The sequence below is a fragment of the Myotis nattereri genome (genome assembly GCF_964212035.1).
Source record: "Myotis nattereri genome assembly, chromosome: 4".
In the NCBI taxonomy this organism is placed as follows: Eukaryota; Metazoa; Chordata; class Mammalia; order Chiroptera; family Vespertilionidae; genus Myotis; species Myotis nattereri.
The window spans coordinates 80,300,588-80,361,535 of record NC_138079.1 but is presented as its reverse complement, the minus strand read 5'-3'; the positions used below and the strand labels follow the sequence as shown (position 1 = coordinate 80,361,535).

At 53.2% G+C, this 60,948-nt stretch overlaps 3 protein-coding genes across 3 annotated transcripts; 1 reads left to right on the top strand and 2 right to left on the bottom strand.

Annotated features, from left to right (window-relative positions):
- Positions 1–1,892: 1,892 nt before the first annotated feature.
- Positions 1,893–16,872, top strand: EPHB4 (EPH receptor B4; the record flags this gene model as incomplete). Its single annotated transcript, XM_081090273.1, has 17 exons — positions 1,893–1,944; positions 4,620–4,690; positions 4,922–5,209; positions 5,850–6,246; positions 7,236–7,391; positions 7,568–7,900; positions 8,222–8,346; positions 8,699–8,864; positions 10,118–10,220; positions 10,404–10,468; positions 10,581–10,694; positions 10,796–11,043; positions 13,016–13,231; positions 13,524–13,673; positions 14,062–14,255; positions 14,457–14,612; positions 15,803–16,872. 17 exons carry the CDS (start codon positions 1,893–1,895, stop codon positions 15,930–15,932), a joined length of 2,964 nt encoding a protein of 987 aa, XP_080946399.1. The 3' UTR covers positions 15,933–16,872.
- Positions 16,873–18,978: 2,106 nt separating this feature from the next.
- ZAN (zonadhesin) lies at positions 18,979–44,268 on the bottom strand (the record flags this gene model as incomplete). Its single annotated transcript, XM_081090272.1, has 39 exons — positions 18,979–19,013; positions 19,089–19,132; positions 19,224–19,323; positions 20,150–20,290; positions 20,720–20,858; positions 20,946–21,145; positions 21,566–21,705; positions 21,969–22,142; positions 22,393–22,564; positions 22,737–22,866; positions 23,357–23,604; positions 23,926–24,067; positions 24,570–24,781; positions 26,152–26,462; positions 26,804–26,928; positions 27,129–27,293; positions 27,392–27,639; positions 28,059–28,200; positions 28,436–28,644; positions 29,446–29,622; positions 29,928–30,022; positions 30,375–30,486; positions 30,782–30,962; positions 31,204–31,451; positions 31,739–31,880; positions 33,039–33,241; positions 33,942–34,111; positions 34,220–34,324; positions 35,065–35,208; positions 36,203–36,348; positions 36,777–36,901; positions 37,004–37,120; positions 37,293–37,431; positions 39,433–39,617; positions 40,725–41,018; positions 42,054–42,141; positions 42,339–42,610; positions 42,775–42,921; positions 44,205–44,268. The coding sequence occupies 39 exons, from the start codon at positions 44,266–44,268 to the stop codon at positions 18,979–18,981; spliced, it is 6,231 nt and encodes a 2,076-aa protein (XP_080946398.1).
- A 9,363-nt stretch (positions 44,269–53,631) lies between these two features.
- Positions 53,632–56,226, bottom strand: EPO (erythropoietin). The gene is made up of 5 exons (XM_081090094.1): positions 55,991–56,226; positions 55,303–55,445; positions 54,958–55,044; positions 54,510–54,689; positions 53,632–54,343 (listed from the first exon to the last, which is right to left on the bottom strand). The coding sequence occupies exons 1-5, from the start codon at positions 56,001–56,003 to the stop codon at positions 54,185–54,187; spliced, it is 582 nt and encodes a 193-aa protein (XP_080946220.1). The 5' UTR covers positions 56,004–56,226; the 3' UTR covers positions 53,632–54,184.
- Positions 56,227–60,948: the final 4,722 nt, after the last annotated feature.

The window sequence follows — 60,948 nt, the reverse complement described above, 5'->3', positions numbered from 1 at the left end:
GACATAACTTTTAGAGGGCAGAATCTGAATGGAGAGTAAAAGCAGGGAAAGGTGAGGGAAGGGGCGAGTGTAACCTGGAGGAGAAGCTGACTTAGATCAGAGAGGGAGGAGGGTGGTATTCCCAGTCCGGGCCTGGTCTGCATGACTCCAGCCAAACCGGCTGTTTCCTGCCCTTTGTGACCCCCCCACCCCGGAGCAGGACCCAGGCTGGGCAATGAGGAAGGGCAGGGGTGTGGGGAGCACCACTTGTGGCAGGAAGATAAGTGAGTTGGGACAAGAGGTCACTAGAGGCCTGGCTGTCCTCTCTGGGGTGTTAGAGGCGCTTGGCAGCCCCCCAGGCATCAGTGACTCCTCCTCTCTCTTGGCTCCTCAGCTCCTCCAGACTTTGTCCCCCTTAAATATTTTCTGAGTTTAAGCCCTTTCCTTCTAGTTCTCCCACTGGAAGACTCCTGCTGCACCCTCCATCCACCCCTTGGACTCACACTAGGTGCCCTGATGTAGAAGGGGGTTGGTGGGAAGTTCACTGCTTTCCTAGACCCTCCCCTCTAACTGATGATATGGGGGGAGGGTGGTGGCAATGAGAGGAAGAGCCCTCCCAGCCATCCCGACAGGAAACAGCTTCAGGAAAGACAGCAGCGGCCCCGGCCCCAGCCCCAAGGGTCAGGGCTGCGGGTGGCGCGGAGCCCTCCCAAACTCGACAGTGAGAATGAGGACGGTGAGTTGGGAATCCATCAGGACCCCTCACTCGCTCAGACCCACCTACCTTTTATCTACCCTTGCTTTCTAGACTTTGCTGTGTTCCTCCCATCTCAACCCAGTTGCCTCACTTCCTCCCCGCACTTTCCAGCGCTAGGCTGAGTGCATAGTAAGTCCCCGATACTGTATTTAGTTCGTTGAATGATTGTGTGGACGTTCACTCCAGGGTTATCTCAGCTGAGATCGCTGCCTCCGGACCCCCAGGGCCACCCTCCATCCTCAAAAGCTTCCCCGAAAAACGGTCCCCTGCGCCAACTAGGGGGTGGTGGGCTAATCCAGAAGAATCCGAAGTCCGCAAGAAAATAATGCGCACCTCTGGGGGGCTGTCCGCGCTGCTGGGTGTTTCCTCCGCTCCCTGGTCGGCCGGGTTTGGGTCTGCCCCCGGGGTCCCTGGGCCCCGATCCGGACACGCGAGATCCGGGTGGGAGCACACAGCCCAGTGCACTTCTGGGCGGCCCCGGGCTCCGCGCCCTCCGCCCCTCCCCCTTCTCCCAACTTTCTCCCAACTTTCCGAGCTGCTGCGCTCGGCGCCCCGCTCCGCTTCCCTCATGAATTATTCAGCAGCGCGCGGTCCAATCAGCGCGCCCCGGCCCCCCAGGCCGAGCCCGGGCTGGGGGCGGCCCCCCCGCTCCCGCGCGCCCCTCCCTCCTCCGCCAGGCGCCGCCTGGCCCAGTCCCGGCCCCGGCCAGCCCAACCCGGCGGTCCGACCCCGCTCCGCAGCCTCCCTCCCGCTCCGGCTTCCACCCTCCCCGCCGGCGCGGAGCGCAGTCGGTCCGCAGCGCGCGCAGCGCCACTCTAGGGAGGGGGCTGGAAAGCGCGAGACAGGCCCACCCCCAGCCAGCTGGGGCGGGACCCCGAGGCCCCGGAGGGACCCCGACTCCAGCCACGTCTCTCTCGGCTCCCGCCCGGCGCGTCCCCTGCGAGGACGCCGCCCGCCAGCCCGTGCGGTGGGGACGCGGGGCCACACCTGGGCGCCGCCGCCCGGTGCCCGGCGCGCCCGCATGGGCCTGCGCTGAGGCTCCGACCGAGAGTCCCGCGCGGGGGAGTCGGCGTCTACCCGCTCAGAGGGGGGTCAGAACTGGGGGGGCTAGCGCCCCCCAAACTCAGATCGGATCCGACCGGAGTGAGGCGGCGCCATGGAGCTCCGGGCTTTGCTCTGCTGGGCTTCACTCGCAGCCGCTTTGGAAGGTGAGTTTCCTTGGCGGCGTCCCGCCACTCCTGGGGCCCCCAAAGTTGGGCCTCGGAGTGGAGGGGCCGACCTCTCCCTACCCTTACCCAGCACCTCAACCCCGAACACTTCGGACCAATAGTGCTAGACCGGGCGGGGGGCGGGGAAGAGGCGGCCCAGCGGGGAGTGGAGTTTTCTTTTGTTTGGAAAAGAGATGGAGTCGGGCTCGGTCCTGGGACGTCCCCCTGCCCAGGCTCCCCAAACTCTCACTCCGGACTTCAGACGCCTTCGGTGGCCTTTCCTTTCCTCCCTACTCCAACCTTCAAAACTCTCTTCAAAGTTTCTGACCCTCTTCTCACCTCGGCAAAAAGAAGGAACGGTTTCTGGAGAAACAACTGCAGACAAGGCAGAATTCTGTGCTAGGCCATAAACTGCCCCCACCCCTCATTCCTTGGCATTTACACCTTGATCCTGCAGTTTCACACGCCTCTGTCGGGATGGCCACCTTCTGCACTCACACTCTGAACAAATCTCCCAACGCCACTACCCCTGCCACAGAGAGGCCCCCTTCCCGGCGCCCCAGGCTTGCACCCCAGTCCTTTAAATGCTCTCTAGACCCCAGTCCTGCCCAAGTCCTAGACAAGCTGGCTGTCCTCCAACCCTGCAGGCCAGCAGAAACTGGCCTGTGCAGCCCCTCTGTAGCCCTGACTCAGCCTAATGACCACCTACCTCCTCATCTCTCTAAATTTCTAATTTTTCTATATTCTCCCCCAAATTTCCCTCATCCTTGAGCCTCTCCCCTTCCTTCACCTCCTAGAGGGGGAACCAAGAGCCCTATAAACCCTCCTAATCTCCTTTCAATGAGCTGCTCCTCCCCCCGCGCCCCTCCTCTTCACTGCCTGGAATCAAAGGGGTCTTTGGGGAGGGGGTTTTAGGGAGGCTGCTGAGGAGGAGGAATCAAAGGCAGTTGGAAACCCCTCTCCCTAAGGCTGGGCAGTGCTGCTCTGGGCTGGGGATCAAAGGCTGGGGATGGGGAGCGGGAAGACTGGCCGGGCTCAGAGAAAGAAGGGGAAAGACCGGGAGAGAGGAAAGCAGAGCGGAGAGAAAACCCACCCGGATGAAGTGGAGTGAGAGGAAGTGAAAGATGCAAAGAGGAAAAGGGAGTCACTTCTAATTGCTGTTACGAAGTGCTTTCTAGGCCCCAGGCCCATGCTGAGGGCTTTATATTTTCATGGTTCCCACAGCCTTGTGGGTGGGAGGGATTGTTCTCCCATTTTACAGATGAAGAGCCTGAGGCTTAGAGGAGTTAACTAATTTATCCAAGGCTGGGTGAAAAGTGGGAGACAGGAAAGAGGAGAGAGACGGCTAGAGAAATGGAGGTGGACAGAGAGCTGGAGAGAGGTGAGAGGCAAAAGAACTAACAGATCAAAGAGAGCTCCAGGAGGAGGCAAGACCAGAGAAAGTGAGCCACTCGAGCGCAGGGACAGCCCTGAAACAGACAGTGTGTAAATCGGAGACAGGAAAACACTATCCAGGCTGGAACAATGGAGGGTGGAGACGGCAGCCTCTATCCACCCCTTTCCCAGAACCCTGGCATCCTGTCCCCAGCATGCTGGTCTGTCTCCCGCCACTCATGGGGGCCTGGGCCTTACCTGGGGCTGGCCAGTCCCACCTAATCCCTTGCCTAGGTGGATATCACTTGGTCCCTGGGAAGAGGTTGCCTCACCCACTTGCCCTCCCTTCTCTCCAGCAGCCCCCATGCTGGGAAGTGGGGACCTGGTCCCAGGTGTGCTGCTGGCTGCCCCCCTAGGGGCCATTCACATTGCCTTGGCCTCCAGGGGGATTCCCCCACCTTCCCTCCACCCTCAGCTGCCAGGGCCTGTGCAGTTTCCCCTAATCCACTGCTTCCGCCAGGGGCCCACCCCTCTCTGGTGTCCCTCCCCCAGGCTGAGCTGAGCCAGGTGCGTTCACCACCCTCACCACCCCGCATACACACACCCCTAAAGTCTCCTCCCCTTTTCCTCCCCATAACCAAATCCAGATGTGAGGCCTCTGCAGGCTGGGGCCAGGGCGGGAACCCAAGCATCCCAGCCTCCAGCACTTCCTCCTCTGACACCAGTGAGCTGAAGGGAGGGGAAGGAGTCGGGGTTCTGGCTGGGCCTCAGGAGCTGAGCACCACCTTCCTGGATCTGAAGGACTGGAGTGTTGGGTCTCAAAAGGGGTGGGGACATGGAAGAGGAATAGAGTTGGGGGCAGGGAGGCAGCAACTTGGGGATTGGGGAATTGACCCTGGAGGCCCTGGCCCTGGAAGGGTGTCCCCTTGCCAGCAGCCCTTTGCCCACCACAAGGTCAAGGCCAGGTCCGGGCTCTAGTTTAATCCTTTCTGAGCTGTTTGCCCTTCTCCCCCTTCCAGTGTTTGCACCTTCCCCTGTCCTCCAGGTGACTGTCATCCAGGGAGGCCTAGATCTGGGAGTCCTAAGAGGGCAGCCAGCCTACCAGCTGTTAGGGTTGGGGTAAACATTCAGAAAAAGAGGCAAGAAACGGGAGGGCAAGGCTCACTCCCCTCATCTCTTGTCTCAGCCTGACTGACCCCTCCAGCTTGGAGCTAGGAGGACCCCCACTCTCTCCGTTCCCAGGCATCTGGTCTTCCCAGTGTCTCCCCTAAGCCCTGACTGGCTCTGTCTGTCTGTCTTAGAGACTCTACTGAACACAAAATTGGAAACTGCCGATCTGAAGTGGGTGACGTTTCCTCAGGTGGAGGGGCAGGTAAGAGCTGGGCCCAGGAGCTGGGGTTCCGAAGGGAAACTGAAGGACGAGTAGCACCAGGGCTGACCTGCTTCCCATGCCACTGCCCCCCAGGTCCCGGCAGGAACCAGCGTCCTCTGAGCTCTGCTCTCAGAGGCCCCCTTCCCTAGCCACTCCTGCTTCGTGACGAACACCCTCCCACTGACCTTTAAGCCATTCAGCAGCCCCCATGCTGACCCCTTCTGCCCACAGTGGGAGGAGCTGAGCGGCCTGGATGAGGAGCAACACAGCGTCAGGACCTACGAGGTGTGTCATGTGCAGCGAGCCCCAGGCCTGGCCTACTGGCTGCGCACAGGCTGGGTCCCCCGGCGAGGTGCTGTCCACGTGTACGCCACCCTGCGCTTCACCATGCTCGAGTGCCTGTCCCTGCCCCGAGCGGGGCGCTCCTGCAAGGAGACCTTTACAGTCTTCTACTTCGAGAGCGACGCCAACACGGCCACAGCCCTCACGCCAGCCTGGATGGAGAACCCTTACATCAAGGTACCCACTCAGAGCACAGCCGCGGGCCAGGGCGGGCAGGCCTGTGGTCTCGGGGCAGTGGAGGTGAACTTCCAAGGCCCTTGGTTGGGGTACTGGGAGCAGGAGCCTCAGGTCTGGAAGGGAAGATGGTGGTCTGCTCGGTGGAGCAGCAGCATGCAGTTGGGCTGCCGGCCTGGACGCCAGGGGCGGTTCTCCCAGTCACTCTACTGTACTGAGGCCACCCTGCACTCCCCCCTTTATTTTCCTACCCCTCTCCCTGGAATGGCTTCTCTCTGCCTCTTCTTCCCACCTACTATGTCTTCTGAGTTCCAGCTCCTTTGGGTACCTTTGCTGAGGTGCCCGGCTGTGGGGTCCCACCTGTGGTAGCACTCCGCATACTTTGTAACCTATCCGCGTTGCCTTCATTTCTGTTTCCTCCGCAGCGAGTTCAGGACCTGGCATAGAACAGATACATTTTGCGTGTTGACAAGGTTTTGTAGGATGAGTGAGTGAACAGAAAGGGGGAGTGCGGGACAGAGTCTGGACACATCACAGGAGCTCAGCAAGTATCCGCGGAAGGAGGAGCTGGGAAGAAGACAGTCCGCTGGGTCCTTGGGGCGTGGAGGACCGCAGCGGTTGAGTCTCTTCTCCGACCTGGCAGGTGGACACAGTGGCTGCTGAGCATCTGACCCGGAAGCGTCCTGGGGCTGAGGCAACTGGTAAAGTGAACGTCAAGACGCTGCGTCTGGGCCCACTCACCAAAGCTGGCTTCTACCTGGCTTTCCAGGACCAGGGCGCCTGCATGGCCCTGCTGTCCCTGCACCTCTTCTACAAGAAGTGTGCCCAGCTGACCGTCAACCTCACCCGCTTCCCGGAGACAGTGCCCCGTGAGCTCGTGGTGCCCGTGGCAGGGAGTTGTGTGGCTGACGCTGTCCCTGCCTCCGGCCCCAGTCCCAGCCTCTACTGCCGGGAGGATGGCCAGTGGGCTGAGCAGCCGGTCACGGGCTGCAGCTGTGCTCCGGGGTTCGAGGCCGCCGAGGGGAATACCAGGTGCCGAGGTGAGGGCTGGCATGTCCCCAAGAAATTGTGGCCACTCCATGTGGGGAAGGTCCTGTACCCTGGTCTTGGACCCACTTTTTAGATGTCCACTTGGAACAGTCTTTGCTCTCCTAGGCACCCAGTTCCTGGGGGGCCTCTCTTCCTCCCTGCCCATTCCCAGCGTAGTTCTGAGTCTTCCTCACATCCACATTCTTCCTGTGTCCACTCCGTTCTGGACCTGGAGGCTGTCCAGGGATGCAGGACCTTGTTGGGCTCAGAGGACAAAGGTGTCATGGTCTCTACTCTTGTTCGTTATGGTTCCTGGCTATTTTCACAAGCTAGTATGATAGATGATGCAAGCATGTCGGATGCTGTGTGTGTTCCTCACCACTTCATATTACAGTGGCTGTTAGATGGGCTATGGTATCTTGCTAAGAAGCATACACATTGCTATGTCACAAACTTTTCTTCATTTTATGATCATTGTATTTCAACTTGCTTGATTTGCTTTATCATCCAGTGTGTTTTGTGGTGTGCATTTCAAATTGTTGTTCTGAGCCTTGGTCTTTGGGTTGAGGGGTTGTGGGTATTAGGGTTAAACCCTGGTCTGGAGGAGGTTCCTTCTCTTCGATGGGAGATTTCTGAGCTCCTCCTGCCCTGTTTCCCCCTTCGCATGTCATGCAAACTTCAAAGCAGCTGCGTGTTTTTTTGTTGTCACTAATCCTCACCTGAGGATATTTTTCCATTGGTTTTTTTAGAGAGCGTGGAAGAGAGGGAGGCAGGAGGAGGGTGAGGAGAAAAACACATGATGTGAGAGAGACACATCTACTGGTTGCCTCCCACATGTGCCCCTACCAGGGCCAGGGGATGTATAGGTACGTGCTCTTGATGGGGAATCGAACCCGAGACCCTTTGGTCCCTGGATTGATGTTCTAACCACTTAGCAACACTAGCCAGGGCCAACTGCATGTTTTTTATGCATGTTTATTGAATGCTTGCTTCCTTTCAGCCTGTGCTCAGGGCACCTTCAAGTCTCTGTCTGGGGAGGGGTCCTGCCAGCCATGCCCAGCCAACAGCCATTCCAACACCATCGGCTCACCCATCTGCCAGTGCCGCATAGGGTACTTTCGGGCCCGCACAGACCCCCGGAGTGCACCCTGTACCAGTAAGTGACCAGTGACCCCGGGGGTGGACCCCCATCCCAGCCTCCACCTTCCCAGGCCTTCCTCCTCTTGACCCCTAGCTTGCTGGTGCCAGCTAAGTCAGTGTGGCTACCTGTCTGCCCCACTACCCACCCCTTCCATTTGCTCAGCCTCTGTCTGATTTCCTGGTTTCCTGCAGCCTCTCCCTCAGCTCCAAGAAGTGTGGTTTCCCGCCTAAATGGCTCCTCCCTGCGCCTGGAGTGGAGTGCCCCCCTGGAGTCAGGTGGCCGGGAGGACCTCACCTATGCACTCCGCTGCCGGGAGTGCCGCCCTGGGGGGGCCTGCACACCCTGTGGAGGAGACCTGACCTTCGACCCTGGCCCCCGGGACTTGGTGGAGCCCTGGGTCACAATTCGAGGGCTGCGTCCTGACTTCACCTACACCTTCGAGGTCACTGCCTTGAATGGGGTATCTTCCTTAGCCGCCATGCCCGCCCCGTTTGAGGCTGTGAATGTCACCACTGACCGTGAAGGTGAGACTGGCGGCTGGGGGCAGCCTGTGGTCAGATCGGAGAGATGTTGGTGGTAGAAGAAGCCAGCGAGGTCTAAAGGGGGAAAAGGCAGAGGCTATGGAGTGGGATCCCCAGGAAGTATGGAGCATCAGGGCTTTGGGCGCAAGAGACAGAAAGAGAATGAAAAAGATGCAAGGCGGGCTGGAGAGTTGAGGATGGAAGTCAGAAGGGATTCTTGGAACGTCTGCAGGGTCAAGACAGGTGTAGCCAGCAGAAGCGTTGGGAAAGGCAAGGGACAAACATGCTACGTGGAAGAGCCCCAACATGTCTTGTCTCTCCCAGTGCCACCCCCAGTATCCGACATCCGGGTGACTCGGTCCTCACCTAGCAGCTTGAGCCTGGCCTGGGCTGTTCCCCGGGCACCCAGTGGAGCAGTGCTGGACTATGAGGTCAAGTACCATGAGAAGGTGAGACCAGGCACCACCCCGGGGGTTGGGGGTGGGCAGTGTGACGTGCGCTAGGAGTGGAGCGCTGAATGGCAGACACTTGAATTCCAGCTCTTTGAGACCTTGGGCCAGCCCCTGGGCCTTTCTGAGCTCAGCATCCCCATCTGTAAAACAGTCGCCTTCTCACGCAACTACTAAATGAGACAGGGAATGCAGACGCTCAGCACAGTGCACATAAGTCAGCACCAAAGCCTGGCCTGCTACGTTACAAGACCAAGATGCTCATTATGGGGGTGCAGGGCAGGGGGAGGTTGGAAGAACAGCGGAAACTGGGGGCCTCTACTTATGGCCAACCCCTCCTCCTCCCGGACAGGGTGCAGAGGGCCCCAGCAGCGTTCGGTTCCTGAAGACATCGGAAAACAGGGCAGAGCTGCAGGGGCTGAAGCGGGGAGCCAGCTACCTGATCCAGGTGCGGGCACGCTCTGAGGCTGGCTATGGACCCTTCGGCCAGGAGCACCATAGCCAGACCCAGCTGGATGGTGAGCCTGGGACTAGGCATGGGAGGGGGTGCTGCTCCTGAAGGACCCCTAAAGTCACACTCCCATGCTCCTTTTTCTCTCAGCTGAGAGGTATTTTGGCCTGGGGAAGAGAGCAGAGGGTGCAGAAACCCAAACCAACAACTGAGTGTGAAGGGCTGCTCAGCAACCTTCCCTCAACTTTGTGTGACCTTTAGCAAAAACTTGATCCCTGAGTTTCAGCTCTCTCATCCCCCCCCCCCAAAAAAAAGAAATATGAGTCCTCTCTCACAGGGCTCCAGGGAATAAATAAGGTGAAACCTGTTAGTTATAATATGCTGGCCCAGTGTTTTACTTTTTTTTTTTTTATTCAGAGAGGAAGGGAGAGGGAGAGAGAGATAGAAACATCAATGATGAGAGAGAGTCATGGATCGGCTGCCTCCTGCACGCCCCACACTGGGGATCGAGCCCGCAATCTGGGCATGTGTCCTGACCAGGAATCGAACCCAGGACCCTTCAGTCTGCAGGCCGACACTCTATCCACTGAGCCAAACCAGCCAGGGCTAAACAGTTTTATTGAGATATGATTCATAAACCAGACACTTCACCCATTTAAAGTGTATAATTCATCGACTTTTAGTATACCCACAGAGTTGTGCAACCATCACAATTTTAGAACATTTCAGCACCCCAAAAAGAGAACCTATACCCCTTTCATCACCCCCCAGCCCTTGGCAAATACTAATCTACTTTCTGTCTCTATGGATTTGCCTGTTCTGGGCATTTCATACAAATGGAATCATACAATATTTGGTCTTTTGTGACTGGTTTCCTTCACTTAACATAATGTTCTCAAGATTCATCCATATTGTAGCATGTATTTGACTGTGTGGCTGTGGCACATTTTATCTATGCATTCATCCATTGATGGACATTTGGGTTATTTCCACTTTGGGGGTATAAACCCTTTCATTTTTCTTTTGCCTTTGGAACCTTTCCTTCAAATGGGACGGTTTGTGGTCACCAGTATTTAGAACAGAGCCAGATCAAACCCACCCTGGCAGTGAAAAGGCCGGAACTCCCTCCCTTGCCCTGAGGGGCTCTGTAGGGGCCCACAGCCCAGGAGAAGCAGTTTGAAAATCCCACTATGCCCCCCCCACCTGCTTCTCCTCCGTCCTCCCCCACCTGCCACGCTGCTCCCCGGGGAGCCACAGCTCATTCCGTCGGTGGGGCCCTCGGTGGCCATCAGGTTTTCCTGATCATGGTTTCCCCCCCAGAAAAGGAGAGCTGGCGGGAGCAGCTGGCCCTGATTGCAGGCACTGCGGTCGTGGGTGTGGTGCTGGTCCTGGTGGTTATTGTCATCGCAGTTCTCTGCCTCAGGTGAGAGCTCGGCGCCTGGAGGCCCTGTGAACCCTGCCCTCTTGCTCCGGGGCGAGCCTCCTGGGCTGCCCCAAGGGCCCATTTCCACTTGAAATCTTTTCTGATCCCCATCCTCTCCTCCCTTCCTGTCTCTCTGGGAGCACATATGTGACTCCGTTTACCTTTCTTTCCCATTGGCTCTAGGAAGCAGAGCGGTGGGAGAGAAGCGGAATACTCAGATAAACACGGGCAGTATCTCATTGGCCACGGTAAGTAGGCCTGTCCTGAAGGAGACAGGGCCGGGGCGAGGCTGTGCGCCAAGAATTAGGGCATCTGGGTGCAAGAAGTTACCTGGCTAATGGGCCCCACATGATTCCTCAGGTACGAAGGTCTACATCGATCCCTTCACTTACGAAGACCCTAATGAAGCTGTGAGGGAATTCGCAAAAGAGATCGATGTCTCCTATGTCAAGATCGAGGAGGTGATTGGTGCAGGTGAGAGGAAAGATGACTGGACGCCCAGGAGGGAAACGGGGTGGGGAGGGAAGGCAGGGCCAGAGGAGGGGGAGAGCTGACGCTTGGCATCCTTCCTGAAGGTGAGTTTGGGGAGGTGTGCCGGGGGCGCCTTAAGGCGCCGGGGAAGAAGGAGAGCTGCGTGGCCATCAAGACCCTGAAGGGCGGTTACACCGAGCGGCAGCGGCGCGAGTTCCTGAGCGAGGCCTCCATCATGGGCCAGTTCGAGCACCCCAACATCATCCGCCTGGAGGGCGTGGTTACCAACAGCATGCCAGTCATGATTCTTACTGAGTTTATGGAGAACGGTGCCCTGGACTCCTTCCTGCGGGTGAGCCCCCTGCCTCCAGCCTCCCGCGTCCCCCTGTGCTCCCCCAAAGCAGCCAAGGAGCTCAGAACCCAGGGCAGATGGTGGATTCCACATCACTCCCCCTTCGCCCATCATCCCCCCTTTAGAAAAGGTTGGGGTCCTGGGACTGGCCCTTCCTTAGGCCTTGTGGGGAACTGGCCTCTCTGGGCAGCTGACCCTCTCCCTCTCTCTCTAAAATCAATAAAACTACCCTTGATGAGGATTTAAAAAAATAACATTACATTTAATCAAATTACAATTTCCTGGAATCTTCTAATACTCAATCGATATCCACATTTCCCCAGTTGTTTCCAAAATGTCCCTTACTACTGGCTTATTCAAACCACCATGCAGTTCAGGAGCAAGCGTTACACCTGATGGTTCTCATTTTTGAGCGTGACATGCTGAAGAACTGGGCTACTTGTCCCCTTGAATGGCTCACCCTGTGGATTTATCAGATTCTTCCCGGTGGGGTCATTTAGCTTGTTTATCTATATTTCCTGTAAGAGAAGCTATGTCTAATGTTTTGATACATTCAAAATTAAACATTGGTGGCCAGCCTACGTTGGGGGTGCTGTGAATTTCACATGGCACCCCATCAGGAGACACGGGCCACCTGGCTCCCCCATGAGTGATGAGGAGGTTGACCTGGAGTAGTGTGATGATGGCCTGACCCTCCCTTGTGGACACAGGTGTCTATTCCCTTGGTACCCGACAGAGATCCGTTGCAGGGAGGGGAAGAGGGTCTCTTCTAGAAGAGATGACATTTGGGTCAATGGGAAAGAGCCAGCCTTGAGAAGACGGGGGAAGAATGGTGTTGGGGGCAGAGAGGAGAGACCAGAGTAGTCAACGAGAAGCAGAAAGGCAGGTGAGGCCGAACCTGGGGAGCAGAGCAACCCTGGTGGGTCTTAATGTAGGTGGTGGCCCTGCCACATGGGCCTCTTGGCCTCGGTCAGGAATTTGGATTTGATTAGAAGTTCAAGAGCAAGTCTTTAGAGGGGTTTCAGTAGGAGATCCCTTTGGTGGGTGCTGGGGAGAGCTAGAGTGGAAGGAAGCCAAGAACCAGTGAGGAAACTTGTAGCCATTCAGGCCGTGAGGGTTGGCTGGGGGTGCAGAGAAGAGGTTGGATTTGGGGTATGTTTTGGAAGGAGGGCCAGCAGAACTTGTTGATGGATTAGAAGTGGCGGGTGAGGGGGGAAAAGAGGAAGAAATCATGGAGGTGCCGAGGTCTATTCTCTGAGCATCTGGCAAGTGGTATTTCCACGAACAGGTCAGAGGCCTGGGGTGTATTCAGGCTTGGAGGCTTGATTCAGAATTCTGTTTTGGACTCTTGTGTCCCTGGCCCTGCAGAGCTGCCAAGGGTCCCCTGCATGCTAGCTGAACCCAGAAGATGGGATTAGTTAACCATTTTTGATTGCTTGGTTTACCTGGTGAGCGCAAACTAAAGGTCAAGGACAGTGTTTAGACCTTGGTTTTGATGCTGTGGTCGCTGATGGTACCTCGATTCCTCACTGTTCTCTTGATACTACACACAGTCCAAGAAGGCTGAGCTAGATTTTGGCTCACAAGAGTGTGTGGTAGCTCACAGCACACTCTTGTCAGAACTCTGTTGCTCTTAAATAAAAAGCATTTGTTGAGTATGCCCTGGGTATAAAGCACTGTACTAGATTAAAAGGAAGAAAAATTTTAAATCTCTCCTTACAGTCTAATTAGGAGAGTGAATGTATACATTTGAAACAGGAACAGTTATAAGCATTGTGTCATAGTGTAGTAAGAGCTCAGAGAACTTGGGATAAGAGAAAGGAGGAGGGCTTACCTGGGAAGTCTGCAGGCCTGTTCTACAGGTGAACACGAGATGGATCTGAAGTGCCAATTATGGTTTAGAATGTGGAAGGCAGGAGGAATGCAGAGTGAGCTATCCTAATCATGCCCCTCTCTCTTGCTTGGTCTCCAGTTGAACGATGGACAATTCACTGTCATCCAACTGGTGGGCATGTTACGGGGCATTGCCTCAGGCATGCGGTACCTGGCTGAGATGAGCTACGTTCACCGTGACCTGGCTGCCCGGAACATCCTGGTCAACAGCAACCTTGTCTGCAAGGTTTCAGACTTTGGCCTTTCCCGATTCCTGGAGGAGAACTCTTCTGACCCCACCTACACGAGCTCTCTGGTGAGGCTGAGGGACTGACATAGGAACTAAGTTCTTAGGGTCAGGTGGGCAGGAAAAGGTGGGAGACTAGGGGGTTGACAGCTCTGATCTAGGGACAAGATGAAAGAGCAGACCACAGAAGTGGGGGGATCCACTTAGGGAATCTGACTTCTGGTTGTGGAGGAAAAGAATTGCGTTTGGGAGCTGGTTGTTTGGGTCCCAGGAAGAAAGGAGATCTGAGCTAGGGGAAAAGCAAAGACTGGGATCAGAGCAGTTGGGTCCCTCAGCTCATCTTTGCTTTCCTCATCTTTAGGGAGGAAAGATTCCCATCCGATGGACAGCCCCTGAGGCCATTGCCTTCCGGAAGTTCACATCTGCCAGTGATGCCTGGAGTTATGGGATTGTGATGTGGGAGGTCATGTCTTTTGGGGAGCGGCCATACTGGGATATGAGCAATCAGGACGTGAGTGTCCCATGATCCTGCTATGTTTTCTTGAATGTTCTCACCAGGGATATGGGGGGGGGGGGTTCCCAGAGAGCTCACCACTGCTGGGTCCTTGAGATAATGAGAGGAGCACAAAGAAGAGTTGATCTTTGTGCCCTAGAGCATGTTTGGTCACAGGACACAGGATGGAGGGCACGGTTGGGAAGCTGCACATCTGGATCACAGCCCAAGAGTGGCTAGGGCTTTGAGTCAGGGCCAGCCTCAGCCCCAGCCAGGAGGACCCCTAGATTTGCCATCTGGAGGGCTGTTGCACCTCTCCAAGCATCTGCTAAGTCACCATTTCCTTGGGGTCCTTGGCATCCTCGTTCTCCCTGGACATTCTCACCCAGTTCTTCTGTCATTCTAGGTGATCAATGCCATTGAACAGGACTACCGGCTACCCCCTCCCCCAGACTGCCCCACCTCCCTGCACCAGCTCATGCTGGACTGTTGGCAGAAGGACCGGAATGCACGGCTCCGCTTCCCCCAGGTGGTCAGTGCCCTGGACAAGATGATTCGGAACCCTGCCAGCCTCAAAATCGTGGCCAGGGAGAATGGCGGGTGAGGACTCCTAAGAATGGGCCCTCCTTGCTGCACTCTGCCACCACTCCCCCCCGCCCCCCCCCAAACCTCCAAAAAAGTGTGTTCCTTTGTCGGTATGTGGGATTGTCCCTGTCCGCCTCTCCAAGGCTGGGCTCAGTGTCGTCAACATCCTGACACAGCCCAGGTACTCAGTGCATCCTCCCCATCCTTGCCTTCCAGGGCCTCACACCCACTGCTGGATCAGCGGCAGCCGCACTACTCAGCTTTTGGCTCTGTGGGTGAGTGGCTTCGAGCCATCAAAATGGGAAGATACGAAGAAAGTTTTGCAGCCGCTGGGTTTGGCTCCTTCGAGCTGGTCAGCCAGATTTCCGCTGAGTAAGTCATGGCAGGAGCTGGAGGTGGGGGGGTAGAGCCAAGCCAGAGGGGCAGCTGGGGACCAGAATCCAGCCCACTGGTTCATCAGGGGCCTTTGGGGTCAGCTCCTGGTGCCAGCTGTTCTAGAGCTCTCCAACGCAACAACAGCTGCTGGGGCTGAAAGCCCAGGGAATCTTCCCGGCCAGCTGTGCCCGCCTCACCCTCTTGCACCATTTCAGCCCTCGGTCATGTCGCTCCCTGCCTGGCAATCTGTATCTATCTTTGTGCATCTATCTACATTCCAGACCTTCTCTCACATTAACAACGCGTCAACTTCGGATGTTTTCCCACCCATAAAAGGAGAAGATTGGACTAGGTTTTGGAGAACCTTTCCAGCTTTAATGTTAAATGGTTTTATTATTTCAACGCTTCCCAAATACTTCTTTCCCCCCTTAGTTGGCTCTCTCTGGTACATCTCCTTTCTGCCCTCCCATCTCTCTCCCAAGGACTCTTCTGGCCCCAAATCTGAGTAACAGAAATAGAAGAAATAGAAATCGGGAACCAGGGGTCCTGGAGGCCCTCTCACAGGCCAGTCTGCCCCACCGGGGCTGGGCGCCCTCCTCACAGATTGTTCCCTCTCCTTGACACGGGTTCTAGCTCTCCTTTCCCGCCCCCTTATCTCAGTCTCCAGGCCGCAGGATGGAGGAGGGGGGGCGGTTTGTTTTCCCCCTTCCCTCTCCTTCCCCTCCACCCAGCCCTTCCTCTCCGGCCTTTTCCTTCTGACGGCTCCTTTCTCCTCTAAAGCAATCTGTGCATCCCCTGCCCCCATTTTGTGGGCCTTTCTTTCCTTCTCTGATTCTCTGCCTTAATCCTTGCTGGAGCTTCCATCCAGGCAGACCCCGCCCCCCAACCTTCGCCTTTAGACCCCGCCCCCTTGGCCGGGGCCTGCTGGATGCTTAAGTCCCGTCCCCTAGGGCTGTGCAGGTCTGCAGCCTAGCGCCTAAATCCTCCGAAAGACACTGCCCTGCCCGGCAATTATTCACGTGTGACCCTTCCCCTCCCCCCACCTCCACCTCCCCCACCGCCACCCAGTCTCCCTCTGGCCTTCCTGATTGGCTGGCAATCCGGAGGCGGTGACCAGGTTTCTGGAGCTAAGCTAGGAGAGTGGTCCCAGCAGCCTTATGGCCTCACCTAACTCTCTTCTTCCTCAGGGACCTGCTCCGAATAGGAGTCACTCTGGCGGGACATCAGAAGAAAATCCTGGCCAGTGTCCAGCACATGAAGTCCCAGGCCAAACCTGGAGCCCCAGGGGGCTCGGGAGCACCAGCCCCCCAGTACTGACCTGCACCTCTTTACCTGGCCCCACAGCTCTGGAGCAGCAGGAATTCCCATGCTGGGGACACCGCTCCCCTTCTTTTGGGGGCAGAGTCAGGTGGGGACCCAAGAGGCCCCCATCCCTACGCCCCATTGGATTGCACTTTGAACCTATGGGGGTGGGGAGCTGGCAATTTGGAGAGACAGGATTCGGGGATTCCGCCATACGCCATACGGGAGGGTAGAAATAACGTTCCCCGCGGGTGGGTGTGCCCAGAGGGAAAGGAAGTGCCCATAATCTGCCAACTCCCTGGGGTGGCTGTGTGCAATCCCTGCAGCTTCCCTCTGATCCCCAGTTAGGGCCCGGTGCCCCTCCTCCCCTTGAAGGGCCGCAGACCCTGTAGACCAAAGAGAAGAGGGTGACAAGCCTTTAAGCTCGGGAGTGGAGCACCATAGTGGGAGGCGGGGAGGGTGTCGTGGCCCAGTGACAAAATCATTGGACTTGGATGTCCCAACCTTGCTGCTGTCTCCACCGAACTCAGTTTGCCCTTGTAAATGCCCCTCCCCCATCTGCTGCCTTCATATTGAAGGTTTTTGAGTTTTAATTTTTGTTTTTGGTCTTATTTTTTTCTTCTCTCTTTTTCTGTTTTTTTTTTTTTTTTTTTTTTTTTACTGTCCTCGTCATAACTTTTTGTGTCGGAAGGGACCTGTTTCGTTATCACCTCCTTTGCCCAAGTTGAAACAGGAACCCATCATTGTGTCTATTTTCAGAACAGTGCCTTGGTCATGCCACAACCCCTAGACAGTTCCCTGCCCCGCCAAGTATCCCCAAATTGTGTCCATGAGGGGGTGTGGGGGGCAAGGTGGAAGTAGAAACCAGAGACAGACACTGGTGCTTGGAGGGGTTCTTAAATTATATTTAAAACCGTTTTTTTTTTGTATAAATAAAAGAAAATGGGAAGTTCCCAGCCCCAGGGTGTGTTTGAGGTGGTGGGGTGGGGGCAGTGGGAGATGAGTCATTGGCAGCTGCTTCTAACGGCTCTGGATGGCTCTGCCAAGAGCCTGGGGCACCTCCGGGGTGGGGCTGGCCCCCCTCCCTTGCCCTGGTTCCCTAGCCCTGGAAGGGTGCTTGTTTGAGGCAAAGAGGAGGCCTTGAGCTCATAGTTCTGCTCTATAGCCCCCTGAAGTGGGGGGAGAATCCACTGGGATGGGGGTCCAGTCAGATGGAGGCAGATGTAGACCAGATGTTGACAACGGGTGGGTTTAAAGACAGAGGGGGAAAGTGTCTGCATTGGCCGTGGGGGAGGTGCGGAGAGCTGGGGTGGAGGATGCAGGCCCCCACGTGTGTACACATAACACAGATGCTGGGCTGGATCAGGAGGACAATTCCCCCTTTCAAGATGCTGCCCAGGCAGGTTCTCCCAGCCTCTTGGGAAGGGGAGGGGGAAAGTGCTTGGGTGTCTTCCCCCACTTCTCCCTCCCAACCAGAAGGATGAAGATGGGGTCAATCCCCGTTGCTTTTCTCTGCCATCTTCTGTTTCTTTCTTCCCAGTCTGCCCGCCCTCAGGGACACCTGCAGGGGCAGGCCTGGACTAGGGCGGCTTTGTTTAAATGGCGCAGCTGTTATTTCTGCATCTCAGCTGCACCCCCTGTTGTGGTGTTGGGGTCAGTGCAGGATCCTAAATCATAGCTTCTGCCTCTCCCAGCCCAGGGAGCCTCAGGCAGTGATCCCATCTCAATAATCTGGAATTCTCTGTCTCCTCATCTGATGAGATATTGCCCATATTCTACCTCCAAGGGAGGGAGGGACTCAGTCCTGCCAAGGACAAGGGGCCTGGATCCAGGAGGAGGAGGTCTATCTGGAGAATGCTGGCTCAGGCCACCCCTTCCCCTGACAACCGGACGCTTGGCTGAGAAGGTGACCTGAGCTGGCTGGGGGAGGAATAGATCAAGAGAGCAGGGCACAGATGAAGAACGGAGGCAAAGGGTTAAAGACTGGTGGCGGTCTGTGCAGGTATAGAGCAGGAAGGCCCGTGGCACCCAGATTAAAGCATGGCCAGCCCAGTTCCAGGATTCCTGAGCCTGCCTACCACACCCCGTCAACTGTGAGCTGCTTCCTCCAGCAAAGGTTCAGGGTGGTCTGGCCATGGGCACTCCTTCCTCCCCCAGCCCTATCCCCAAGGGAGCCCTGTCGCCAACCACGTTAGGTCTTGCTTCCTAAAAGGAAGGTGGCTGCGGGGTCGGTGATCTCAGAGGATAAGACGGAGTAAGGATACCTTTCTAGAACCCAGTGTCCTGCCTGCTTTGGTGTCCCCAAAGCCAAGCCACTGACCCTTGGGATCCTACATCCCGATCCCCCTACACCCCAGTTGGGAGCCTTCCTTTCCTTTGAGCCCAAGGAGACTGTCCCACCCCCTCTCCCACACAAGGACCCACCTGGTGCGAGGTACAAGGCAGGGGTGGGGCCAAAATGTTTTCCCTTTGACCTCGGGCTGAAGTGTGGGGGTGTTGTCTCTCCTACTAAGATGGAACTTAAGACTCCTCAGCAAGAGGCCCCAAGTCCCACTCTTGCCACAGTAACCCTTAGGTCCTTTTGGGAAATGGATGTGTGCATAAGGTGGGGGCCTCCTCAGAGGGTCATAGGCCTGTTCACCCTTTTAAAACAAAACACACTTCCCATTCTTAGCCTCTGCCCACAAGTCATCGCATCATTAGGGATGTCAGGCTCCTCACGCCCACTTCACTACCCCTGGTGGGAAGCTCAGGGGCCAGGTCCTCTGAGAACGAGGATTCCCAGGGGGAAAACAGGACGAATGCAGTCTTTCCTCCTGTATCCCAGAAGCCAGAGGGCTGACTGCCCATCCAGATGTGGCTTTGCTTCAGGAACAGACCTCACCTCCTCAGACATCCCCTCTCTGGGCGTTCTGTGGGGCACTGAGCCTGATGGCCCCCACACCTCTCCCTCCTAGCTCTCCCACCAACAACCCATCTCACAGACCCTTCTTCCACCATGATTGAAATCCACATCTCAAAACAAATTATTTTATCTCTTCCTTTTTCAGGACAACTCAAACTAAGTGACTTTGAAGGCAGGTTCTGGAACAAAATCTGGGGGGAAAGGGAGAAAGCCTGTGTTAGAGTCTGCCTCCGCTCCCGGTTCTGGGCGGTGGGGTTGGTTCTCACCTGTGTCTGCCAGCCTGTCTCTGTTCTGGCTCTGCATTTTCTCCCTAAGGGATGGTGGAGAACAGGGTCAGTGCCCACCCCCATGTTCACTCACCCCCCCAGCTGCCTGTCCTCATCCTCTCTCCCAGCACTCACCTCCTCCTCCTCTTGGAAACACATTCTCTGACCACCGCCAGCACTATGACCACCACGGGCACCAGCATTCCCAGCAGGATGGCCGCAAAGTTGGACACTTCTGGAATGGGTCAGGAAGGGGTGGAGGGGGAGACACTTGCTTTTGGTCTTTGGTTGTCATCCTGAAGTTCCTGCATCCCCCTGAATCCCTGGTTGTGACTGGTAACTCCTCCAGGGAGCTGTTGCCCCAGGGGCTCCAAGTCCTTAGTGCCACCCCCTCCCCCAGGAACTCTTTCCGTTTCTGGGCACATAACTCCCATGTGCCTTTTAGGGAGGGGGGTGTTCATCCAGATAGTCCCTGGAGTCCAGGGCAGCATCTCCACCAGCACTTCTCAAAGAAGAATCCTAGAATCACTTCCATCGGTCACCTGGGAGCTTGTTAAAATGCAGATTTCTGGGCCCACTCCAGACCTACTAAATCTGAGTCTCTGGGGGTGAGTCTCGAAATAAATGTGTTAAACAAGCCAACCCTCCCAGCCCTGCCCCCTTCCCAATCTTAAGTAAGACAAAGTTGAAGAATCACTGGCCCAGAGGCTCAAGGGAATTGTAGTTTTGGAGGGGGAAAACAACAAAAGGCCTTGGAGAGGCCTGCAGTGACACCAGAGGGGAAGTAACAGTGGGGGTGAGGCATATAGACCCCAGAAGAGAGCTGGGGTCCAGAGGGGTTCCCCAGTGACTCAGATTCTTTGAGAACCCCGTTTTGTTAATCTCTACGGATCATATTATAATACTATATTTTCTATAATATAGATTATATTAATACTGTATGACCTATCCGTTACATGTCTGTAATATCTATTAGATGCGAACATTATATACATGGAATAGTGGCAGTTGCTGGTGGGGCAGGGACCGTGAGGATCCAGGGCCAGGGATGAAACTCTTACCTGGCTTTTCGGGGAGTGGCACGTCCCGAAGCTCCGTGCAGAGGTCTCCTCCATAGCCAAGTCCACACGCGCAGGTGAAGTGGGCGCCCTGCTCCTGACAGTGCCCGTCATTCTGACAGGGGTTCCGCAGACACGGGCTTTCTACAAGGATAAGGGGGTTTTGGGGGGAGGTTCTGGGAGGACACCCACAGTCCAGGAGAGGGAAGAAAGCAGCAGCTTCCATTCCTGTCTCTGTGCTCACTAGCCCTGGCTCTAGGGAAATTGTTCACCTCGGAAGTCCTTGTTTTTTTAACCTGTAAAATGGGACGATCGTGCTTGCTACCAAGTGCTGAGTGAGGCCTAAAGGAGATCATGGAAAGCTGGTGCTAAGTGCTTGGCAGATGGCAGATGCTCAGGACACGTCAGGTCCTTGCCTTTTGCCCCTCTTGACAAAGGAAGGGGCTAAGCGAGAAGGAGCAGAACTAAATGGCACAAACTTGCTGGCACTGATGGGGGGAGTCCCCTCAGTCCTCAGGCCGGGGATGCCTGAGGTATGGAGGCAGCTGAGAGCCAAGGGTGGTCTAGGCTCACCTCGGAAGCAGCCACGGGTGCGGTTCCCCAGGGTGCAGATTTCCCCCTCGCTGCAGCTGAGGGGCTCACACAGCAGGCGCTCTGAGCTGACACAGGTGCAGCGCTGAGAGCAATCCTCAGTCACAAAGCTGTCACCCCGCTGGAGAGGGAAAAGGGCTGGGAGGAGACGGCCCTAGCTTCCTGCCTCCACACCTCCACCCCCCAGGGCCTCCCACACCCCCCTGACCTGGTGATAGATGCCATTGTTGGTGCAACCACAGAGGGCCAGGGGGAGGCTCTGGGCACCACTGTAGACGTAGCCTGGGAGGCTGGCACAGCCTTCCACACAGGGGCCCTCACAGTCCCTGGGAGCCGCCAGGTTGGCACAAGAGGCAGGGCAGGGCGTCATACAGCTCTGGTAGATGGTATTGGCTGGGCACGCCAAGGCTGAAGGGACAGAGTCACAATCAGAGAGTGGCCAGCTGGGGTCGGCCCGACAGGTGTGGGGAGTGTGGGACGGGAGGGGAAACGAGGTCTCCAAAAATTGAGCGTTGTTCCAACTCGGCCAAGAAGGTATAGGCAGGGAAGCCAGAGAGCGGGCCAGCTCTGAGTGTCTCCTTGTGACATTAAAGCACATGAAGGAAATGGAGGAGAAAAGGTGGGCATTGGTGAGAAGGAGCAAGATTGGTGACAGGTGGGGCTGAAGCTTCCCTGGCAGAAGCAAAGAGGGCTTAGGTTGGGAGGACGCTGGCATGGTGAGCGTTGAGTGATGGGGCACCCATTGGGGAAGCCCCAGGTAGGAGCAATGGTGGAGGCACAGAGCTGAACAGAAGTAGAAATGGCTGAGGGGTCAGGTCAGTGTCTCACCGCAGTGAGTGTGGTCCCGCCAGCTGACCAGGGTGGCACCTGCCTCCTGGCAGATGATGGCGTAGGCGCCGAGAACCTGGCAGCGCAGCTCCACCTGCTCTTCAGGGTCCCGGGTGGCACACAGATCAGACAGACAGTGCCTAGGGGAGCCGCGGGGACAGTGAAGGCTGTCAGAGGGGGAGGGGGCAATAATACCCAGCCCTGCAGAATAAGCCTGGAAGCCCCAATAGAAAGACATCAGGCTGTGTGTGTGTGTGTGTGTGTGTGTGTGTGTGTGTGTGTGTGTAGGGGGCGGGTCACAAGGTATGGCGGCCACAGAGAAGTGAGCCAAACAGGGACAGACAGAGATAGGCAGCAGGACCCAGAGAAAGACAATTCCCAGTGTCCTGGGCTCCTGACTCACTCCTGGAAGGGCTCGGGGGCCACAGTCTGGTGGCAGGCGGCAAAGGGGCCCTGGGGGTCCGCCAGCACCCTGCAGGCCTGGGAGCTGTTGATGAGCTCCAGCTGCTCCGGGCTGCATTCTGACACATGGAAGCCTGCCTTCTCGTCTCCCTCCTCCTCCTCCTCTTGGATGGACCTGGGGCAGAGACAGCCAAGGGCCAGGGGGGCTCACAGAAGCCCATGAATTTAGGAAGAACTGAGGGGAGGGCATGGGCACAGCTGCCCTCCACCCCCAGGATTAGGAGAATCAGGCAATGCGTCCGGGCACTCGCCTGCGGGTTTCCTCCGCTGCTGAGACGATGGGTGAGCGGGGTGTGGACAGATAGTGGGCTGTTGCTCATGCCCGGGAGCCTGGGCCTCCCTGCCCCGAGCCCCAACCCTCTCACCTTGAGAAGCGGGGGAGGCCGCCCTTGATCTTCACCTCCCAACTGTTGCCGAAATGGTTGAGGTTCTGGGTGAGGGCACCGTTGGGCAGCATAAATTCATTGTCCTGATTCTTGTCAAAGTTCCCGCACAGGCCACACACAAGCCCCTCGTACGTGCTGGGCAGGGAGATCACTGCAGAAGGAAGGGGCATCCAAGACTCCCCACCTCTTTGCTTTCCCACCCTCCTGGGGCCTCCATTGGAGCTCAGGGCCCCACTCCCAGGCAGGGCTCCTCTCTCACCATGCCAGGTCCCCCGCCTCCCCCGCTGCCATCCCAGAACCGTCCCTGTCCCAGCCTCAGGTACCTGCGTTGTTCTTCCCATCAAAGCTGACAGTGAACTCAAAATCAGTGATCAGATACAGCCGATGGCTCCGAATGGTAACCTGCAGTTGCTGGTTGGGGTTGAAGGGGGTGTCCATCTTCTGGTCGTTGACCTGGAGAGGGGAGACAGGAGCCAGGGGAGCCCTGACTCAACCTGCCCCTCTGCGGCTCTGGCTCTGCCTCTCCTGGCACAGCTCAGTGCCTCTCTGCGGCATCGTTCCATGGAATGAGACACGCCAGTAGGCTTCGCTGTCTGTGTGTCAAAGGCCTCCCAGAGTTCTGCTGCCTCTGCAGCCCCAGCCCCTTTCTTGCAAAAACATTAGCAGAGTGGATGGCCCTGGTAAGTTCCTCAGGCGGCTCCACCTTCTCCTTGCAGGCTTTCTCTTTCTCTCTCATCCCGTCTCTCTCCAGCCTTTTGCTTAATCACGTGCCCTCCACTGCCTCTCCCCATGACATGAGGATGACACTAACTCCGAGTTCTATAATCAGGCAGCCGCCGTCAGAAACTTCCCAGGGAACAGAGTCCAGGCGTCACCTGCTCCAGGTGGCCCCCCACGACCCCGGCGGCCTCCCCAGAACCTCCCGGCCTGGCCCGCCTCTCACCACAAGCTGCAGGTCAGCCTGGAGCTGGACTGTGTAGCCGTAGACTATCACAATGACTTCCTGCAGGAAGATCTGGCTGAGGGGCGTTTGCATTTTGTTGCGTCCCTCCACGACCAGGGGCACCACGTTCCTGGGGAGCGTGTCCACGGTCTTGACCAGCAGGTAGGTCATGCGGCCCGGGAAGCGGTAGCTAACACCGTCAAAGGTGCGGTAATGGGGGTCTCCAAAAACTGAGCACCGTTCCAACTCTGCCAAGAAGGGCCAACACTGAGGAGGCATCCTGCCCAGATATAACGGCCCCCAGAATCCTGCCCTGGTCTCTTGTCGCCCCCCCTCTTAGCCCTGAGCCCCCTTGATACTTAAGCTGAAACTTGCCCCTCTCTCAGTCCCATTAAAAACCCGAGAGCATCTCGTCCAGTTCCCTCCTTTTGCTCTTAAAGGAGTGAATCCCATGGAGGGTCATGCGTCGCAGGGAGCCACAGAGAACCCAGGCCCACCCCATGCCTGAGCTTGGCTTCCCCTCTGCAGGGCTTTGCAGCCGCTCTCCACCTCCCATATGCCTCCCTTACTGTGGGGGGCGCATGTGCTGCTGCCGTTGGAGTTGGACTGGCAGTGAGAGCCAGAGGAGCAGACGAAGGGCTGGCACTGAATGGTTCCTGCTCTGCAGGTACAGTTCTGGGTGCAGCCACTGGAGAGCCAGGTTGTCCCTGTCTGTGGAAGCCATAGGAAGAGCAAGGGAATGAGGCGGGAAGGTCAGTTCTCCTTCCTTCACCCCTTCAGCCCAAGCCCACAGTCTAAATAGCTTAATTGGCCCAGGAGAGAGGCAGTTTTGGAGCCATCCACACACTTATGTCGCTGTACCACCCCCTAGAGGCATTGTGCTTGGTGTCTTACATACGTTGTTCAGGAGTTAACTACTGGACCCATATTACAGATAAGGAAACTGAGGTAACACAGTCCCCTGAGTGGTACCATTAGGATTCAAACCAAGGCCATGCTCCTCCAATACACTGTGCTGTATCCCAAGTTTTGAATTCCTCAGATCCAAACTACACCCCCCCCAGCCCAGGCCTGGCTGGAGACCGCCCTGCCCTGTTGCCCCAGGTCGGGCCAGCCATGCAGACACGGCACCCAGGCTGAGAGAGGCTGAGGAAAGGAGAGAGTACCATCCTCAAGGTGTGTTGTCCCCACCCCAACCCCCTTCCCCACTCACGGGGAGGGAGCGGCCCTGGGCATCCCTGCAGCCGCACTGCGTTCTGGGCACACACTGTTGCTCACTGAGCACATAGCCAGACTGACAAATGCAGCCCTCCTCGCAGGTGGAGGGAGCGTGGGTGTCATCACACTGGCCTTCCAGGTCCCAGCAGGAACGTGAGCAGGAGGGAACGCAGGGCGTGTAGGTGCTGTGGGTGGGGCATTCCAGAGCTGGGGGGAAACAAGGGGAGAGGTTAAGACTTGGTGATCGTGGGCTATGTGCCAGGGCCCCAGGGAAGGAAGGAAAAAGAATGGCTCTCCCAGTTCAGCTTGGGAGACAAAAGATTGGAAACAACTGGAAAGTCCATTAATAGGAAACTAGTTAAATAAATGATGATAAATGGGTTATGATATAATAATGGCACATTACTCAGCCGCAAGACGAAGTGGGACGTGGCTACCTGACATGGAAGAGAATCTCTGATATAGCAGCATCGCCAAGTTAGATTGCCAAGTGAAAAAACGTGCAAAAAACTGGGTCTCAAAGGCTATTTGTGAGAAAATAAGGAAAGTAAATTTGTACATTTGTATGGGCAGAAAGACCTTGGGAAAAATACTGAGGTGCTGATAAGAGCAGGCTAGGCACTCCACCCCTGGGGTCAGGGTGGGAGGGAGACTTCACTAGGACTCTTAATACTTTTAAAGTTTTTGAACCATATGAATGCATCGCATACTAACAACACTTTAATCACTGTTTTAAATTTTAAAAGTTTCAGGAATTAGATAGTAGTGATGGTTGTAGAACCTCGTGAACATTCAAAAAGCCAGTGGACTGTACACTTTAAAAGGAGTAAGCCCGGCCAGCGTTGCTCAGTGGTTGAGCATGGACCTATGAACCGGGAGGTCACAGGTTCAATTCCCGGTCAGGGCACATGCCCGGGTTGCAGGCTCCATCCCCAATGTCCAGCGTGCAGAAGGCAGCCGATCAATGATTTTCTCTCATCATTGATGTTTCTAGCTCTCTCTCCCTCTCCCTTCCTCTCTAAAATCAATAAAAATAGATTTTAAGAAAAGGAGTATTATGGTACGTGACTAATCTCTTTTTTAAAATGTTAAGGAAAAGCGCTCCAGAAGGACGCCTAGAAGTCTGCCAGGAGCAGAGAAGAGCTTCCTAGGTGCAAGGAGCAGTGTGTATAAAGGCAGGGAGGGTGCGGGAAAGCAGGGCCGTGTGGGGACTGCGGTCACTGGGTGCAGGTGATGGCAGACGCTCAGGACAGGGGTGAGCGAGGAGAGGCTGGGGCAGTGTGCAGGACACCATACATCTCAGGCAGGAGCTTGGACTAATATTGCAGACAACAGCCATGCAGGGGAGTAACATGACCGCATATCCTTTGGAAAGACAGTGTTAGTGACGTAGATGAGAAACAGCGTGCTGTGCTGCGGGGAGGGGCCTGGGCTCAGATGTTATTGTCAACAGTGCTCCTCAGAGACAGTGAGGGCAGAAGTGGGTCGGAAGTAATTGGAAAGGGGGACAGCTGTAAGGCCTCCACAGATAGAAACAGGGTTTGGGAACTATTTGGGGAACCATCGGGGACACTCACGGCAGAAACTGCTGTTTCTCCAGATTGGGGGCTTGAGCCCCTGGGCCTGGCAGGCGGCCCCAAAGGCTTGCAGAGCGTCGCAGAGGGCATGGCTTAGGCTTCTTAACTCACAGAGGTTGTGCATACAGTCCAGCAGAAAGGGCGTGAGGGCCACCTGGGCGGCACACTTGGTCCAAGCCGGGGTCTGAAAGGCCACTTTGCAGTGCTTCATGGCTCTCATGAGGTGAGATGGCTTGCAGTTTGCAGTCAGAGTCTCCTGATATCCTGCTTTGGTCTTCATCTGCTCATCTATTTGGTCATCTTCTTGGCAACTGGGAAGGGGAAGGGGTCATCGTAGGGATAGCCACTGCCCCACCCCTGAAAAGTATCGGGTGCTCCCAAATGACCCTGAAGACACCTCTTGTTTTCACTGGGAAGCTGGTTTGAGCTCTGGCCACCTTCCATGCAGCCTCGGTTCCCGCTCATGTTTTGAAGCCAAGAAAAGAAAACTTGCATGTTTCTCCAAATAGGCTCCCAGATCCCAGAAGCCATTCCCAGTCAAATTACACACGTGAAGAAAGGGCTCCTTGCCCTCTACCCTAGGTGTGCCACATTATCTAGAATCCCAACTCCTGTTCCTATGGAAAGGCAGAACGATATTGGGGACAATTACTTTGGGTTGGCCTCCTTATCTCGCCAACTATGCACAAAATCAATGTCATTCTGGGCTAGTTCGTCATTGGGCATCATTATTTCATCCTCTTCCTCATCATTGAAGTTTCCGCATATGCCACAGACCTGGGTGGGCAGAGGGGAGTCTCAGCCTGCAGGGTCGGGGCAGGAAAGCACTTCTCATTTAGTACCCCTTTTTCCACTCTAAAGAGAAAGGAGCACTTGTCATCCCTCTCCTGTTCTGGGCAGGGCCATCTTGGGTTGAGGGCCCCACCCCTTGTGGGGGTGCTGACTTCCCTAGGGCAAGAGCCAGGTGTTTTCCTCACCTTTCCATAATATGCTCTAGGGATTTCGATCTCTAATAACCCATTGCCATCAAACTTGACTTCCAGCCCAATGTAAAGTCTGAGCACGGTGTAGGTGCCACTGGCAGAGATGCTGACACCCCGGACCCGGTTGTTCGAGGGAAGGGTGACCCGATTGCCATTGATCTGCAGAGGAGAGCAGGGCGTGCGAGTAGGAAGAAGGACCAGAGAGCCCTCTCCCCAGAGCTTGCTTCCTTTGTCCCTGCCTGTGTCGCCCAGCTCACCAGCACATGATGGTCCTTTTGTAGGGTGATCAGGGAATCAAAGATGCTAATATTGAGCTGGCGGAGGTAGAAAGCAGGGGATTGGCCTTCCCTCTCCTCATTTTCGCCACTGATCTTGAAGAAGGGCAGGTCCGTGGTGAAGTGACATGTTTTCACCAGGACATAAGCACAGGTGCTCCTGATGGCATGATAATGGCCATCAAAGCTCACGTAGTAGGACTTGTCTGCGATCCGGCACACTCCCATGCCTGCAGGGGAGAGGTGGCTGAGGAGTGCCCAGCCTCAATCAAGAGCAGGCATTCTCCTCACCTTCAAGGAAAGGATGTGAAGGCAAGGGGCCTCCAAAGGGAAGGAAGACAAAATAAAAGAATCAAGAAACAAGGGCTAGGCTGGTGTGAGGCTTGGGGGTAGGACAGGTATTATTCTGCCAGGAAGAGACTTCGAATGTCCCATCTAAGTCCACATCCGCTAGGGGAGAACCATGAGTGGCTTCAAGGAGTCCTTCCCAGCAGACAGTGCAGTGGTCATCTTCCCCCACCAGAAGCTCTGTACAGCAGGGCCACGAACTGGAGTGCTACCGACGGCAGCGAGGAGCGTGTAAGGGGAAATTGGGGAGAGCTTGTCTTGGTGGCTGGGGGCTCCTCTTGCATGCTCAGTGGCCTCATACCTGAACTCCGGCAGCGTATCAGCCCGTGCAGGGCCCAGCACAGCTGCCCAGGCGTGCAGGAGGTGTCGAGGCAGGAGATGTTGTGGGTGGAGCAGGAGCAGAGACTGGAGCAGGTTGTGTCCGTGTACCAGCTCTCCCCAACCTGTGGGATGTGGGCATGCAGCAGAAACTTGGAAGCCAGAGACAGACTGACCCCACGCGCCCCGAGAGCTCCGTGAGGCTGGCTTCACTCAGTGTCTACCTCCATCGCAACCCTCTCTCAGCCTTTTGGCTCTGGACTTACTCCTCAGCCCCGCGTACTGGCCTGCCTTACTCCTTCTGCCCCCAAACTCGCAGAGCTCGGAAGGGCAGGGCACGCCTTTTGTCTGGCCTCTCACCGGGTAGTAGGAGCCCCGGGAGTCGGTGCAGCCGCACTCGTTGAAGGGCACACAGGAGGCTCCACTCAGGACATGGCCTTTCTGGCACTCGCAGCCCTCGGCACAGGGCAGTGCTGCCGGGCAGTCTTTTGGGGTGTTCAGGGTGCGGCAGGTGGCTGGGCAAGGGTTGGCACAGGGGCTGTAGCTGCTGCCAGAAGGGCACTTCAGAGCTAAGAAGAAACCAGTGTTAGGAAGGGCTGATTGATCTCCACCTCCCTGCCCTTGGGACATCAGTAATTCCTGGGAATGTGTATTAGACCAGTGGGCAAACGAAATGGGGTCAATCCAGGTAATGGAATATGATTCAGCCTTAAAAAGAAGGGAATTCTGGCACATACTACAACAGGGATGGACCTTGAGTACATTATGCTAAGTGACACAAGCCAGTCACAAAAAGACAAATACCTGAGGTCCCTAGAGCGGTCAAATTCATAGAGACAGAGAAGAAAATGCTGGGTGCCCGGGGTTAGGGAGGGTGGGGTGGGGATGGGGCGTTAGTGCTTAATGGGGACAGAGTTTCAGTTTGGGAAGATGAAAAAGTTCCAGAGATGAATGGAGTTGATGGTTGCATAACAGTGTGAATGTACTTAATGTTATAGAACTGGACACTTAAAAATCTTTAAAATGGGAAATTTTACAGTATGTATATTTTACATGCAATTTAAAAAAAATGAGTTCCTGGGAAAGACAGGAAGAGAGGAAACAGAGCTGGCCTAAGTCAGAGGGAAAGATGCAGTAACCAAGTGAGGGTGGAACTTTTGGGTGAGGTGAGACTCGGGTGGAGGAGGCTCCCGGTGCAGTAGAGGATGAGGGCTGGGCTTGTGGAGACTGGAGAGTGGAGAGCAGAGGGGGTCCCCTGTGGGCGCTGAGGACCAGGCTGTGAAGGGAAGATCAGAGGAACAGAACGTAGGGAAAGGAGGAGAGGACAAGGCTGGGGTGGGGAGGACTCCTCCAGGCCGCAGGTCACTTACGGCAGAAGGTGCTGTTCCGCCAGTCAGGGGGCTGGCCGGCCTGTGCACACTGGGATGCATAGGCCTGCAGGGAGCGGCACAGGGTCAGGGCATCACCCTTGGTCCCACACTGGCCATGCACACAACTGGCAAAGCTGGATTCTGGGGGTACCGCCTTGTGGCACTGGGAGAAGGGGCCTGGAGGAGGAAACCATAGTGTGTGAGAGAAGAGCAGAAACCTGGGAAGGGACCAGAACCAGGCAGCTGCTTGGGGCAAATTCAACATCCATTTTCATCAAAACCTGTATTTACTGAGAACCTACTTCCTGAGACGTAAAAGCAGCTTATCCTTCAGGCTCCCAAGAAGGTACACACTACCTCTGCACACTTCCTCCTGACCTTCCGTCTATTTCATGTCTCTCTTCCTGCCTCCCTGACCAGTCCCCCTCCTCTTTCTCTGGCCTTGGGGGAAGTAAAAAGAGCCAGCAGGGGATGAGGCTTACCCAGAGGGTTGATTAAGACATTACAGTTTTTATTCCAGGTGTCTGCCACTTCATTCTCCTGGCATCTGGGAGGTTTGCCACCCGCAGAGAAGCAGCTAACCCCAAAAAAAGGAGGAAAGATAGGAATTTAAGGTTGGAGGAACCTTCCCCCAAAACTGAAAAGTAGAGAGAAAAACAGGGACATGAATAAGAACAGGAGAAGAGAACCAAGTTGTGCCCTCAAGTAGGAAGGTCAGAAGATACAGAAGGAAGGAAGCTTCCTTCTCAGTATAGACTGCCCAAGGTTCTCCAAAGAGACAGATCAGTGAGCACAGGAGGCAGGGGCACCAGAGGTCCCAACAACCTTCCACCAAATCCAGTGTCGGAGAGACTGGGGCACCGAGGACACCCGCAGGCTGCCTGCTGCGGCTCTTCCCCAGGTGCATCGCCCCTCTCTTCCCAGCTCACCCAGATTCAGAGTATTCATTTGACTTCCAGGCCACCCCCAGTTCGATGGAGTTGTCTGCAGGCTTTCCATCTGGTTTCAGATTGTCATCTGAGCTGTTGCCGTTGTAGTTTCCTGGAGGAGGGAGCAGTTAACAGAGGCCACAGACGAATCCTGGAAGCAGACCCAGCCCCAGGACCACCACTCTCCTTCCCCCATGAGGCTCCTTCGCTCTGCACTCCACAGACTCAGGTTAACTTTCTCTTCACCTTGAGCTTCCCTTAACACCCACCCTCACGCCTAATGCCCTCCACCCATGCAGCAGTGGACAAGCGCCTGGGACACCGAACTGAGTGTGTGGCTAAGCGATGAATAGGACAGGCTCCTTCCTGTTGTCCTGGCTTTGCCTGCAGGTGCCCAAGGAACTCACCGCACAGCCCGCAGAGCCGGCCAGCGTAGGTGGAGGGCACTGTCACTTTGACCAGGTGGTTCCCATCATAGCGAACTTGAAGCCCCAAATCCGTGTAGAGGAAAATAAAAGAGCCACTGTGCCTAATGCCTACCCGACCTTGTGCAGGCCATACAGGCAGGGTCACCCGGCGACCATTCAGCTATAAAGGCAGGGAGGACATGGCAAAGAAAGGCATTTGGAACAAGAGTAACAACAGGACCAAGACGGGAGCAGGAGGGGGGCAGAGGGTGTGTCTCAGGACCTGGGGCTGGATCTGCTGTGGGGAACTCCTAGGGGCCCTGGAAGCCAGATAGGCAGGTCTGCAGGCAAGGAGGGGCAGGATAGAGGTTCTGAGCAGACTGGTCGGTGTGGAGCCCCGGGAGGTAGGCAGAGGCACGTACCACAACCTTGTAGCCTTTGATCAGTGAGATTCTGAGTTTGAAGACCTGTATGTGGACGGCAGTCACGTGGGAGACCTCCGCATTCCCACCTTGGAATTCATTGGTGGTGCTCACGACAAAGTAGTTGTCGAAGGACCTCGGCCAGCAAAGCTGGGTGAGGGTGTAGCTGCAGGTGCCCATGAAGTGGTGCAGGGCTCCATCGAATGTCAGGTAGTGGGGATCTCCTGAGGCAGTGCAGGTGGCGGTCCCTGGGAAGGGCGAGATGGAGTTCAGAGGTGCACTAACCCTGGTGAGTCCGCATTGGGGTGGTCCCCATATCTCATTGGGTGGTCAGCTTGGCTTGGAGAGGTCAAGAACAGGGACTACCCCAACCTCGCTCTCTGGGTCCTTGAAGACACTGCTCGGTTCTGGGCAGCTGCCTTCCAGCCCCTGGATACGCTCCAGCTCTCTGGGGAGCCTGCTTTAGGGCAAGGTCATGCCCTTGCTTGAGGCTGCATAGGCAGCCCCTCTGCTCACCTTCAACCTGACTGCTCACCTGTGGCATGGCAGCCGTAAATGCCATCCTGCTGACTGCAGACCTCCTGAGCCTCGCACTTCCAGAGCATACAGCGGATTTTGCTGTTGCCCTCACAGATACAGAGCTGTCTGCAGTCTGGTTCAAACCAGTGCTGCCCTACCTGGAGAAAGACAGGAAGGAAGAAAAAGAGGTTATTCCCAGGTCTGACTATTCAGTGCTATTCAGTGCCCACTGCTATTCAGATCATTGGCCGGCTCATTGGCCTGCCCAAAGCTCCAGGATTAGTGGCAGAAGTCTGGCATTCACTCACCAATCCAATAATTCCATCATCTGCTTGTTCCTTCACTATTTCAACAGATATTTATGTCTGCAGGGTGCCAAGCATTAGGAATTTAGTAACCAACTGGATGGAAGATGCCCTTGCCATAAGGCAACTCATACCCCGTGGGGGCAGTAAACAAATAAACTGATAGACCATGTACTCCAACACCATATGCACCCAAAGAAGACAAGCAGGGCATCCAGTGAGAGTTTCCTGCCTTCAAAACAGACGGTAAGTGCTTGCTACAAGAGATTAGAGGGTGTTTTCTGACTTTGCCTTTCAAGAAGGCTTTAAGGAGGAGGCAGCATTTCAACAGGACCTCAAAGGAGGTGAAGAATTCCAACAGGCATAGGTGGCTGGAGGCAGAGCAGGGTGAAAGGAGCTGAAAAGAAGGTGAAATTGAGAGGAAGGCAAGACATAGAGAGAGAGCGTTCAGTGAGCCTGGAACGGGGGGCCCAGGGGAGGAGATCCAAGTGGACCTCAGGTGGTAGATGGCTTTGACAGACATCAGTGTTATTTCCAGAACTTGGGGTGAATGAAGGACAGGCAAAGAAGGAAAAAGAGAAGCGATATAGATGAGGATTTGACTCCAATGCTGCCTCTGAGAAAAATGTGGAGACAGTGGCTTAGGAGGGAGCCGAAGTCTTTCAGCAGAGAAAGAAGGCTTGGTAGGAGAGAAGAGTGTTTGGGAAACGTGCAGGGAAGACACAGATGCAAGAAAATGACTCAGGGACATGGAGGCAGGGAAGGTGGGAGGGGAGAATAGCAGGGGTCTCAGGTTCGGCCGGGTAGTGTAAGCAGTAACTGATTCCATCCCTGTCTGCTTAAAAAGTACTAGAGCTAAACGAGGGAAACGGGCAAGGAGAACTGAGCCAGAATTTCCCTGATCCCAGCCCTGCAGACCCTGCCACACCCCCTTCTCTCTTGCTGTCACTTCAGATGCCTGAGGAGGGCTTTCTGGCTTCATGGCTAAGAGGCCCAGCCCCAGAGACTCACCATGATGTAGCGGCCCATGGAGTCAAGGCACCCACATTGGGATCGGGGGATGCACTGGAGACCACTGAGGACGAAGCCAGGGTTGCACTCACAGCCCTCCACACATCGGTCCTGGCAGGACATGCCAGAGAACGTAGAGTGGCAGGTCTCAGGGCACCGCTTGGCACATATGGTGTACTTGCTGTTAGGTGGGCAGTCCAGAGCTGGTGGAAGGAAAAGCACACGTGAGAAGGGTATGAGGCCAGCCGAGGACACGAGAAAGAAGGTCCGTATCTAGTTCGTGATACAGAGTTCAGAAGGCCCACAGCTAGAGACTTCTGCCCATGTTGAGAAGAAGAGAGGAGCTGGGAGCGGCATGACTGAGGAGCTTAGTGTCTACCTTAAGCCTGGAAGAGAGCCCTGCAGGGGACGACCAAGAGTCAGGTCTGTGGGAGCAGACTGATCCAAGAACCTCAAGAGTGTGCTATGTAGACAAAGCCAACATAAATGGTCAGGGTGGAAGGAGAGCTGGGGGACCACCACGTGGCCTCGAACAAGGGCATGGCCTTGCCCTAAAGCATCTCTCCAGAGAGCTGGGTCATAATCAGCAGGTGTGCAGCAGCCATGGTGCAACCTCCCAGCCACAAGTCTGTATTTTGTGTGTGCATCAGGCATCTACCCATAGGCATTGCTCTGCACAGCTCAGGCAGCTGGGAAGGCTTTCTGAGTTTCTAAGTGACTGATTTTCTCAGTGGATGTTTATGATTCTGCAGATTTCCCCATCCACAGGTGGAAGTGAAGGGATTAAACCAGGTGCTCCCAAGCCTGTGCTAACAACACCCTTAGATGCTGGCCCTCTGCTTCCATGTGCCTGGAGGAAGCACTGCCCTTCCCCCCAACCCCCCGCTTCTCTGCACAACTCACAGCAGAACTGGGGTCCCCTCCAGGGCTTCACCATGTGGCCAGCATCCTGGCAGGCCTCAGTCAAGGCTGCCATATGGACACACAGCATCTGCTGCAGCCCCTGGTATTTGCACATGTCAAACATGCAGTTGTTGAAGAAGAAAGAGGCCATGAGGTGAGGCAGACATGTCCTGCAGAGAGAGGCCAGGTCAGAGGGACCAAGGGGCAGAGAGGGAAGACCTTCTTGTCTTGGAGGACCCCCAACCGCCCCCCCACACCCATCCTGCCCCCCTTCATACTCAAAAGCTCCATGGAAGACTATGATCCGTCCACAGAACTCTGGCCCCGATAGAGTGTTCTGCAAGGTTGAGTTGCAAGATGGGGGAGTTGCCTTGTTATGGCACCTAGAAGAGACCCCCCCACAAGTGCCCTAAGAGCCAAAGTTTTCCTCCATTCAGCCCCTACCCCAGCAGTCTCCCGGTTCTCAGCAACCCCTAGTAGAGAACACTTGAACACCAAGCTCTAAAGATGGGAAACCTGGGCTGGACAAGCAAGAGGGGGCCTATTCACAACTGTCTGAAGAACACTGGTGGTAGGGTGAGCATGTTGGTAATGAGTTCATGGACTTGGCTGGGACAAAAGTGGGGGCGTGCCGAAGAAGAGGAGAAAAGGGGTGCTGCCAGTCAGAGCTCTTGGTTCTTCAAGGGGGCAAAGGAGGCTGTCGAAAGCGATGGAGATGTTTTCACTCACTTCTTTTCCATATCCTCTTCTGCCTGCCAGCTGTAGCCCAGCTCCTCGTGTTGCTCTAGCATGTCATCCGGTATCTGATAGTTGTTGCTACGTGTGCTACTGTCGCTGTCATGGCGGCCACAGAAACGACAGAGCTTGCTAGAGTAGGTGCTGCGGGGGGCAGAGGGACATGGAAGCATTAATGGGAAGAAGAGGCCTTCATCATGTGAGGGATCATAGCAGAGTGGGATGAGTCGCGTGTTGATAATGAGTTCATGGACTTGGCTGGGACAGAAGTGGGGGTGTGCAGAAGAAGAAAGAGGGGGAGCAGGGTGATTCCAGTCAGGGTGTTTGGTTCTTAAAAGGGACAGAGAAGCAGGAGGGCGGTGACAGAGATGGAGACGCCCTCACTCACTCCTCCTCTATGTCCTCTATTGTCTGCCAGCTTATGCCCAGTTCCTCCTCATCTTGTGCTGGCCTGCCATCAGGCATCTTGTTGTCGTTGCTACTGTCGCCATCATAGTTGCCACAGAAACCACAGAGTTGGCCATAGTAGGTGCTGCGGGGGGGCAGGGTGAGGAGGAGGCGTTAATGGAAGGAAGGGGCCTTAGCTATCTGAGGGACCGCAGCAAAGTGGGGTGAGTGAGACGGGCAGGGAAGGAAGAGGTGCAGACTCAGATCAAGGGTTCCATGCCAAGTGCCAGACACCCAAGGACCTCACAGCCCTCACCCCCAAGCCATCTTTATAGTCTCCTTTCCTCCCATTCTTTTGCTCACATTTCATATTCCAGCCTAACAAATTCCTTTTTCTTTTTTTTTTTTCATTGATTCCAGAGAGAGGAAGGGAGAGGGGAGAGAGAGAAAAAAATCAAGCAGGGGAGGGTTGGGGGGGTGGGTAAGAGATCAACCGAAGGACTTGTATGCATGCATATGAGCATAACCAATGGACACAAGACACTGGGGGGTATGGGAGGCTAGGGGAGGGTCAAGGGGAGAAAAAAAAGAGACATATATAATTCTCTTTGTAATACTTAAAGAATAAAACAATAAAAAAAATCAATGTGAGAGAGAAGCATCAATTGGTTGTCTCCTGCATGCACACACCCCGAACCTGAATATGTGCCCTGACCGGGAATCGAACCCGCAGCCCTTCGGTACATGAGATGACGCTCTAACTGAGCCACACCAGCCAGGTCCATAATAAACCTTTTGCTGGTCCCAAGACATTCCAGTTTTGTCTTGCATTTGCTGATCACTATTCTATAAAGTCTTTCTTTCTCCTATGAGCCTTCCTTGAAGAATGAGATCGAGTGACCACTCTTCTGAAAGCTCCCACTGCCCGTTAGTGACTTCTTTGAGTACATCCCCAAAGCACTGTGAGTATATCCTGCGATTATCCACTGCCCGGAAACCGTTTCCTCCTGCCTCCTCATCCCAAGGGAGGCCTGCTCTTGAGCTAGACTGAGAATTACTGCCTGGAATGGAAAGTGAAGAGGACTGGAGGGTCCTGGGAGATGGAGGAGCGGAGCAAGGAGAAGTGGCAGCTGCCTCACCTGCGCACGCTTATAAACAGCTGCTGGTCACCATCCCATCTTATCCGCAAACCAAATGCAGTCTGCAGCTCCACAAATCGCCCACTTGAAACCAGAAAGATGTCTTTAGAAGGCATGGCTGGGAGGCTGACTTCCTGACCCTCAACCTGGAAAGAGGGGCCGAGAAAAGAGACAGAGAGACAGCTCCGCGGGTCAGGAAGACCCCCGGAACTCTCCCACATCCCCCCTCACAGCATCCTAAAGACATCTTCACGGGGAGTGCTCTGGAGCCTGTGCCTCAGAGGGTCACAGTGATGGCGAACCTATGAACTCATCTTTTTGGTTGATTTTTCTTTGTTAAATGGCATTTAAATATATAAAATAAATGTCAAAAATATAAGTCTGTGTTTTACTATGGTTGCAAATATCAAAAATTTTCTATATGTGACACGGAGTTAAGTTAGGGTTTTTCAAAATGCTGACACGCCGAGCTCAAAAGGTTCGCCCTCACTGGCCTAGAAGCTGCAGGAATGGGCCAGGACAAGGCTGCAGCACCCCCAGGGCCCCAGCAGAGCTGCACAAAAAGTGGACTCACCAGCGTGCGCCTGCCCCTGAGCAGGGTGACTGTGGTCTCAGGCAGCGTCACGTAGACTTTGCTCAGGCAAGACATGCCTTCCTGTGCTCCCTCCTCGTTCTTCCCCGCCACCCTGAAGAAGGGCTCTGGTTGGGGGGAGCAGGGAAAAGCACCCAGGAGCTCATTCAGCAAGCATTTCTGAGCGCCCCCGAGGGAGCCCCCACACCTGGCCCTGGGGGCAACCCTACCTAACGAGCTGCCACAGAATTGGGCCAAGATGTAGGTGCATTTGCCCATGAAGCTAAAGTGCCTCCCGTCAAAGGTGAGATAATGAGGATCCCCATAGACAAAGCAGGTGGCAGAGCCTGTGGAGGGAAGAAAGGGGACCATGGGAAACAGGGTCACCATGCCAGGTTTCACAGCCACCTCCCCCCCCCCCCCAAGTGGCTTCTCTTGTCAAGGGAGGGATTGGAACCCTGGTATCACAGCCACTCTGAAAGGCTGGCAGGTGGGGAAAGAATAAGGGGCGGGTCTCACCATAGTGACATCCATACTGGCCGTTCTTTTGCTGGCACACCTTGTTTTCCTCGCATTGAAAGGTCTGGCACTGTACCCGGCTGCCAGGCCAGCAGTGACATCGTTCTGTGCAGTTGTTGCTGAGCCACTCTGCCCCAGGCTGGGAGTAAGGGGTCAGGGGTTACAACACTCTATGTCATCCCATGCTATAACGCCCTTCTCCTCCACTGCACCCGCCCTAACCTTTTCCTCTTCCCACGCCCTACTAGGTATTCCTGCCCACCACGGCACATTTGCACTCGCTGTTCTCTCATCCTGGAGTGCTCTCCCTTATCCCTCTTTTAAATCATTCTTAGGCATCAGCAGGTTCGGTTCAAGGGACACTACTTTCTCAGGAAGACTCTCCAGACCTCCCTGACTAGCGGTCTGGCTCATAGCTCTGGGTACCTTTCCTTCCCAGGACTTACCACAATTGCACTTTTATATTTCCTTTTGGGATTGTTTGATTATAATCCCCCTGTGAGGCACCATGTCTATCTTCACTCACTACTTAAGCCCCAACACATAGCACAGTGCCTGGCAGAGAGCTCTCATTCAGTAAATACCTGTTGAATGAAGATCCAATGTGTCCCAAAGAATCGGACAGTACTAGGAGAGCAAGGACCATGCCCTATTCATTGTGACCCCAGTGCCAGGAGGGTTCAAAGTACTCAACAAACATTCGCTGAATGCATAAGTGACTATAGAATAAGTTAATGTATAAATTCCCTGGCAGGGAAGAGATGCTTGATACTGACAGCCATCACAGATCTTTCCACCCAGGCTGCAGCTGAGGCTCATCCTAACACTGACACAGGGACACCCAGGAGGCTGGTAAAAGGAGGTGGACTAGGGAGGAAGTAGCCCCTGAAGAGACAATTAGGAACTCTGACAACCCGAAAAGAAGAACACTAGGCTCTGAGAAGAGGCACTGGACACTAATAAATAGCTGAAATGCACTGTTAATTAATAGGCTGCAAATGATAGCTACACACTGTTAAGAACAATAATTATTATTAACATGTATTAAGTAATTGGTCTGTGTCAGGATCTCACTTCATCTCACAACCATCTTATAAAGTAGAAAATCTTATTGTGCACATTTTATGGACATGGAAACAGATTTGAGGAGGTAAAGAACCTTGCCCGAGGTCATCCGGCCAAGCGCTGGAGCCAGGAGTCAAGCTCAGATTGGCCTGACTCTAGGGGGGCTCTGTTCAACACAGTGGCCATTAGCCAGGTGGCCATTGAGCTCTTGAAATGTAGCTGGTCCAAATCCAGATATACTGTAAGTGTAAAATATACACTGGGTTTTGTAGACTATTTGTATGAAAAAGGAATGTAAACAATATTATTAATAACTATTGATCACATGTTGAAATCAGAATATTCGGGACTGAGGTGCTATTGGTATTGGTTTAACCTGTTTCCTTTTACGTTTTTGATGTGTTTATTAGGAAAGGTAAAATGGCGTGTGGCTTGAATGCTATCCCCTTTGGACAGTGCTGGCCCAGAACCTGTTCCCCTTGAGAGCCTCTGTTCCTGCCAAATGTTCCCCCAGGGTGGGCATCGACAAGGGGATATAAGAACACAACTTCTCTCTTTCGACCTATCCTATCAGGATTTGCAAGTTCCTTTGGAAGAGTCTGGAATACTGAACTCTGCCCTGAACATGGCAGAAGCTGTACTCAACATCCAGGGCTCTCTATATACTCAGGGACCCCAAACTTCCCTCATGATGGAAATGAGGGCCCTGTGTCACCTGGTGGTCTAGTGTCTAATGCATCAAGACTGCCAGCACGGAACAGAGAAGTACAGAGATATCCAGACCGTTAGGCGCACTTAGCACCGAACCACGGGATAATGGGATCATCTGCACAGCGTAGCGTCATGCCCAGTCAAAGTGGGCTCTTAACAAATATTTATTATATAAACAGAGATGCCAAGCAAAACCACAACCTGAATGAATGACTCCATCATTGTGTTACCAATGCTTGAGAGCTGACCCCTTTGGACTGTTCCATGGATCCAAATTCACCTCACCAGGGAAGCAGATGGAACCAGAACGCAGGTGTTCCACTCGCAATTCCCTTGGAGGACCTGGGCATCCCACTGGTCTTACCTTATAGTAGTTATTGTTGTAGAAGCAATTACAGGAAGAGGCATTGATGCAGTGGGAGTCACTAAGCAAAAAGCCAGGATTGCAGACACAGCCGGGCTTGCAGACGAGCTCACAGTTGGGCTTGGGGTTCTGGCAGGATGCTGGGCAGGCGCAGGGCTCGTGGTGGGCATTTGGGGGGCAGCTTGCTAAAGGGGAAACAGTTTCCATCAAGCAGACACTCTGCAGCTTCCCTAGGGGAGACTTCCTGTCTCTCATCTACTCTCCTTCTTCTCTAAGAAGTAAGTCTATATTATTCAGCAAAAAAAAAGAATGGAGTCCTGCAACAGGGACGAACCTTGAAAACATTATGCTCAGCCCAGCCAGCATGGCTCAGTGATTGAGCATCAACCTATGAACCCAGAAGTCATGGTTCAATTCCCTGCCAGGACATATGCTTGGGCTGCAGGCTTGATCCCAGTGTGGGGCGTCCGGGACACAGCCGATCAATAATTCTCTCTCATCATTGATGTTTCTATTTCTCTCTCCCTCTCACTTCCTCTTTGAAGTCAATAAAAATATGTTTTAAAAAAACACACAAATATTATTCTCAGTGAAAGAAACCAGTCATATATTATATGGTTCCATTTGTATGTAATGTCTAGAATGAGTAAATCCATAGAGATAGAAAGTAGATTAGTGGTTGCCAGGGGTTGGGGGGTGAGGGGGAGTAGGGAGTGACTGCTAATGGGTATGGGGTTTCTTTTGAGGGTTATGAAAATATTCTGGAATTAGAAAGTGATAATGTTTGCACAATCTTGTGAATATACTAAAACACTGAATTGTATACTTTGTTTTTTTAATATATCTTTTTTATTAATTTCAGAGAGGAATATAGAGAAATAGGAACATCAACAATGAGAGTGAATCATTGATTGGCTGCCTCCTGCACTACCCCCACTGGGAATTGAGCCCGCAACCAGACACGAGTCCTTGACCAGAATCAAACGTGGAACCCCTCAGTTCTCAGGCCAACGCTCTATCCACTGAACCAAACCAGCCAGGACTGAATTGTATACTTTAAGAGAATGAATAGTAATAATAAGAATAAAGCCCTGCTTGATTCCCAAATGCCCCCCCCCCCGTGCCCCGCTGTCCCTCGCTCTCAGTGTCAGTCCTCATTATCTTTTCTGAAGCCCCTGTGTCTGATTCCTCCTCCTCTAAGACTGTAGTTTTCTGCTTGAAGCCCCCCTTTCCCGAATGCTCTCTCCTAGCCATTGTCTCTTGCTTTTAGTCTTGATCCAGTGATCACCTACCTGGAGTAGGCCTAGGGGTTGTAGTGGTGGCCGGGGTCACGGTAGATATGGAGGTACTTGTAAGATTAAGAGACAGAAAGAGTGTAGGCCTAGTGGGTGTAAGTGTGGTAGGAGTTGTGGGCCTTTCAGTGGGGACTGTGGGCTTTTCAGTGGAGAGGGTGGATTTTTCAGTGGGGAGTGTGGTTTTTTCAGTGGGGAGTGTGGGTTTTTCAGTGGGGAGGGTGGGTTTTTCAGTGGGGAGGGTGGGTTTTTCAGTGGGGAGGGTGGGTTTTTCAGTGGGGAGTGTAGGTTTTTCTGTGGAGAGAGGAACTGGATATTTGGAAGGAAGCATTGTTGGCACAGATCCTGCAGAGAGAAAAAAAAAATTCCTGGAGTTTAGTCAAAATCATACCACTACCTTCTTCACTCACATCTAATTGGAGTGGATGGGATCAAAAGGGTAGCATTCATATTCCTCCTTCTACTCCCAACCTAACCTTCACTCACTTAATAAACACTCAGCAACCACGGCTCCTAATATATGTCAGATGTTGTGCCAGATACAGAAAACACAAAATGAATAGGATATTGGTCCTCCCTCCAGGATCAGTGTTCCTTAGGTGAGGTGTTCTGGACCCCACCACAGGTGAATGAAAGGAGGGAGGATTAGCTTTTTCTAAAAGGCGGCAGCTCCAAAAAGTACACCTCCATCTGAAGTCAGAATTGTGGGTCCCAATCTGGGTCCTGTGAGCCATGGAAGGCTTTCAAGCAGCTACCGTTCCGCTCCCCAGCGGCTGTTCCTGGCACAGATTACTTAAACTGCCCAATCCTCTGTCTCCTCATCTGTAAACTGGGAACAACAGTGCCCGCATGTTGTAGCCTAGATTATGCGTGGGGAGCATCTAGCACAGTGCCTGTGCTCAGTAACTGGTAGTTCCTTGCATCCAGCTTCTGGAATTTTCCTTCCTTTGAGTTTGCTCCCCTCAAATTTCTAACATCAGCTTAGAGAGCTAATTCTGGATGGATCCGGGGTAGCCTCCAGGGTGACCAAACATTCCAGTTTGGCCAGGACTGATGTGCTCCCTGAGATGTAAGACTGTCAATGCTAAGATAGGGACAGCCCGGGGCAAACTGGAATGGTTGGTCACCCAGGACAGCTATCACCACAGCTCTGTGCTAAAGAGAACCTCTCTTTAGGTGTGGTTGCTTCAGGAATCAAAGGTACAGGGGATGAAGGTAGAGAGAAGCAAGTAGACTCAACTTTGCGAGAAACCGGGTCATGGTTCCTAAGCTAGTCCTGCCACCCTAGCCGGACGGTGAGGTGGGAAGAAAGGAGAGAAAGGGACTCACCCCTAGTGCAGGAGCCACGGCGGACAGAGACAGAATCCAGAGAGATGTCCAGGAAAGCAAGGCTGCCCCTCACTCCTTCAAACATCAGCTGTGGGAGGGAGCAGGGGTGACCCACCCTGTGAGCCCCTTTGCCTCAGGCTCCCAGTTTCCTGATGGCCCAGCCTTCTCCACACCTCCTCATTGTCCCTGTCCCTTCTGCCCCCGCCCCCCCCCCCCCGCCCGCCCCTCCACCACACCTGATACCAAGATTCCCAATGGGTCCCCAGACTCTGCCCTTGGCCTCACCTGGGTGGGCAGGACATGCCCCTTGGGCACAGTGACAGTGGTGGGCATCCAGGAGGGGCTCTGAGTGTTAATGTGTTTCCAAAGCAGGTTGGGGTGCCTGTTCTTTGTACCCGTGAGCAACAGCAGTTTGAGCTGGGCGCCCCACGACAGCCCGAACATGTAGTAGGCGAAGTGCACACACAGGGGGCCTTGCTCCCATATGGGGGAGCTGAGCAGGCGGGCCGCCCAGCCCCGGTGGGAGGTGCCGAAGTCCAGATGCAGGTAGCAGCCCTCTGAGGAGGCAGACACCGGGACCGTGAGACCCTGCCACCCCCCTGGGCTGCTCCAACCCCTTCCCAGAGCCCAGACGCCCACTCCCAGCTCCTCCCCTGGTCCCTCCACCCAGATCTGCCCGTGCCACCTCCCAGCTGCCTCCCTAAGCCTTAGGCCTTCTCACGTCCATTGGGGTAACCCCCGGCGGGCCCAGTGCTGCCCATGATGGAGGGCCCACTGGCTCGAATCCAGTTCCCATAATTTGTGGATATTTGAGTCCAGTCACAGAAGGGTTTGGAGTTGTCCTCAAAATCGCACTGGGTGATGACGGCTAGGAAGAAAAGACCATTGTGAGGCCACGCGTGGGGAGAGGACTAGCTGCAGAGCCGAGCTAGCGGGTAGGTGTTAGCAAGACTGCTAAGCGTAGAGAAGGCAGCCACCAAGATTAGGGTCCAGAGCAGAGATTTGGGAAAGAGAAGCTGAGAAATAAGTCACCGCTTAGGAAAAATTCAGGGCAGGGGTGGGTTGGGGTGGGGTGGGCAGGGAAAATGTCTAGGTCTGGAGTCACAAACTGAGGTGCAGGGGGCTGGATTCGGGGAACCAGACAGGCTTTGTCTGGGCAGCACACACTTTGTTGTTGTTCATTTGAATGTGACTCTTGTAGGCAGGGCTTGTACTCCTCACTGTTCCCTCCACCCTCTGGCATGTAAGGGCTGCCCTTCACACATTTACGTAATTGCCTGGCCTGGAGGGCACATGGGTGGCCACCCTGGAAGGGAGAGGAAGTCTGAGCAGTCCTGGTTTTCAACTCACAGTTGTCCCTAGGACTGTGGGCAACTGGATTCTGGTCTAGAGGCTTCTCAGTCCTTGAGGTTGATTTGGAAAAAAGAAAAAAGAAAAAGAAAAAATGTGATACTTGTCAATATCAAAGAATTATAAGCCTCAATAACTGTGAGTTCACCTTAAGTTCTCATCTCTCTCCAAAAAGGTATCTTCCCTGAGAGGTCCTCACATCCCTGCCAGTACCCTCTATTCCTCTGTGCGCTGGGGGTCAGGCATGGTTGAATCTTGGGTGAGGAGGAACCAGTTTATACCTGGGGAATCTCCTTTGGGTTGAGATCTTCTTGTCCTATCGCCCAGATTTCCCCACAATGAAGGGACTATATTGGGTCCTGTTTTGTTAGGTGTGTGGTGGGGGTGATATTGCCCCAGCGACATGCATCTGAACGTAGGACTCACCAAGGGCCCGCCCCTCCTCCCCTTCCAAATTCTACAGAGAAGTCCCTGCCCCTCCTCAGGTGGTGTGGGCCACATAAAATAGTCCTTGGTTTTAGTTGTTCAAGTTCCACTTGTTCAAATCCCCCCAAATGAGCGCTAGGACGCTGAGCCATGCATTCCGTGTTTCCTATTTGAAGTCTCTCCTATGTGCGGGCCTGCTCTAGGTTTTGTCCATTTTCTGACGATTTGACGTGTCTCTTCTCCTCTGGGACAATTTTAAGTGTACCGACATTCACATCAAGGGGGTGCCATTCTCAGACCTGTCGCCCCAGCCTTATACCTCCTCCCTCTTTCCTCATGTTTCAGCTCCGTCCTGCTCCCACTGAGCTCTCGCACCTCTCAGTTCCCGGCTCTCAGGCTGTGGGCCCCCTTGTTTCCGTTCATCCTCTTTCAATCCCATGGGGTTCCCATTTTCCTCCCAGGGTTGTGCCCTTCATCACTAGTCTGCTTGCCCCTCTGACTTTGACCCTCACTATTCCTCAGAGCCAATCCCAAGCACCCCCTGAACCCAGCTTACCAGACAGAGGTGGGAATGTGGTCCTGGCTATAGGCAGCCCCCATCATTAGCACCAGAATCCAGACTGTTGAAGCCATGTGGGACTCGGAGTCAACTCTCAGGGGATAAGGGGAGGGAAGAGTAAGGGGCCCAGGCTACTTTAAATATTCCCGATCCTCCTTGCTGGGCATCCTTCCAAGGATGCCATGAAAAGTGAACAATCAGAGAACTGGAAATAAAAACTATGATGGCTGAGATTTAAAATCCAAAGAGAAGAGTTATAAATTGAAATTGAGAAAATAAAATGAGAGTGAAAGAAAAGGAAAGGAAGAGAGAAAGAAGAGAGACTTGGAAGGTCAGTCTCGAATGTCTAGCATCCACCAAAATAGTTCAAAAAAAAGATAAAAAGAAATTACTTCAGAAAAACTACATAAGACTTCCCAGAACAGAAACATGAGTCTCTTGGTTTAAAAGAGTCTGGTATGATGAATGCAAAGAGACCCATGAAAGGCTTGTCATAAAATTTCAGAATATTGGGGTGAAGGGAAAATCCTGAACACTTTCAGACAGAAAAAAGCAGGTCACACACCAAGTATCAGGAATCAGCATGGCAACCATAGATTCTAAGAGTCAGCGGAACATTGTCTGCAGAATTCCAACAGAAAATAACTTAAAACCTGAAATTCTATAGCTGGCAACAATGGCAAAGACAATAAGAAGGTCAAGTAAAGTGAAGGCTGAAATCTTTATTGGCAAATAATTGAAAAGGACAAGTCATAGAAGAAATATAAGCAGCCTGTAAGTATTGGAAAGTATTCTCTACTTCAATAGTAATAAAGAAAATGCTGAGCAAATTAAGTTGCCATATTGACAATAATTTAAAAGATTGAAAGGATCTTAGTGAGAATGTCAAAGACATGAAAGAGGACCAGTCAGAAATTAGACATACACTAACTGAAATAAAGAATAATTTACATGGATTCAACAGTAGAGTAGAGGATTCTGAGAATCAAATCAATTATTTGGAATATGAGGAAGCAAAAAAAAATCAGAAGAGCAAAAAGAAAAAAGAATCCAAAAATATGAAGATAGTGTAAGGAGTCTCTGGGACAATTTTAAGTGTACCAACATTCGCATTATGGGGGTGCCAGAAGGAAAAGAGAAAGAGCAAGATATTGAAAACCTGTTTGAAGAAATAATGACAGAAAACTTCCCCTTGAAAAAAATAGATTTACACGAGGAACTCAAAGAGGCCCACACCAAGGACACATCATAATTAAAATGCCAAGGTTAAAGACAAAGAGAGAATCGTAAAAGCAGCAAGAGAAAAGTAGTTAGTTACCTACAAGGGAGCACCCATACAGACACTTTGCAGGCCAAAAGAGAATGGCAAGAAATACTCAAAGTGATGAAAAGCAAGGACCTACAACCAAGATTACTCTACCCAGCAAAGCTCTCATTTAGAATTGAGGGTCAGATAAAGAGTTTCACAGACAAAAAAAAAAAAAGCAAAAGGAGTTCATCACCACCAAACTAGCATTACATGGAATGTTGAAGGGTATTCTTTATGAAGAGGAGGAGGAGGAGGAGGAGGAGGAGGAGGAGGAGGAGGAAGGAGATATGAACAATAAAATGGCAATAAATAGGTTTCTACCAACAACTGAATTTAAAAATCAAAATAAATGGCCCTAGCCAGCCGTGGGCAAACTACGGCCTGTTTGAAATGAATAAAACTAAAAAAAAAAAAAGACCGTACCCTTTTATGTAATGATGTTTACTTTGAATTTATATTAGTTCACACAAACACTCCATCCATGCTTTTGTTCCGGCCCTCCGGTCCAGTTTAAGAACCCATTGTGGCCCTCGAGTCAAAAAGTTTGCCCACCCCTGCTTGGCTCGATGGATAGAGCATCAGCCTGTGGACTGAGGGGTCCCAGGTTCGATTCCGGTCAGGGGCATGTACCTTGGTTGCGGGCACGTCCCCAGTGGGGGGTGTGCAGGAGGCGGCTGATCGATGTTTCTAACTCTCTATCTCTCTCCCTTCCTCTCTGTAAAAAATCAATAAAATATATTTTTTTAAAAAATCAAAATAAATGAACAAGAAATCTAATGAACAAAATAAATTGATGAATAAAATATAATCAGAGGCATGGAAACATAGAAAAGACTAATGAATCTCAAAGGGAAGGGGTGAGGGGGGCGGTGGGAAGAGATTAACCAAAGATCTTATATGCATATGTGCATTACCTATGGACACAGACAATAGGGTGGTGAAGACCTGTGATGGTGTGGGAACTGGGTGGAGGGGGGTAACGTGGGTTGGGGGAGAGAAGGGGGCGTCTGTAATACTCTCAACAATAAAGATTTTTAAAAAAAAAAACACCTAAAAATAAATAAATAAATAAAAGATTGATAACATTGAGCCTTGGTCAGTGTGGCTCAGTTGGTTGAGCATCCTCCCATGCACTGAAAGGTCACCAGTTCAATTCTCAGTTGGGGCACATGCAGGAGGCAGCCACTTGATGTTTCTTTCTCACACTGATGTTTCTTTTCCTCTACCTCTCCCTGCCTCTCTAAAAATCAATATATTTTTTTAAAAATATTGATAGCATTGAGTGCTGATCAGTATACAGGTAGATACACTCAAATACATTGTTGATAAGACTGTATGTTGGTGAAAACATCTTAGAAGGTAATTTGACAATGACTATTAAACTTCCAAATGTGCATATCTTTGACCCAGCATTATCTTTCTAATAATCTTCCCACAGAAATACACGCTTATTTGCACAAAGATGTACATACCTTTAATATGTTCATTGCAGCATTGTTTACAATAGGAAAATAATTGAGATTACCCAAATGTTTACCAGTAGATCATATTCAAGGAATATTATTTATATCAAGGAATATTATGCAAGTATTAAATAAAAACAGTGTTTCTAAAAAAAAATAGTTACCATATGGTTCATCAATTCCACTTGTAGGTATATAGAATTGAGAAAATTTAAAAGAATTGAAAGCAAGGACTGGAACAGATATTTGTACACCCATGTCCATAGCAGCATTATTCATAGTAGCCAAAAGGTGGAGGCAACCCAAGTATCCATAGACAAATGAATGGATAAACAAAATGTAATATATACATACAGTGGAATATTAGTCAGCCTTAAAATGGAAGAAAACTCTTACACATGCTACAACATTGAGGACATTATGCTAAGTGAAATAAGTCCATCACAGAAGGACAAATACTATATGATTTTATCCAGTAGTACCTAGCATAGGCAAATTCATAGACAGAGATTAGAATGGTGTTGCCAGGAGCTGGGAGGAATGGAGAATGAGCAGTTAGTGTTTAATAGGTATAAAGTTTCAGGTTTACAGGATGAAAGTTCTGGAGATGGGTGGTGGTAATGGATTGCACAAACAATGTGAATGTACTTCGTGCATATGAACTGCACACTTAAAAATGGATAAGATGATAAGTGTTATGTGCATTTTATCACAATCTTAAGAAATATTTTTAAAGTGCTACTTGATATTATGATACTATTAGAGTTTATTACTGACTTAAAATTTTTTAAAAAGAATGGTGGTAGATCCATAGTGTCCAATGGTGGGAAGAGCACCTACAAATATATTAAACAAAAGAGGTGACACAGAAAAATTTTTATAATGTGATCCCATTTATGCAAAATCCCACAACAAAGATTTCCACTAAGGTATCTATAACAAGCCAAATCTATACACAGGAAGACCTGGTAGCTTTGAGGAGCCACCAAAAGTTGGGGGCATCCAAATGGGGGTTTCAACCCCAGCCAGAGCAACCATGCTTTTATCACTTTCATAAATGGCAATTCTACATAAGATTGCAGTTGAAAGGGCAGCTTTTCAGCTTTTGAAAATCCCGTTGATCCTCAAAATCCCGTTAACACATACAAAGCTGCAGCGAGGCTAGAGAGCTGGCCCGCAAGGAGCTGAGCTATTAGGTCCAGATTTCCTGTAGCCCACCACACGCATGTGTTCCTAGAAACCTTCAGTGCCATTCCCTTTACCTCAGCAGCCCCTCACCCCCACTACTAATTCTATGCCCGGGCACCTGACAGTGACAGTGACGCCTACGCAGGCCTTTCTCCTGGACTCTCAGGGAGGGGGCGGTACAGCTGAGCACCAGGCTTACAAGAGGGAAACCCACAAGCCCCTTTTCCAGTCTTGGGGACTCCTCTGCCCAAATGTGCACCAACAGGGCCCAGGCAGGGGTTGGACCTAGGAGGAGGGATCCTCTGCCCCTTCACATCAAAGATGGGGATAGAAAGAATGCCCATCCCAAACCTTGGTCTACCCTTCCTCTAGGCAATTCTACATAAGATTGCAGTTGAAAGGGCAGTGGTTCTCAACCTGTGGGTCGCGACCGCTTTGGGGGTCGAACGAGCCTTTCACAGGGGTCGCCTAAGACCATCGGAAAACACATATATAATTACATATTGTTTTTGTGATGAATCACTGTGCTTTCATTATGTTCCATTTGTAACAATGAAAATACATCCTGCATATCAGATATTTACATGACGATTCATCACAGTAGCAAAATTACAGTTATGAAGTAGCAACGAACATAACTTTATGGTTTGGGGGTCACCACAACATGAGGAACTGTATTAAAGGGTCGCGGCATTAGGAAGGTTGAGAACCACTGCTCTAGATCAAGTTAGCAGAGCAACCAGCAGAGGGACAAAGCCAGGAAATGGTTAACCCAGGGAAGAGCAGCAGAAGCCAATTGACCCACAGCCGCTCCCGGTTGGGCAATAAGGCCTCTGAGGCTGCCTTTCCTGACCTCCCTTTGGCGCCACGGCTGCCTTTGGACAGTTACAGCTTCCAACCTGCCTGGTGGGGGGGCTGGGAGCTCGAGGCAGGACAGAAAGGATGAATAGTGGTGCCGGGAGGGAACCATCCACCATCCGGCTCTGCATTTTGGGGAGTTAGAAACAGGCAAGACCCCAGAGGGTTTGTCACCTGACAAGACTGGCAGCTACAGGAATAGATGTGAGAGGCCCTTGGATGTAGAAAAACCCTGGCAACTACTTCAGAGACCTGGAGAGTCAGTCCTGGCATCCCTGTGTGCCCTTGGGAACTTCGATCACCCTCTCTGGGCCTCAGTTTCCTCATCTGCAAGACTGAGGAGAGACTGTCACAATTTCCTTTCTTTCTTTCTTTTTTTTGTTGTTAATACTCACGCGAGGATATTTTTTCATTGACTTTTAGAGAGAGTGGAAGGGAAGGGGAGAGAGAGACTTGAGTGATTGCCTCCCACACACACCACACCAGGCAGGGGATTGAGCCTGCAAACGGGGTATGTGCCCTTGACTGGAAATGAACTCGAGACCTTTCAGTCCGCGGGCCAAGGCTCTATCCACTGAGCTAAACCAGCTAGGGAATTTTTTTTAAGTATGTTTATTTTTTTAATTGATTTTAGAAAGACAGGAAGGGAGAAAGATATATAGAGAGAAACATTGATTGGCTGCCTCCTGCACGTTTCCCCCCCCCCCCACACACACACCCCAGGGAACGAGCCCACAACCCAGACATGTACCCTGACTGGGAATCGAACCAGTGATCTCTTGGTTCATGGTTCACCGCTCAATCACTGAGCAACACCGGCTGGGCCAAAGTTTTCTTAAATCAAAAATTGTGTGTGCCACATAATTTTTTAAAATAAAAAAGGGGGTTTATAGACATCTGGGCATGACTCACATTAAGTTGGGAAACCATACTGCTGTCTGTTTTTCTGTTGCCAATAATTCATGATGTCAATTTTATGATGAGATTTTAGATGAATTAGCCTTGACCAACTGGAAATGATATAGTTACCTTTCAGTTTAGAGTCCAATGTCGTCGAAGAGGCCCCATTTAGCTAACTCAGCACCAGCAATAGTCACCCCTGCTGTGGTGAGACTTGTACACTGAGTAGTTTCAAAAAAAAAAAAAAAAACCCTAGGCAGCCGTGAGCCAGAGGGAGAGGGTGCATTTGGCAGCCTGAGGTTCAGCTCAGGCCCAGGGAGAGGATTCAGGCCAGTTTCACCCAAGACCAGAGGCTGCTGTCAAGGTGGGAGCTGGGGCTGCAGGAGGAAGCTGAGTGGGCCCCTAGTGCTGGGAGGCGGGGCCCTGGGGAGATTGGGAGGCATTTTTTGGCTATCTAGGGAGGAAGTGGGAGCCCGAGGCAGGGAATAGAGTGGGGAGGAGTTGGTAGTGAGAGATGGATGTGCCTAATGCTCTTTCCTCCCTTCCATCCACTCCCTCTCTCTCCTCTGCCTCATGATGTGTGCTTCCTGTAGAAGAGGGGCCCAGTGTCAGAGACCCCGGCTATGATCTGGGCCCTTCCTCTCAGGGTCATACACTCTCTGACCTTGGTTTCCTCTTCGGCAAAGTGGGGATCCTCTACTGTCTCTGTCTTCCTCATGGAGTTAGGAGAACAAATGAGAGGTGCCCAGGAAAGCACAGCACGGAACCCACAGGAGGCATCTCCACTGAACAGTTACGTAACCTGCTGCCTCAGAGCTGGGCTGCTCCAGCGCCTGTCCCACCAGGAGGCCAGAAGAGCTGGCTCCATCACTTACCTGGCAGAACTTAGTCTTACTTTCCCATCTGACAAACGGGGGTGGTGCCTATTGTCTTCCTACATCATGAAGTTGTGCTGCAAATCACAGCAGATCATGTGAACGCCAGCGTTTAATGTATTGTTAATCATAATCATAATAACAGTACAGAAGGAAGTTCACACTCTTGGCCTGCACCTGAAGCACCTCAGCAATCTGACAATGCCCTTTATGCATAGCTGTGCATCTGGCAGGAGCTCTGGCCCTCCCCGGGCTCTTAACATCCTGGGCCTCTGAGTACTCCACATCTCAGCATTCAAGTCACATACCCAGCTGATGATGGCTAAATTAATGAGCTCCTGTCTTTTTGCTCCAGGGAACTTCCAGCTCTTGGAATACATTGGGCTGCGAGTTCCTCAGACTGCTACTTCACTAGCACTTAGTGCAAAAGATAGCGCGTAGTTGGCACTCCATGTGTGCGGAATAAATGAATGGGGGGGGGGGGTTTGTTGTGTCTTTTTAAAATCCTCACCAGATGATAGTATTTTTTTCCATGTATTTATTTATTTATTTATTTTTGATAGAGTGGAAGGAAAGGAAGAAGGGAGGGAGGTCAGAAGGATGGGAGGGAGGGAGGGAGCAGAGACAGACATCCACATGAGAGAGACACTTGGATGGGGAGATCAAACCTGACACTGATGATCTTGACTGGGAATTGAACCCACGACCCTTTGGTCTGTGGGCCGACGCTCTCACCTCTAACCAAGCATGTCAAACTCGCAGCCAGCAGGTGCATGCCTCATTAGGCATGTGGCCCGCCGGCCACAAGTTTGACATGCGTGTTCTAAGCCAAACTGGCCAGGGCAAGTGAATTATGTTTTAATGTTCTTAACATACTTGCTTTCCCATTATACTTGGCCCAGGTCATCTAGTTCAGGTACCAGGGACTACTTTTTTTGTTTAATTGAAAGCAGTAAGAAGTCTGAAGAGAAGTCGCGGGTCAGTGGCCCTGAATTCTTGGGACAAAAGAGCCAGGGTAGGAATAGGCAGTAAGTCAGGGCTGAAAGGGGTGGACAAAGCTTGGGAATTATGATTCCTAAATCTCAAGTTCAGTCCTGTCATTTATTAGCTAGATTTCTTGGGCTTCAGAACAAATCTCTTAGCTTCAATTCCATCATCAAGAAAGATAGATTCCTCCCTTACTGATTCACAGCAGTGGGTCAAGAACCAGATGCCACATGTGGAATCCACAATGTATATTTTTATTGAAATGTGTGAGGTCAAAACTGTAAGGAAGCTAATTGCTTGCAGATTTCTCTAGCATTTCCTAATAGGGCCTGAAGAGGGCACCTTAGGCCAGGAGTTGGGTTAGCCAGGGTGAAAATTCGCCTGCAGTCCACCCCTTGGCGGCATCTCCCCACCATAGCTTCTCCCTCCCTGCAACACATCATTGGCAAATACCCTACAACTACCCCAACCTGCCCATAATTTTTTCCCGTTGAAAATTGCAAACATCCTCTCCTTTTTGCATATTTTCGGGAGAAAAGGCTGATTTCCCTAAGTTTTGCTATAAAAGCAGAAAGACTCATTGCCATATCTATAATAAAAGTTTAATATGCTAATTAGACCGGACGACGACCTTCCGGACAAAGCCAAAGCTGGGGCTGCAAGGGAAGCCCGGGTCCCGGGTGCCAGAGGGAAGCCAGTGCCAGCAGCCAATGGAAGGAAGGCCTACTCTTGCACCAATTTCGTGCACCGGGCCTCTAGCGTACCATAATGGCCAGGATTGGAGTCCAGGTACAGTTTGTGACATCGTTTGCTAACTGCACAGGTCTGTCTTGGGCACTGCCTTTCCCCTGGGAGCATTATTTCTGGGAAGGAATTTGAAATTGGCTGTCAGGGTAAAGGGTTAGATAAGAAGTAGGAATCGGGAACGAGGGTTGAATTAGTTTGTCCTGTGTCCCCAGTCCCAGAGGAGCAAGGAGCAGGTAGGGATTGCGGGGAAGGAATAAGCAGAAGAGGGAAGGGTGAGTGCTGGGGGAATTCCTGTCGCGTGGTCTTGGGCAAGTTACTTGCTTTTCTGTACAATGGGAATGGCGGCAGTAGCTTCTCGGGCGGCTGTGTGAGGGATAAATGAGGTCACAGAAGTGAGCTACCGAGAGCAGCCACAGGCACTGAGGGGTGCTCAGTGAGTTGGCTGTCTGGGAAAGCAGCTTCGGCACTGCGGTCTGCCGCCCCTTCTGCAAGTCCAGGGGCAGAATATTTACGATGACCATCCCCAGGCAAGGAAAGAGGTCGGCTGGATATAAAGGGGGTTGGTGCACTGAGGTGGCAAAGACTGATGCTGGGGATGTGGCATTAGCTGAAGGGGCCACAGAGAAGAAGAGGCAGAAAGAATCCGCGTCGGTAGCTGCCTACAGAGGAATAGCCTTGAATGGAACCACCTTATTGACCAGTGTGGGCAGAGCTTGTGGCCTTACGCCCAGTGGGTCAAGAGGTCAGATAGGCCATGCAAGGCAGCACGTAGGACCCGGCTCCCTCCACCTCTGATTTCCCAGGCCTGCTGCCTGCTGCCATGATGGGGGGTTGGGGGGTGGGGGGAGAGAAGAGAGGGGGAAGAGCCAGGGAAGCAGTGGGCTCCCAGGAAAATAGAAAAGCCAAGAGCCATGTTATGGTTTCATTTCTTGCCAGTGAGATTGAAAAACACACAAAAACATACAAAGCCAGGGGCCAGCCCCCATCCCATCCTCATGGCTCCCACCACCTTCATTATCCAGGGGGATCTTGCTGTCATGGAGTCCCTCATGGAGACCTACAGAATTCATGATATGCCACCTAAATTCTCCAGTCCATCCTATCCCTGCTTGGTAGGTGCAAAAAGAGGCATTTGCCCTCCAGCTGGTCCTGGCATCTCAGTTCTGCAGGGCATGGAGATGAGTTTGGTGTCTCTGCAGCATGGCACCGTCCCAAGTTTAAGCTGATCTGCTCTGAGTTTTTCCTGCTTCGGGGCCTCAGACTGGCCCCGTGACATACTTAGATCTGAGTTGAACTCTGGACAGTTCCTCTGGCCCCTAAGATGTTACCGCTGGTCCTGGAGTGTCCTTGGGATGGGCTGGTGCTGAGCTGACAGCCCCGGACGGGGGTCGGGAGTGGTGGTGTGGGAGACGTGGCATGCGCAGTAGTGTGAGCAAGGTGGTGGATGTGCCCAGGGTGGGAGCATCTGATCACCTGTCCCCTCTCCTGCAGGCCTCCCCTGTGTACAGCTTCAGCTTTCCCCGCAGGAAATTGGAGTAGATTCGGAAAAATTTGCACAAAGTATCAACAGTGAATGTTCGGAGTGGAATAACAGAGGCCGTTGCATCTGGAAGGGAGATGGCTTCCTCCTGTAAGGAGAGAGTAAAGATCACTGCAGTGCCAGGGACCCTGGAGGGCGACTGGACCCAGGACAGAAGTGGAGGGGGTATGAGGAAAGTCTCCGTGTTCCTTGGCAGGCCCTTCTCCCATTTTACAGAAAGGGCAGAGTGTGAGGGAGGGCCTGTTCCTACACACCTGGCTTCCCAGTGCCCGAAGCAGGGAGGTGAGGCTGCGCAGGCCGCTGATGGCTTTGTCCACATGTAGCTGCAGGGTCTCAGATGTCTGGGAGGAGTTGGCCAACAGGGCCTGGCCGCGCAGGATGGCTTCTGAGAGCAGAGCCAGGCCCTGCCAGACTTCCAAGGCCTGCTGCTCCACCTAAAAGGAGCAGAGACTTGGAGTCAACTGGGCCCAAGCCACCCCGTATTCCTCCCTGTCAGCCACCCTCGGCACGAAGCTGAGTGAACAAATGGAAGGTGGAAGGCGTGGGAAAAGGTCTGTGGAATGAATGAATGAACAGATTAACATATTCCAGGCAGTCCTCATCTTTGCTACTCCATTTCTTCTCTGTCTCTATCCTTCTCCCTCCTGCCCTTATCAAGTTTCCAAAATGAGACTCCCCAAGAGGAAGGAAAAGTGAACTCACCTCCATCCTCTTCCAGGCATAGAAGTTAACCTTGGTGTCCGGGACGGTGATATTCTCACTGAAGCTGCAGCCTTCAGCACAGCCCATCTAGAAGCACAACCCAGGGAGTCAATGCCCCAAGGGCTCTCAGCCCAGCCTGCAGGCCACAGCCCCTAGGCTTTGCCCCTTACCTAGCTCCCGGGTGTGCATACAGGGCTACGGGTTTTATCAATTTTACTGGGGTTCTGGCTTCTCACCTCCAGCCTGAACCCAGGGCCAGGAATGAGTCCAGGCTCCTGGGTTTGGGCGGAGGCCCCTGAGCCCCTCAGTGTGAATTCTGTGCCATGTCCTGGGAAGGGGTCTCACCGTGACATTCTCAGCCTCCCGGGCCTCCAGGATGTACCGCTCCAGGACACGGCTGTCACAGATGAGGCTTGGGGGGGCGCCCAAGACTGGGAGGCCCAGGGGAAGCAGCAGCAAGGACAGCAGGAGCAGCGAGGCAGGACATCCTAGAAAAGAGAGCCAGGCTTGGTGTGAGGAAGGGCGGGGAGGAGAAGTGTGCGCTTGGAGGGGCCGGTTCACACACCCCGCTCCTCGCCTGGGCTGGTCCTCCCAACCCCGATCTTCCAGACGCTCGGATTCTGCCTCCTGCGCCTTCATTCAATCCTGCGGCCGAGCGCACACCCCACCCCCCAGCTACCGGCTCCGCTCCCGGGGCCAAACTTCAACCCGGCTGAGCCAGAGGCTTTCCCTCTCGCAGATCCCGCTGGTGGCTCCAGGACGCAGGTAGCAGCTTCCTCCCCACCCATATAGCAGCTCTTCCTCCCCTCGAGCCCCCAAACCTCGTCCCCGTCTCCAGGTCACTTTCCGCCTTTCCCGGGGACTCCCCAAGCCCGGCCGACACGTGGAGGCTGCCCCACCCCCTTTGCCCTTCCGGGGTCCCTCGGCAAGTCGTGGGTCCTTGAACCCAGCCACCGCTGGGCCGGCAGTCCTGGCGGTAAATCCCTTCTCAAACAGGGGCCGGGGCGGGAGCTCCCCTGCGGGCGACACTCACCGCGCGCCCCCATCTCCGTGCCCCGCCGGGCGGTTCAGCGACCAGGGGCTCGCCCGGCGCCCGTGCCCCGAGCCCTCATCCCGGGAAACTCGATGGGGCTGGGCCACCCCACAGGCCGGAGGAGGGGGCTCCCTGTCCAGGGGCTGCCGAGCCGGGGGTCGGGCTGAGCAAGCGCAGGGCCAGCGTCCGGGAAGACGTGCGGCGAGGCGACCGGCCGGCGTTGGACCGGGGACTGCGGCTGCGGCCGGGGGTCGGGGCTGTTATCTGCATGTGTGCGTGCGTGTGTGGGGGTGGGGGGAGGCTGTGTGCGTGAGTGGTCGCCCGGGGTGGGGGCCATGAGGTCAGAGCCGGGGGCAGGACGCCTGGGTCGCGGGTTCGCCGGGGCGGGAGCGGCGCGGCGCGGCAGGCGCGGGTGCAGGAGTCCCCGTCTGCCCGCCTGACCCCGGTTCCGGGGGCGCAGCTGGGTGTGCACCAGCGGGATGGGCAGGCCGCCTGCGCCCGAAAGGAGGGCCACTCCGGGAAAGGCGAGGGGCCCCCGCGCCTCCCTGGGGGGCACTCAGGTCGTGCGCGGGGGCTCAGAGCTGGAAGCGCCTAGGTTTCTGCGAAGGCGCGCTGGATCGGGAAGCCCGGAAGGTGCTGGCAGGGACGAGTCAGCTGCCTTTCTTCTCACCGCCCCTGGACTTGTTCTAGAATCTAGAATCAGTGTTGTTCGTGTTGAGGAATTTGATGGCGTAGGGAGCAAGAAATGTGGGGGTCGTCTCCCCACTCCTCACCTTCTAGGGCCCTGAAAAGCCAGGAATTGAACTTTTAGGGCACAAATCACATGGTATGCTCTGCAGGACACACATGGCCTGCGACATCGTTTCTTTGTCCTGTGACACAGGCCAACGTGTGTGGCAGAATTCTGAGGAACTCGGAATAAAGCTAACCCCCAGAGCCGTGGCAGCTGGGATTTGCAGCTACTCCTTTGTGAATTGTAGGAAGCCCTGAGGCAGGGAGGTGGCTTTTGGAGAGCAATCTTCCTAAAGCCGGGACCAAGGCCGGCTGGCTCTCAAACCTTAGAAAATGGCCTCAGCCCCTGAGCCTGTGTCCTCACCTGTCAAATGGGTACAAGGCAAGTACCAGGCCTACCTCGTGCAGGTTTCATAAGACAGCAAAGTCCTACAGGTAGTTCCTTCACTCCCTACCTGGTCTCATGATATTAGAAATATTTTATTCATGTGTTCAGTGCCTTCTTTATGCAAGACACTTGACTACACACTTTGCAAGACAAAAAGATGTGCTGAGACTGAGCTCCTGTCTCCTGGATGGAGTTAGCAGCTTACCGTAGAGATAAGGTGTGCACACGGGGCAGTGTGGGAGGACTGCAGTGCACGGAGCTGAGCTGTAAGAGTTTGGAAGAGCGTGAGCTCCTGTGGGGGAAGTCAAGGAAGCGGCAATGGAGGAGTTGACAGTGAGCTCAGCCTTGAAGGGCAGGGAGGATTTCAACAGTAAAAGATGTGAGGTGGGTGTGGGAGGCTAATTAAGCGCAGTGAAAGGAGGGTCGGGTGCCTGGGGTACGGAAAGGAGAGGCAGAGCTCAGACCAGAGTGCTGGTTAGGGAGGGGTCAGGTTCCTTGAATGCCACTCTAAGGAATTTGGCTTTTGTTGGGAAAGTTCATTCATTCAAGAAATATTTGTTTCACCCGGCTGGTATGGCTCAGTGGTTGAACACTGACCTATGAACCAGGAGGTCATGGTTCCATTCCCAGTTAGGGCACATGCCCAGGTTTTGGGCTCGATGCCTATTAAGGGGCCGGCAGAAGGCAACCAATTATGATGTTTCTCTCTCATCGATGCTTCTATCTCTCTATCCATCTCCCTTCCTTTCTCTCTAAAAATCCTTATTTTTTTTTTAAAGAAATATTTGTTTCTTCAAGAAATGAATATTCAGCCTTGGCGGGGTTGATTGGAGCATCATCCCATACACCAAAAGGTTGTGGGTTCGATTCCTGATCAGGACACATACTTCGGTTGCGGGAGGTAACTGATTGATGTTTTTCTCTCAGATATTTCTCTCTCTCTCTCCTCCCGCCCTTCCTCTCTCTCTAAAAATCAGTGGAGCTAGGCTGGCGTGGCTCAGTGGTTGAGCATCGACCTATGAACCAGGAAGTTACAGTTTGATGCCCGGTCAAGGGCACATGCCCAGGTTGCAGGTTCGATCCCCCGTATGGGGCATGCAGGAGGTACCCGATCAATGATTCTCTCTCATCACTGATGTTTCTATCTCTCTCCTTCTCTCTTCCTCTCTGAAATCAATAAAAAATATATATATTAAAAAAAGGAAAAAAATGATTCTCTCATCATTGATGTTTTTATTTCTCTCTCCCTCTCCCTTCTTCTCTGAAATCAATAAAAATATATTTTCAAAAAATAAATAAGTAAAAATCAATGGAAACATATCCTCAGTGAGAAAATTTTAAAAAATGAAATAAATATTCATTCATTCAAGAAATCTACATATAAATACCTACTCTTGGCCAGGACCTGGGGATAGAGCAGTGCATGAAACAGACAAGAATGCCTGCCCTGGTGGAGCTAATATTCTAGTAGAGGCAGACGGCAAACACAAATATGAATAAAAGAGGATCTCCAATGGCAATAAGGACTAAGAACAGGCACAGAAGGGGGGACAGGAGTGTTAGAAGAGGCTGCAATTTTAGATCAGGCAAGCAGAGACACATGCTGAGGTGACCTGAATGAAGAAGACCTGAATGTGGTGAGGGGAGACATAAGGGGGTGGGGGGAGAGCATGATCAAAGAGGGGTTCAGAAAGATGGAGAGGTTGCCGTGTTTCTGGCGGAAGTAATGAGGACCTGACTCTCTCCCACTCTGCTCTCCTGCCCTCGGCTCACCTCGAGCCTACATTGGGAGCCCTCCTTGAACCAGGTGTACTGGATGTGGGTCTGCACGTTCCACTGTGCCCTCTGATCCCAGTTTCCCTCTCAGCACCAGGCAGACTCCCAGCCCCTCTTGGCCTTCAGAACCTAGTTTTGCTTCCTTCCCAGATCCCAGCTGTGAGACAAGCACATGCACACTCACGTCCAAACACGTCCGCACATGTGTTCTGTCCCTAACCCCCAACCCCCAGGCTCTTTCTCTCAGTCCTCAACTCCCGACTCCTGCGTCACTGTCCTGACCTGACCACGAAGAGACCAGGAACAGATGGAGGGGGGGTGGGGGTGGGGGGGACACAGCCTGAAGAGAGGGAGGAGAGGAGGAGCCTCTTGGGCTGTGGGACCTGCTCCTCCCTCCCCTCTGACAGCAATTTGTCAGAGGCGCTTACCTTCAAGAAAGGAAGGAAGATGGGTCATGAGCACAGGTGCTGGGCCTTCTGGACAGAGGTGGTGCTGGCTCATCCTCTGTGGCTTCCAAAGAGAAAGCTATGATAGCAGCTTGGGAGAGAGGGTAGAGGAGAGGATCTTGGTCCACACCACACCCAATCCCTAAACTGTGGAATTCTGCTAGGCGGGCAGAGGGCTGGTTCAAAGGACAACTTCAACCCAGGTGTTCTTGGGTACTGCCCAGCAGGGTCCACCTACCTGTCTTCATCAGGGGACCCTGAGGATAAGGAAGAAAACAGGAAGCTACCTGAGGCTCTCCCTCCAACATTCCCCATTCACCATCTCCTGCCCAGCACCCCCTCCATCTTCCTGCTTCTATTCCTCTGGCATGGTGCTGACTCAGTCCCAGGACCACGGCAGGCTCCTCACTGACCCCTCCAGTTACCCCCCAACCCTGCCATTAGACTGCCTTTCTTATGGAATAGCCTCATTTGAGTCACTCCCCTGAGCAGGAATCTGCAATGGCTCTTGGTTGCCTCCGAACTAAGGCCCTCTGTCTTCTGCCATCCAAGTACCCTCCAGCCTGTTCTCCCACTTTGTTCATCACACAGCACAGTTAGATGATTTTCAGCTTCCTGCCCTTTGCTCAACCTATGCCCTCCACCTGATCACCTGCCCACACTCTCGCCCCTGTTCTTCAAAGACCAAACCCAAGCATTACCTCCTCTTGAAACCTTCCCTGTCCCCTAGCAGGAAGTTGTCTCCTTCCTCTGTGCTGCCATCTGTGTATGTCTCAGGTCTCTCACTGGCAGGGCCACCATGTACAACTGTCAAGGCTGAGCACTGCACAACTCCAGGGGGTGCCATTCATAGACTCTGATAGGAATGGTACTCTCTGGAGTCATGCAGCACAGGTGCCCTCTGCATCAGAGCAGAGAGCAAAGGACAGTGTCTGACAGGCCTTGTTCACGTTGGTACTCATGAGGCACTGAATATGTTTCCTGTTTATGCTATCACTTATGTGTGGCTTGCATTATGTGGTCCCTCCACTCCAGACACCTCAGCCAGAGATTGACACAGAGAGGGGAAGCAGGCCTTTCATCCTCAGAGTGCTTGCCAGAGCCATGCCTGGACAACCTAGCTCTGGGATCCTGGGAGCTTGAGAGGCCTCGCTCCACTTCCTGTGAAGACAGCCACTGAGGCAGGATCTGAAGAGGGACGGTTGTGACCAGAGGATGGCGGGGGTGGAGACAGGCTCTGTTCCATGAAATCTTCCTGGCAGCCAATCCAGATTGAAAATCCAAGGAGAAGCAAATTTACAGCCCCCCTGAGCTGTCCCAGACCCCAGGCAACATGAAGCCCCAGCTGCCTGGATTGGGGTTGGGGGTAAGGGGGAGTGGAGGGAGGGCTCTGGGCCCCTCCTGCCCTGCCTTCCAAGCAGTTGCTTCTCAGCTTGACTCTCAGCCAGTGGCCCAGAAGACCTTCTGTGCTGGGAAGTGAGGTGGCTGAGGAAGGGGTCGGGGAGGGCTTCCTGGCCCTTGGGAAACTGGAAAGGGAGCAAGAATGCTGGAGAAGGGATTCCTGCTGGAGAAAGAAAATCCTGTGCAAAGATGAACTTGGGGAAATTGAGGCAAGG

What these genes read in the sequence shown, in the direction of transcription:
- EPO (XM_081090094.1), bottom strand. An exon ending in ATGCCTGGAAGAGGATGGAG is followed by an intron (nt 54,690 to 54,957) that starts GTGAGTTCACTT and finishes TGCTCCTTTTAG; the next exon opens with GTGGAGCAGCAGGCCTTGGA. An exon ending in TTCGGGCACTGGGAAGCCAG is followed by an intron (nt 54,344 to 54,509) that starts GTGTGTAGGAAC and finishes CTCTCCTTACAG; the next exon opens with GAGGAAGCCATCTCCCTTCC.